This window comes from Liolophura sinensis, chromosome 7 (assembly GCF_032854445.1).
Source record: "Liolophura sinensis isolate JHLJ2023 chromosome 7, CUHK_Ljap_v2, whole genome shotgun sequence".
NCBI lineage: Eukaryota > Metazoa > Mollusca > Polyplacophora > Chitonida > Chitonidae > Liolophura > Liolophura sinensis.
Window position 1 is genome coordinate 2,845,353 of NC_088301.1, and position 72,089 is coordinate 2,917,441.

The 72,089-nt window shown below is 39.9% G+C and overlaps 3 protein-coding genes across 4 annotated transcripts in view; all 3 read right to left on the reverse strand.

Moving 5' to 3' along the window:
• LOC135469767 (KH domain-containing, RNA-binding, signal transduction-associated protein 3-like) overlaps positions 1–7,381 on the reverse strand; it is a 19,638-nt gene extending 12,257 nt beyond the window's left edge. Inside the window, exons 1-3 of one of the 2 annotated variants that reach the window (XR_010444361.1) lie at positions 7,048–7,381; positions 5,248–5,396; positions 4,522–4,638 (exon numbers count right to left, since the gene is read on the reverse strand). Coding sequence is in view for 1 of the 2 variants with exons in the window: in XM_064748355.1 (XP_064604425.1) it covers positions 4,522–4,638; positions 5,248–5,396; positions 7,048–7,135 (354 nt within the window). In the remaining variant the exon portion in view is untranslated. The remainder of the gene's footprint in view (positions 1–4,521; positions 4,639–5,247; positions 5,397–7,047) is intronic. The other variant, XM_064748355.1, reaches the window with a different exon arrangement.
• Positions 7,382–12,532: 5,151 nt separating this feature from the next.
• On the reverse strand, positions 12,533–30,613 carry LOC135469974 (ornithine decarboxylase-like). The gene is made up of 12 exons (XM_064748650.1): positions 30,411–30,613; positions 24,371–24,486; positions 23,896–24,063; positions 23,227–23,323; positions 22,599–22,675; positions 19,711–19,883; positions 19,276–19,413; positions 18,209–18,374; positions 16,055–16,226; positions 15,240–15,367; positions 14,385–14,596; positions 12,533–13,168 (listed from the first exon to the last, which is right to left on the reverse strand). The coding sequence occupies exons 3-12, from the start codon at positions 23,995–23,997 to the stop codon at positions 13,021–13,023; spliced, it is 1,413 nt and encodes a 470-aa protein (XP_064604720.1). The 5' UTR covers positions 23,998–24,063; positions 24,371–24,486; positions 30,411–30,613; the 3' UTR covers positions 12,533–13,020.
• A 5,340-nt stretch (positions 30,614–35,953) lies between these two features.
• LOC135470414 (Krueppel-like factor 10) lies at positions 35,954–40,651 on the reverse strand. The gene is made up of 4 exons (XM_064749342.1): positions 40,514–40,651; positions 38,983–39,270; positions 38,046–38,772; positions 35,954–37,778 (listed from the first exon to the last, which is right to left on the reverse strand). The coding sequence occupies exons 1-4, from the start codon at positions 40,574–40,576 to the stop codon at positions 37,468–37,470; spliced, it is 1,389 nt and encodes a 462-aa protein (XP_064605412.1). The 5' UTR covers positions 40,577–40,651; the 3' UTR covers positions 35,954–37,467.
• Between the last annotated feature and the right edge of the window lie 31,438 nt (positions 40,652–72,089).

A 72,089-nucleotide genomic window follows, 5' to 3' on the forward strand; every position in this document is an offset into this window, starting at 1 on the left:
ACAAGCTCAGGGACATGGCCAGGTATATGTACAAGCTCAGGGACATGGCCAGGTATATGTACAAGCTCAGGGTCACGGCCAGGTACACGTATAAGCTCAGGCACATGGCCAGGTACATCTCAAGCTCAGGGACATGACCAGGTACATGTACAAGCCCTGGAACATGCACAAGCTCAGTACCATTGCCATCAGCTGTTGTATTGATTTCTGGACTCTGAGATGTCTACCAATCAACTCTTACAGAATGATAATACACACAGAGCCTACAATATACAGCAACAAGTTAACATTGTAACTCAGGCCCATCCTCAAAAAATCCCCTGCTGGGAATTATGAGTAATCTAACCATATGTAGAAAAAATATGGTAGTCAATGATGTTTTTTTTTCTCTTTCACTCTGATTAGAGAAAAACACTGGGCTTTTAAGATGGGAGAGAGGAGTGTTGTAGTGAGTGATAGCATGTTTAACATCCAAAGGCCTTGGTCATATAAAGATTGTAAAAACAGACAGTTGTCTACAATCAAATACCTGATAAGGTCTATTTAAAAGTACCTGAGTATATATCTACAACTAGATTCAAAACAATATTTTCTCCCTGGGTATGTGTGTAAGAGTGAGTGAGTGCTTAGGGTTTAACATCGTACTTTTTCAATCATATGACGGCGAGGGAATCCTTAGAGTGCATGTAATGTGCCTCCTTCTTGCAGGACGGATTTCCACTGTTCTTTTATCTAGTGCTGCTTCACTGAGATGCCTTACCGAAGGCAAGTAAGCCGCCCCGCCCAAACCATTATACTGATGTGAGTCAACCAGTTGTTGCACTATCCCCGCCATGCTGAATGCCAAACGAGGAAGTTACAACTTCCACTTGTAAGGTCTTAGGTGTGACTCGGCCAAGGATTGACCCTGGATCTACCGCTCCCCAAGCAGACACTCTACCAACGGTGCTATCGGAGCCGGTTGTGTGTAAGGGGAAGGGCCTGAAGTGAGCAAGATGTACTGGCTACAAGTGGACCCCAGGGCTGGTTACTGCATCTTCACAGGAAAACAACACTAGCCGCAAAGATTGGGGCAAACTACAGAGAAAGTCACGTAACAAGTGCATCAGGACGAAAAAAGAAAAACAGCATCAAAATCATGAGCACACAGAGGAAAAATGGTTTGCCAAGTAAAATGTAAACATCATAAATGTAAATTCCTACATTGGCCCTCCGATTTCAAATTCCAGGAAGATTGTACAGAAATAAGCAGACAATTTATAGTTTCCAGGCTAGGAGAGTTAAGGTACAACCTCTACAACCTTCTTGTGCTTTCATTATAGCTTCTAAAATCAGACTAAAATTTGTTTATTACTAAACATGCACAGGCTGCATTATTGTTCTGAGAGAATAATAGTCACTCAATAGTGAAAGTCTGGTTAAATATGAAGCTACACCTCTTAGGTTCTTTCAATAATGCTCACAATAGGTGCGAATGCCGTCTTACACAGTGACAATGTATCCCCCATTGTTTTAATTTCTGATCCAGATTACAAAGATTAGCAACACGGCAGGAAACAAACGAGGATTACAGCCACTCTTGACAATACCTGTTTGATGTGCTTGAATAATTTCGGCCATATTATAACACAAAATTACAGAGTTGTGATCTTTAACAAACATTACACTACAAAATCAAACCACATGGGTATTGCTGACTTTTTTGGCTTGGTGTTTTATGCTGTACTGATGAATATTTCACTTATATGACGATGGACACCTTTATGGTGGTAGGAAAATGGGTGGGGGTGAGGGGGTGGGTTGAACCATCTGCCAGTTGTGTGCAGGTTGTGCCAGTGAATGACCGGCAAGTGCTTTTAACCTCTACATCATACTCCATTCTCACATATACATATAAGCATGAAGATGATATGAACTGTTAATCTCAGACAACCAATGACAGTAAACTTGTTTCTCTGTAATAAATTACCTAGTAGGATTTATACATAGAAGTACTTGTGCATAACATGCATCCACAACATTATATTATTTCCGCTACTATATGTAAGGCAAGGGATCTGAAGTAAGCAAGATGCACTGCCTACAAATAGACCCCCGGCCTCCCTTACTGTATCCTCACAGGAAACCAACATCAGCCACAAAGATATCAGGCTGACTTGGGGCAAATTACAGAGGAATGTAATTGATACTAAATACACATAACTACATAACGATAAAGAAAACAAAGTGCAAAGTGCCAAATTTGAATGGGAACAGCAAAATCAAAGTGCACTAGACAATATGCAAACGTGGTATTGTACAATGTACATGCAATTTCCTAAACCAAGTCCAAGTTTTAAAAAATTTTACACAGTAATAAGCAGACAATTTTCAATAGATTTCCCGTCTTGGAAATATGGCACTGCATAATCCAACGGCTTCATGTGAGTAGTTTTTTGCATCAGAATACTAAAACATGTACATGTACAAGATTTTTAGCAAAGGCTGTAACAATGACCTTAAACCTCTTAACTGATACCACAACTGCTCTGTGTTAACGCCCATGTAAGTGTACACGTGTGCACCTGTACATGTACATGTATAAGTGAAGGCGATTGGGACTTTTATTACACATAAAAATATGTGGTAGATTAGTCCTTTGTATACTGTACATGTGGTTTTAGATTTGCCCAATGGCTTTAGATCATCATTCTTGTCTACGCAGGCTGTGACTAGATACCCACATATATGTACTGATTCAGGCTCTACTATCCTCTTTTACAGCGCATTCAAGCTGCTAACCATCAGAGAGTCTGGAATAGTACAAGCTATAATTGAGGATAACAAGATGTTTTTGTAAACAAGCCACCACTGATAGCTCTGCTACATCAGGAGTCAGAAAGCAGATGGAAGTAGATGCTGTAAATTATCACTAGCACACCCGATGACAACAATTCATCATAGCCAACAAAGATTCCGCACTAGTTTCCAGTCAAGCTAGCACACAAACACAAGTCATGAGGACTAGTATCACAGTCATTAACCTCCACAACAATGATGGCATCAAAATGGTCAGGCACATGACCTCATACATCAAAAGATAACATGATTAATTTTAAATATATTATATACATAAAATAAAGATATTAATGGTTTACAATGTATGTGTTCACCAAAAATGCATAGGCTTTCATAAGTGTAATTTTTTTTTTTTTTTTTTTTTAAATGAACAGAAATGGTATGTCTGCCCTCAGATTTGTGTATGTGCTCATGAAGTGATTTAGACGACCCTGTGATCAGCTACGCATTCGTTCATGCAGTATAAGCCTCTCAACCTGGCAGCAGAGAAAACCTAAAAGGTGTCTGCTCAGTATCAAACTACGGCTGCATCCCAAAAGGAGTCCCCTGAACTTTGATGCATACAGCCTTCCCTCTGAGATCACAAATCCGCAAATCCTCATCTCTGCTGCCTGCATTTTGATCAGCCTCACACCATGACCTTAGGCATTAAGTGGCTGGCATCTGGCTGCTGAGGAAGACTTAGTGACTAAGCAGCCTACCAATTACAGACCCACTGTCTCTCCTACTGCCAGAAGCTGTGTTGGCTGACATCTCACATCTGGCACACACTAATAAGTGGGGTTGGGGACCATTTACTAGGGAAGCATCCTAGACTAGCAGAGGGCTAATTCCAGATGTGTATTTACAGAGCATTACAAGGAGACTTGATCCACTCCCCAGTCCTTACAACTATTAAATGTACATATAGACTATCACTATGTGAGAACCCTGCTGTAGCTTTAATTACTACCATCCCATTAAATAGCTCTTGGAGATGTCCCCCACCAAGTGGGAGGCTCAACCTTCTATACATAAACAACAAGAACTAGTGGAATGGAGTTTACAATTAAGGCCTCCTCATTCTGATCAAACACCAGCTCCCACTGATACACCATTATATGGTGAGCACGTGTATGTACAAGGACTGCATTTTTTTGTTGATTTGCAAGACAAATTACGCCCTCTAGTATTACTAAGTCATAACCATGAGAAAATCCATCAAACAAAGAAATTGTCTTGCTGCTGAACGTACATTTATCAAACTGGGAATAAAGTGCCACTAACATCTGAGCAAATCCTTTGAAATCGTTAAATATGAAGCCAGGCATCTCTTTGTCTATCCTATGACGTTCTGCAACGATTCAGCGTTAAGCCATAATCATTCATTCATTCAATCTTCAACCATTCACATGATCAACCACACAACTGTCAATCAGCCACACAATTGTGGGTTGTACTGCAGTGGAACCAAAACATGTTGGTTAAGCGTAGTCAGAAAAAATGTATTACGAATGGAAATTAGGCAGTGATAATGTCATGAATGGTCACCATCCTTGTTCATATTACAGAGCCTAAATCCACTGCCAAAATCAGGAATAGTATTTATATAATCTTGGTGTCAGTCCAGACAAAAATAATAAAAATCAGTCAAACAATGAAATTAGTCAAAAGTCAACTCCAGTAGAGATCATTTACCCTTACCTTTGCCTTATCTCTCATAGATCCACGCCCTAAGATTGACATTTTGGTCCCTGTTTCATGCTGTAACCTTTTCAGGGAATTTCCTTGTGGACCCAAAAGCTTTCCCACAAAATTAAACTGAAAACAAAAAAAAAAACAAAAATTATTGCATACAGGTATTCATAATTGCACTTTAAAACTTATGTACCATAATGCAGTGATGCTATAACATTCTCTCTAACAGGGTTGAGCATGGCTTTTATATGTTGTTATAATGTATTAGGAAATTCGCAATCTGCTCCTCTGCATTTCAATGTAAGCAAATGATCAGAATTTTTAAACACGGTCCCCCTCAAACTGTAAGAAGACAGAAAGACTTTATTGGTCTACATTGATGGGCACAAATTATTTATCTGACTGGAGTTTCATGCAATACTCAATAATATTTCACTTATACACTGGCAGCCAAAATTGTGCGAAGAGACCAGGCAGACCCCGGGGGCAAATCCATGATCTTCTGGTTGCTTGCAGCCCTTCCCTTGTACAACCAGAGAGTAAGCCAGCATGGACTGGGTCCTGAACTCCGTGATCGCATTGATGAGAGAGTTCCAAGTCAATATGTTGTGCTAGCACTCTAACCACCAGACCACGCATACCCCCAGGGCAAAGAAAGCTGTAGTAGAGATGACCTGCAAAGTTCCGCTTAAAGTGCCTTAAATACTTGCACACATTATATATATTACTAACCTTTGGATGTTCTTTGACTGGAATTTTGACTTTGGCTGATAATTTAATTGGCTTGTCCACATGGACCTGGAGTAACTGGCCTGCTGTGTCTGTTGACTGGGACTGTGCACTGCTGGTAGGAGGGGCCCCACTTTCTAACCTTTCTAACTCTGTGAATGAGAGCAAAAAGCAAACAATAAGTGATAATTTGAAACTGCCCAAAGTATTCTTAATGGTGGATCATCTTTCTATGAATTGTGAGAGTTACAAGGTACGTCTCTGGTCATCAGCTCAAGAAATGCCGTTGAACTGTACCTGTGCGTGACATCATGCAATCCCCCCCTGATTCAGATGACCAGCTAAGGCTGTCACTGATTTACATGTATGACGGGTATCACCACTTGAACCACTGAGAAAAGCATGTCCATTCCGCAGAGTTAGGTAATCCACATCACATCAACCACTGGTACTCCAACTAAGTACTGAGGAGAACAGCTGGTCCATTTGGAAGAGTCTAGTAATCTGCATCCATGTCAGTGGTACTCCTCTAGTACACCACTGACCTGAAATGTTCATCCACACTGAAGGGCCAAGTAAACGGCATCCTCAATGAGGTACATCGATATACAGTTCAAACAGCACCTTGTGAAATATACTTCCCAAGTGGACTGAGAAGATGCAAAGGAAATGGCCTAGATCCGAGAGTAACTCCAATTCAAGCCTGTCATCAATTTTATGGATCCACAAGACAGTAACAAAGCTCACAACCTCTCTGAAACTGGATTCTTCAATAGTTAATATCAAATGATCATGTACTAGTAAAGCATTCAGTAGTGAAGATGATGGCCCAGCTAGTGCTCCATCACACACACAGCCTGTAACTTTGCTTCATTATGACCGAGTCTTCATACGAGTCTCAGCAGACTGTGCCAACCTGGCGAAGAGGCTAAGTCTTTCACCAAGTTTGCTGCCTGCTCCAAACCAGGATGGGCAGGGTTAGATTTATGATTTTGTGGCTGTGTTCTTATCTACAACATGAGAGTAGGTAGGGAGATTCACTTTTTACATACGCTTTCACACTGGTGGGGTGGGGTAAAAATGTCTGAAACAAATTCAGTTTTATACCCGTGTCCTTCTTAAGCAGGAAGTCCGGACCTATGTTAGATCTAACACTCAACAGATTGGAGAGGTGCTGGAACGGTCAACATGCAATTATTAGTGAAAAATCATATTCTACACAATTCTTTAAAATGTTGAATTTAATGAAGTTGATGCAAAATAACCTTTTTTGTATCTATTTCATTGTCCTTCTGAAGAAACTAAAGTAAAAGAAAATAATACCGACACGGTATTTGGTCTTGATTCGATTTATAACTACAAGGTTCACCCCAAATTTCTGAATATAAATTGATCTGGTACATATTACGAATATTGTGTACGTTTATAAAATGTTCCGTGCATCCTTGAAAATCACCACTCAAACACAGAACTCCGAACAATATGCTACATGTACAAGTACCTGGGACTTCTGAACTAAGAAATCACGTTCAGCAAACAATGCCCTTTTGTGGAACATTTATTTATGCTTATTAGCCGTAAAAATGTGCAAATACCGAACATTATTTTAAGAAACCAAGCCGCAGTGAGAAGGAAGGGACAAAGGAAGGAAGCTGTGTAGTCTGTGGATAAAAAAATGTTCTAACCATGGAAAATTGGCTTTGACAAAGGACATTTTTTTCTGATCAACTCGTCCCCAGCGCAATGTCGCCGGACACACGTGCGAGACGATCACGGATCAGCTATATGACGTAGAAAGCTTACCTTGTGAAACAAGTCTAGCTGCGTGTTCAAAGCTCGGGTCGAGGTTTTCGCTTTCGATCTGTAACTGTAATTTGTACTTATCGTCCATTTTGACTGTTTCTTGGTTGTTCCAACACGCGGGTATTCTTCTAAAGCGCTGTCTATCTGAAGCTTTTGTCTCCCACGCCGGATTAGTACCTCCACTGACTTACACACAGGCTTCCGCAACACAATACAGTTCTCCCACGTTTTATGATATGTTAAGCGTTAAAACGAAGAAAACGAAACGTCATTCAACAATGACGTATTGTGAATTAGTATAAATGATGTATAAATTTAAAACCTCAAGCAGTAATGTCTAGGGTGGAATATCTGATTTGAAGGCTAAACAGCGTAGTAATATTCCTACATTCTTCCGGGCTAAGCGCGAAGTCTAGCGGAGAAAACTTAATCATTAAAGGGAAGGAACTCTAACATATTCTTCACACATTTTCAGTTACGTGCGGTTACTGTTCCTGATTTAAAAACATTGGCCAAATTCATGTGTGCTACACCTGTAGTGTAGAGACGTGAGAGTTGGGTATACGATTCTCTTCTTGCAACCCTGCAGACGATTTAACATGAAGATAAACGATGAGACATGCTCCATGCCATTTCACACGCCAGGCAAAAGTGTTCTCAAAACGGCACGTATTTCCATTTTTTTCGTCAGAATTTTGCCGCGCCAAAGAAAGCACCGGCACGCTTAGGATAAAATACGGTGATATTCCGACAGCCCATGTAGAATGTGTATAAAATGTGTATATTTTGGAATGTGTATAAAATATCATTTGAAGGGGTTTTTTTATTATTATTTTAAAAGCATATCTTTGTTGCCTTTTACGCACATAAAATAAATAAGACATACCAAACATAATAATTATTGCAGAAGTCAAGATTCCAATTGTATAGAGGCTAGATTAAAGATAATTACTGAATTGTAAATATATGGGTCTATAATCAATCTAGTTGTTATTTTTTACTAAACGGTTTTCATATAATCGAAGTAAAACTGTCTCGTATTCCGGTGAACTGTTGTAAAAATGCAATAATGCAGTGAGACTTTTAGATGTAGGGCCTACATGCATGTAGCTGTATATACGCCTATATTTACATAGCTATATGGCTATATTTACATAGCCCTATACACAGACCTACATGTATACGTGTATACGCCTATAGTAGGCCCCTAAGTCCTATACATCGACATCTCTACCTAAAGAAGCGACGTTTCCTTGTTTGTCTAGGATTGCCTGTCCCCTTCATGCAACCGGATTTCAGACACTACAAATTCATATGAGGTCTCTTAACCAGTATGCCCGTCCCAAAGCTGCTTTATCCATATACATGTAGTGCCGCCTCACTATAGTACACTATACCGAAACATTCATGTAAGAGCTCATCTATAGGCCTGGGTGTAGTTTCGGGCACCCGAGTTCCTCGCAAGGAACAGGATAATAAATAGCATGGGGCTAATCGGGCAAAATGCTAATGTTTGCCTATTCATAATGTTTAAAGCACTATAGGATTTATTTATTTGATTGGTGTTTTACGCTGACTAAAGATTATTCCACTTATACGACGGCGGCCAGCTTTGTGGTGGGAGGAAACTGGGCAGAGTTCGGGGGAAACCCACGACCATCCGCAGGTTGGTGCAAGATCTTCCCACGTAAATGCACTACAGGACATTGAAATTATCATGTCTGAAGGCTATACAGATGCATTTTGATTACTTTTCCCAGACATCTTACCCAAAAGCTATATTTTTCCTTTATTTTCATACTAAAATCTTAAAAACATCTTGTATTTCGTCTACTTACCGAATTAATGTGTAATTCGATCGTGATACAGTATCAGAAATGAATTAATCGGTTGTCAGAAACGGACTGCTCCGTCAGATAGTAGAAAATGCAATCGGTCAACATTTTAATTTTTGTCTTTGCTGTTATAAAATTTCCATTGTGATTTTGATTTACTTTGGCTTCAATTGGTCGTGGGTTTCCCCCGGGTTCTGCCCGGTTTCCTCTCACTAAAATGCTGGCCGCCGTCGTATAAGTGAAATATTCAATAAATAAAAAGATAAATAAATAAATTAATAAATAATTGCATGTCAGACCACGCATAGTGGTATGCGCCATGTCCAAAACTACATGTATATAGGACATATATGCATGTACAATTCTATGTGTAACACTGATGGAACGATGGTTAAGTTACGGGCGGCGGAAGCCAAAAAGAGCTAAGTAGAACCTCAAACCTCGTCAGGTGATGTTTAACTACAAACATACTCAAATCATATTTAGGCAAAGCTGTGCGTGTATAAATATATCAACTGTGGGGCCCTATACTGCTGTGTCCAAGTCTTTGACACATTCAGTCGCCTCAGACCGATCATGGGCCCTGGGCAGCAACTGGGGTTTTGGACGACTGGAAACATTTCGGGCCAACTGCAAGCAACAGGGAGCTTACGATCGGGCGTCGGTTTTAGTAAGTCTACAGGGACTACAGCTCCTGACTCCGTAGATGCCTTTTTCGACATTTAAGCGTTAAGCGTAGATCAACCTTGCCTTTATTTGCACCAAGTTTCCCGGCATAAAACCGCGCAGAAGTCCATTAAATCTCATCACATTCGAGGCCATCATGAAGTTCATTTCACAACACAAAAGCTGTGTAACAACACAAGTCTGTAATAATTATTGCAAGAAAATAACCATACTGGCAGATGTCATGAGGATAACGACCATAGCTTCATTAAGAAGATTTGTTTTACATATTGCGTGTCTAGAAATTGAAGGTCCTTCGTTCAGGACAGAAAATTCAGAAATTGCAATGATTTCAAAACCATAAAAAAGTAGGTCTATTGAGAGTGTTTATGGTGCTAGGGGCCTGTAAGTTACTATTTATTTATTTAATTGGTGTTTTACGCCGTGCTCATGAATATTTTACTTATACGACGGCGACCAGCATTATGGTGGGAGGAAACCGGGCAGAGTTCGGGGGAAACCCACGACCATCCGCAGGTTGCTGGATGACCTTCCCATGTACGGCCGGAGAGGGAGCCAACACGATCTGGACTTGAAACTAACAGCTACCGCATTGGCGAGAGGTTTCTGGGTGTGAGTTACTAGTATTTATAGATATGTTACAGCAAACCCCTAATCTAGGTGGTTGGTATAAAATGCCGAATTTCAGCGCATACACATGTGCCAGCCTGTCAACTATCAGTCTTCTGAATGCTAGTCTTGCGTGAGGGTGTATGATATGTGCTCAGAATGTTAGACATGGTAAATGACAGGCACGAAAAATGACGAAAACTGCATTTACGAACATTAGTTACATAGTGTTCTTTCAGACGCTAACGCATTTTGCAATAATTACTACAATTTGTCACACTAAGGTCGAGTGGAATTTTGTCATAAATTATTATAAGTTATAACAAAACCCTAAACTGCGTTTAAGATCATCTCTTAAAGGAAGTTATCGTCATTATTCTCATTCAAGATATTTGCCAGGTTTGGTCATCGTTGAAATTCTCCAATTTCTTTTTCAAACCAATAAATTATTACAAAAAGCCGCTAGATGTGGCTTTTTGTGATAATTGTTAAAGCTTTTTTTAACAATTTTTTTTTTTAAAATTGCGTTGTTACACACCTGTGTCCCGTTTTATTTTTATCGAGTCGCATTCGACGAGTGGACAACAAAATCGTTTTACATGGACTAAGTAAGCGAAATGCTTTGGGTTTTACCGCGTAATTCGCAATTTTTGGGTCATATGTCGGCGAAGAGTCGTTAGGTGTGTGTACAAAGATTGTATTTCACAAGAACTTTTCACGTGATCCACTTTGCTTGATTCATCAACCCATAGGGCGAGTTATCCGTGGAGTAGATATATGGTTAATGGCTTATCAGGAAAACTTTAGTGTTGACATCAAATGTCCATAACTTTAAAGCCTTTTATGTGATTCCAAAAATGTTTTTTTTACATATTAAACTTTAACTGAAATCCCTTACAGTACTTCGAGACAGTTCTCGTGGTCATACCACTTATATATAGTTATTACAAACCCCAAGCATTGATTCATTCATTCTTGGACATTGGAGTCCATGCAGCCACTAAATTATATCATGCCGAAAGAAGTCTTGTCCCTGATATCGTACTTGGGGGTAACAGAAAACACGTGTAGTCTTGTCGGCAAAATCGTGACTGCGGGTAACAGAAAGCACAAGCAGGCTGGAATAGATTGATTGTTTTCTGTTTATTTCTGGGGTTCCCGCAAACATGACTAGCACAGACCACGAAGTCAATGTGACGTACTGTATTATGACAGCATAAATCATGACTAACACACAGACCAGGAAACACATATACCATACTTACGGGTCACAGCGTAATCCAGTATAGGTTGGGTAAAACAAAACAGAAATCTGTAGCCAAGATATTAATTACTTCTGAGCCTACACGCCGAATAATATTAAGCATTAACAGGGCAAAACTTGGTTTAATTTAATTCAAAGCCTGGCGATTTTCAGTCATTCCTCGGTGATAGTGGTATCCACCACTTTGACATAATTGGACATGGTCCAAGCTGATACATAAAACATTATGTATATTTTAACAAACATTGTCTAAAATTTCATTCTGTACCCTAAAGGCCTCTTAAATGATATCATTAAAGCGCCTTTCACCGTTATATGCTGAGCGGATAGCCTTAAGATACCGTCACGACAGAAGAATGAAAAACGCGCCAAGTCAGGTCTTGAAGGCGGACATTCAGGTACAGATATATACATATGTGCAAATGCCAAAAGAGCGACTGCTTTATTAATAACCTCTAACCAAAATGAAGAGGACATTTCAGAAGTGATTCCTAGTCACAATGGAAAAAGACTTTCCAGACAGGATCAATGTACATGAACAAATCTTCCAGATAATCATTATTTCTCTACAGTACTTAATATAAATTATAATATCTCATTGCCAATTGTCAAAAAATCTTATTCAAAAGAATGTGTTGAAAGAAAGCATGTTAATTAAATCACAGCATTTATAGTGTGTTCATTTACACAATAGAAACAATAGTGTTGGGACTTTTAAGAATGTGATACAGTTGTAATCAATATGAACAAAACCAGGGAAGGCATCAAAATGTCACTTTGTTGTCTTAATTCAAATCTGAAAACTTTGAAATTTACCTTGAACCAAATGTGGGCATAAATTGATGAGAAATTCAAAAATTCTCCAGACAAAAGTGACCAGGTAATGATGAACCCATTGGTACAGCAGCATACAGCACCTAGCAACATTCTTACAATACTGAACAATAATAGAGCACCACACTGAAGACTGGTCTAGTGCAATCGCAGTTCATTTCAATTTTTTATCAATAAAAAAAAAAACAAATTGAAAATATACAGCAGAAAAATTAAATTACCGTTAAACCAGAAAAAAAAAAAATAAAAAAAAAATAAAAATAAATAAAAAGAACTGGCCAGGTGAGAGATAGAGCAGGTGTTTAAATTGTTTGTATACTCAGAAATCAACTTAACTTCCCTTCAAAGCTTGGAATATTGCTGGAAGGACAAAAACTGATAATGAAACTGTCAAAAAATTCTTCCCTTTGAGAAATCAACCACTCATGATATCAACATAATGTTGGTTTGATCAAGACCTCTCATGATCTCAGCTACAATTTTAGTTATCCATCAATTTCCTCTCTTTATAATGGATTCTAATACTGATGTATTTTAAAAAACAAGAACATAAAACGTGTCAACAACCATTATGTAAACAGAAGTACATGTACTTAAAGCCGCACGGCAAACCTTACAAGTTTGTCTTACTAACCTGGCACAGGAATGCTAGTAATTAACTATGTAATCCAAAGCTATCGAGAATCATTTGGGAATTATCTCAGGGCTATATATAGATGGTATCTAGGAGTGAACATTTGGCTTTCAAAGATCCACCTTGGTACAGGTGTCATCTGGTATGTACGTCAGCTTGGACATATCCAGGTCTCCGCACTCGTGTCCAGCCTTCATCTGGGGTATGGCACAAATACATCGCTCCAACTTCTTAGGCTTGGCAGGGAACACGGTATGCCTGAAAAACAAACACGTACCTCAGGGTTGAATAGAGAAGACATTTGCACAAGATCCTTAATGGGTACAAGAAGATACCAAGCAATATAACCGTCCTTGTGGCAAGAATCGCTCGCCTGAATCTGCCTGTGCAAGACAGACTGCAATAAACAGTGTTTATCACCTAGTCTTCTCCAGAGACACCTCTTCAACCTCAGATGCTCCAGTCCAGTCAGTCAACCCTAAATACACTGTAACGATGTACAGCACACACATGTATACATGTATGTGCATTATTACCAAGAAAAAGGTAAAATCTGGTTTTGATTATATGTCAGAAATTTCTGCAAAAGCCTGAAGTTGGCCTATCTTCCCACTGTGTTAGCAACCTTATACTTAATTCACACAAATCAAGCATTAAAATGTCTGTCCACTGTGCATGTATTCCTGTCGGCACAACTGAATGAGCTTGGGAGGCTAATAACTGATAGCTTATGTTTCAATGCCATCCTGATTTCCATTCATGTTCTTCATCTACAACACAAGAGCTTTTGTCACCTGGAGCTGAACTTTCAACTTTCAACCCTAAAAATCAAGCACTGCTACAAGATTTTAAACAGTGACTCTAGTCAAGACCTGTATGTCCCAAAAGCAAGGTTAAATAATACAGATCAAGATAATCAGAATTGCTTCTTAAAAAAAAAAACGCAGTGGTTAGTTCGAGTGGATAACATGGCAACAAACGTTCTTTGTCATTTCCGATTTTGCCTGGCATGCCATCAAGCAAGAACATTTGATGTCACCCACTGCCAACATATTGTTACAAATGACATACTTTCAAACACGCACGATGTCATTCCAGCATAACTGCCATATTCCATGTAATTTGCCTCATTCATTGTCACATAAGGAATATTATCACGTCAGATTAGGAAAATTTTCTGGAAATTCAGAAGGATTTTGTTTTTTTGAGGACTCTTAGCTTGCAGGGGTTAAATAATGTTATCCATTGTAAATCTTTCTGAACTGTGGTGCTGGCTACGTTCCATAACATATCCCTCATATTTTGATATTTCTCTCTGGTTTATCTTCGGACTAAACTAGCACATTAAATTTTAACTGAAGTCAGAAATAACTTTGGAATTGACCCCTCTACCTGAAGACAACTAACCAGATCCCTGTTGAAGCGTAGTAATGGCATCTAGGTTTAGGCATGCCACTGAGCGATGACAACTTACCAGGTCTCTGTTTGAGCGTAGTAATGGCATCTAGGTTTGGGCATGCCATTGAATGATGATGCAGCACACATGGTGTATGCACCCATGTCCTCAAAGTACAGCCATTGTCCGATGTTCAGCTCTGGGAGAAGTACCTTCTGCAGAATGCAGTCCAAGCCGTCGCATGTCGGTCCCCAGATACTGCTGGTGAATGGTTGCTCGTCCTCACAATCCTAAGAGTACATACATAGAACACTTTAACTTCAAAACAAACCAGAAAAGTTCTTCGATTCTGAAAACAATTTGTTTACAATGCATGCCAAAATTAAAATAACACAATCCTTTATCTAGACAAACCTTTCTTAAATGACAAAAATGATAATCAGAATAATACAATAATACAAGAGTGGAGAGATAATGTACACATAGACACATGTGAATTTCAATTTCAAAAAATCAAAAAATATTATCAAAGGATAACAAAAAAATTGAGGTGAAAATGAGTTAGGGAAAGAGATGCTCATGGTGATGAGAAAATCCAGGGTTTCCAGAACCTTTCACAGGTAAAATCATTCTAAGCTTCCATTTCCTAGCTTAAAGGATACATGAAACACTTTGGTTTTCTTTGTTAATGTGCACTTTATCATGTGTAATAGCATATAACAGTACAAAGAAATTTTTCACCTTTCACTTTGGGGGGTAAAAGTTACTTTACAGCACAGTTTTCTTAATGTCCCAGCTGTCAGTGGGGAAATTACGTAGTTTGCAGCTGTGACGTCAACGATGATTCCTGTTTAAAAAGAACAGACCAAACGGGACTGACTGAGGACAGGCGTGGAGAACAAACTGAATGGAAGGGGGCGTAGGGGTGCTTACCTGCAAAACACTGGCTGTGACATGGGCATGGTCATAGAGAAGGCAGTTAAAGGAGCCGTACACACCATCGTTCACATAGTACATGTATGCAGGCTCCTGGTCCTTTGTTGGCTCTCCCAGGCTGGCAACTACAGCAAACACACCAGAAACATTAAAACCTTAGCTGAAACTAAACTAATACTTTTCAAAAGATGTTGTCACACAAAACTAAAGAAAACATTTCATCACTGGAAAATGGTAAAAGATTAAATTTTTGTTACCCATACAGTTTGGGAATGTTCAATGAAAGGGAGACAACTCTTTAACCTTTGTCCACATAGCCTTCTATTTCAATGACAAACCCTACTACTTACCATTTTTAGACATAGTACAGAATCCCATTTGACACTTCCAACAGCTACAAAGTTTGCGAGAATGCCTGATATTTTAATGAAATGGCCTATATTTACCACAACACATTGTATAAACTAGGACCACACTCTAATGTCTGCCTACTGCAAAATTTCCCTTCAGATTTCAATCATAATATATGTTAATATGAAATTTCATGCATTTATCTAAATACAATGGTGACAGCTGCATGTCTGTATGGCCTGTTACGCAGCATGACCAAAGTTGCAAGTCTGCAGAATTCCTCAGCAGAATCTGGCCAGTATTGCTACTTCATGCACGTCAACTCACCATATGAGAATAATAATAAATATATAAGGAAGGGAGGGCACTGATTTGGGCCATCAACATGCATGCACATTCATGTGTCAGAATATAGAAACTTATGGTCTAGAATGTAACAAGCTCTCTGAGTGGACACCTACCTTGCCCAGGGCTTGATGTTTCTGCCTCCCTGGCCACCACTCTCTTAGCTATAATATTGACAGCCAGAGTGAAGGCTGAGGCCACAAAGTAGCGTCCTGGTTCGGCTATCACTCGTACTCTACTCTCCTCAGGGAAGTGTTCAGCCAGTGCCTGCTTCACGACAGCCGCAATCTGCAGGTGCACGTCAAAAGTACAAGTTAGACACAGTCACAATCTGGGGGTACAAGAATATGTCAAAGGTTCAGGTTAGACACAGCCACAAAGTACACGTCGAAGTTTCAAATTAGACACAGTCACAATCTGAGGGTACACATCAAAGTTGGACACAGTCAAAATCTGAAGGCCACAAAGGTACAAAGTCACAGCCTCGAGGTACATGTCAAGAGTACAAGTCATACAGAGTGACAATCTTAGGGTATCTGAGGGTACACATCAAAGGTACAAGTTAGACACAGCCACAATCTGAGGGTAAACATCAACGGTAAAAGTTGGGTACACGTAAAGGGTACATGTTAGTCAGCTGTAATCTGACAGTACTCGTGAAGTGTACATGTTAGACACTTACACAGGGTTCGTGCAGGTATATGAAAATGAAATTCAAGGAGTTCTCCAGGAGTTTTTTGTCATTTTCAAGCCTAGTTTAAACATACAATGGTGCAAATTATAGCATGCCTGCTTTTGCAAGAAATCTCTGCCCTTCACCTTTGTAATGCGACACATTCTTTGACCCGGTCGTGGCTCAGTCAAAAAAAAAAATGAACGCGATATACCATTATACCAGGCTTTTTCTGGGTCAGTATTTTTTTTAGCCAGTGACTTTAGCCACTCATCACATTTTGTAGTAAATACTATTTTTCTTTAGCCATACTGCCTTAGCGGCCATGGCTCTTGTAGGCCTCCTTCTGTAATTAATTTTTATTTGCTTTGGCGTAGCTGCAAGAATCTGTTTGGTCTCTTCCAGGTGTATCTGGAATTTATCAAACGTTACATTTAAAACAACTCAAAATAATGGATCAATGCTTGGCAGCTTGTGTTTGTTTTTTGTTTTTTTTTAAAATCCTTCCTTTTTTCAAGCTATCTGTAGGATCCTAGTGAAATGTAATCTCCTCTATCAGAAAAATTAGTTATGAAATTAATTAGTAAATTCAATTTATTTAAATGCAGCATTATGATCAGTACACTGGAGAAACACAGTTTGAGAGGAGAAAACCACACAGCATACATGTACGTAACGTTACATATTCTGAAACATTTAAGTTACTTCGGATCCAAAATCAAAAGTTTATAAAGTAGAAAACATTAAATTTTTCATGGGAGATAACTTCATTTACAGGTGTAATGCAGTCTTGATTTATTTAACTTGATAATTTTTTTTTTTTTTTTACAATTGGCGATGAAAGGCATCCCCAAAATGCTATGATTCTCATTTGTTATGAAACAAAAATGATTTCAAGCGTTATTTACTGTAAGTCAACTTGCAACAATACCAAACACCCCCTGTATCGATTTCTGGTAAGTCATCGCCATACAACTGTGTTGTTGTTGTTGTTTCACTGAGAAAAGGCTGTTTGAAATGAAAGTAAGTGGGTTATTTTTTTTAATAAGAAAAATTGTGAAAATCTTCTCAAAACCCCAGAAAAATCTCATGGTAGATTTTGTATAACGTCTGTATTTTTTCTTTAGTAAATAAATTTGTCGCCGAAAACATTCACATTTCTTCAAATTTTATCGCCATTTCAAAAAGTTGTTTTAAATTTGCGACAATGGCGAGTGCCAGCTGAAGCCCTGATTACAGGAGAATTATCAGCGAGCTCCTGATATACAGACTCGGCGGTCAGCAGACAATATTTAAGTTCAGGACAATCTCAGATTTTCAAGGAGATTCCAGGAGTATTTGTCTTTTTTAAGGGCTTTCAAGTACTTGAAAATGAAATTGTATTTTTCAAGGAGTTTCAAGGACAGTGCGCACCCTGTTACAATCTGACAGTACACATGAAGGGTACATGTTAGACAGTTATAATCTGACAAACCTAGAACAGATCACACCCAATGTGTGGGCACAAAACCAAGCAACAACCACTAGTGCCTACACGAATGTCTTGGTAACAAACATAGACTGGTACAAATGTAACAGTACTGATATTGTACCTTACCTCCCTAAAGCTGATCGGAGCAGACTGCTGTCCAGGGAATCCACCTCCAATATCCAGTAGAGTCATCTTGAAGCCAAGCTCCAGCCCTTGGTCGAATACTTTTCTGGACACAGAAATGGCTGCTTCAAACGCTCGTGCGTCCTCACACCCACTCCCGACATGGAAACTGGAGGTCAGAAATGAGGTCAGGAGGTTAGTCCGAACAATTCCACAGTTACATGTCTGTTATGCTCAGGTGGACACAGCCGAGTCAAACTAGTAGCCCTAGACCAGTGAGTAACGGTAGTACCAATCTACCTCCTGTCATGCCAGCTGGCTCTACAGCAGGTTTGGCTAAGTAGGTTTGCCGCGGACGTAGCCATGGGCTGTGATTGCCTTTAAGGCTATGCTCCACGCTTAACAATATGCTGTCAGGAATCATTTAAATCACTGAATGATTATACAAATTATATGAATTTCAGAAACAACACAAATAAAAAACACAATGATTTGCTGCATTCAAATTTTCTACACTTTGTATCAGAATTTGAGTTGTATTACTAGAGTGCTCAGCTAAAAAACTACAAGTACACATAAAATATTTTAAGTTTAGCATTTGATTCAAATGAATAAGCTGTTCCCACAAAAGAGTAAAGCATTTATTCCATAACAGGGCTGTATTTTTAGCATAGTGTAGAATCACCCTTCGCTGAACGTCAGTAGCCTTAAACATCACGTTTGATTTGCAATTTCTTAGCACTCCAAAGTAACATATATTTTTCTCATTCTCATTCAATGCCACATGTAGGAATATTCACATATACATGTAGAATGGCACGATATGACAAGCAGCAGGAGGAACAATCTGAGTGGGAGAATCCTCAAATTCCAACCTGGCCACAGAAAGACAAGCGCCCTAAGCACTTGGCCACAGCCCACTCTCCCACTGATGTGACACACAGTATCAGGTAAATATCTACTTTAAGAGATTACACATCTGTACACATATACATCCTGCTCTACAAAATCACCAGTGTTGTAAATTTAGTCACAAGCTACATATAATTTTGTTGCCCTATCTGCCTCACCTGACTCCGAAAACATTAAGCCCTAGTCCTTTAGCCACTTTCAGCAGATGGTAACAATCCTTGGGATGACAACCAAACTTGATGCCCAGCTCACACTGCACCTTGAATTCACTCGGGGGCAGAACCCGTAACACAAGTCTGAAAAACGATTGTACACATTCTTAACCAAACCGTAAGTCACACAGTCTTCCTTAGGACCACTAATATCAACACAATGGAAGAGTGCTTTCAGAATATCATACAGAGGATGGACAAATAGAAGGAGAGACAGCTCCAGGGGAGATACAAGTGTAATTTTAGACCTATCACACAGAGAGTAAAACCAGAGCAGCGACGCCTGTGTGATAGCTTGTAAATGGTCAGACTTCACCAGTGAAATTTGTCAATTTACCTCAGTCAGGGTTTTATTCTGATAAAACTACTTAGTATACGTACTTAGCATCAGGGTAGAGGTTCTTGATCTTGTGCAGCTCTGCCTCATTATCAAAGGTCATCATTGAGACATGAGTCTTGCGAGCATAACGAATGAACGAGGCTTGTTTACAAGGGTTAGCAAAGATGATACGAGATGGAGCCACGCCTAGCTTCAGCACTTTCTCAATCTCAGCCTACAAAGAGAAGACATTTTTTTAATTTACAGTGCTACATTTACATACAGTCCAGACTGGCAACAAACTAGTGTCTAAGCAGACTGTCGTCCACATGCCACCCACTTTCTGCATTTCCAAATCAAAGACAAATGCTGCAAGAATCATAACACTAAAAGCTTTGCAGTTTCTAAAATTTCCTAATTTCTGTTTTACTGCATTATCTAGTCTTATTCTTTTCTGATGTTTTTGTTAAGGATTGTGCAAAACATTGAGTAAATTTTCAGAACATGACAAATTCACAAAATGCCAAATGAAGTTTGACTGGATGCTCATGTAACTGTTATGATGTATACATATAGAGAATCAATGCAGCAGTCACAGCTTGTCTTGCTCCTCCTGCCCATACATTGTTAGTCTGTTTGTTACACCTTACCACCAAATATTGATACTTCAACAGAAAATTTATCTGATTTACAAAACCAAAATGGAGAGAAGCAGAATCAACTCTGGTCACAGGTAGACTTTGTATAGATGAATCCTCACCCACCTGCCTGAGATGAGTAACCAGTCTGCACTGATCTCCGCTTACAGGACTCCTTGGAGTCAGAAACCAGTTTACAGCTGAAACACCTCACCAGCCTGGGATGAGTAACCAGTCTGCACTTGACCTCTCCTTACACAACTGCTTGGGACAAGAAACCAGTTTACTGCTAAAACACCCCATCTGCCTGGGACGAGTAATCAGCCAGTGGTGAAGCACTGACCACTGCTGACATGAAAACCAGTACTAAGTCAGTACTAGACACTGCTGCCTGCAATCAGTAGCCAGTGAGTACAGGCTAAAACAGACCTGATGACTGTCCGGAAACAGTAGCCAGCTGGTACAGGTGACTCTGTTCGGGACTACTGTTACAGGTTAACAATGACATGACTTTGTATGGGACAAGTAGCCAGTCAGTCCAGGATAATAATGACGTGACATTGTCCGGCACCAGCAGCCAGTAAGTACAGGTTAATAATGGCGCGACATTGTCTGGGGCAAGTAGCCAGTCAGTCCAGGATAATAATGACGTGACTTTGTCTGGGACGAGTAGCCAGTCAGTCCAGGATAATAATGACGTGACTTTGTCTGGGACAAGTAGCCAGTCAGTCCAGGATAATAATGACGTGACTTTGTCTGGGACAAGTAGCCAGTGTGTACAGGTTAATAATAACGTCTTTGTCTGGGACGAATAGCCTGTGAGTACAGGTATATAATGATGTGATTCTGTCTGAGACAAGTAGCCAGTCAGTGCAGGTTAATAATGACGGGTCTTTGTCTGGGACAAGTAGCCAGTGTGTACAGGTTAATAATGACGTCTTTGTCTGGGACGAATAGCCTGTGAGTAAAGGTTAATAATGACGAGTCTTTGTCTGGGACGAATAGCCTGTGAGTACAGATACATGTATATAATGATGTGATTTTGTCTGGGACAAGTAGCCAGTGTGTACAGGTTAATAATGACGTCTTTGTCTGGAACGAATAGCCTTTGAGTACACGTATATAATGATGTGATTTTGTCTGGGACGAGCAGCCAGTCAGTACAGGTTAATAATGACGGGTCTTTGTCTGGGACAAGTAGCCAGTGTGTACAGGTTAATAATGACGTCTTTGTCTGGGACTAATAGCCTGTGAGTACAGGTATATAATGATGTGATTTTGTCTGGGACGAGTAGCCTGTCAGTACAGGTTAATAATGACGGGTCTTTGTCTGGGAAAAGTAGCCAGTGTGTACAGGTTAATAATGACGTCTTTGTCTGGGACGAATAGCCTGTGAGTACAGGTATATAATGATGTGATTTTGTCTGGGACTAGTAGCCAGTCAGTACAGGTTAATAATGACGGGTCTTTGCCTGGGACAAGTAGCCAGTGAGTAAAGGTTAATAATGAGGAGTCTTTGTCTGGGACCAGTAGCCAGTCAGTACAGGTTAATGTCGCAGCAACAATTCGTCTGGGACCAGTAGCAGCACGGCCATGGCTAAAGCAGGACACCTGCCAGTAACAACAGGCCAATGGTGCAAAAGTCTGAGTCTTCCACAGCGAGAGTAATTGGTCAAATCTACTTGGAGTAACAAGACATTTTCAGTGGAGACTATAGGTGTTAACTATTATATGGAAACACCAATGTCGCCAGCCTAGCCTACTCAATCGTGTGACGTTATCTGTCGTTATTGTTACACGACTGGTCCACATAAGCTGGCGACACCGGTGTTTCTGCTTAATCATAAGAGTTCTAGGTCTCACTTGCCTTGCTACTAAACCAGCTTGTGGACAGAGCATTCTAAGCCAGTACTGAATTAAATCTGCAGCCAAGTTTCAGAACAATACCCTTGAATACAGGAAACTAATGACTACAGAGCACTCCGGTATCTCAAGTGGATGTACAGTACAGCAGAATTCTACAACAATTGCTGCCTTGGGTCATGAGGGCAGTGTAAGATACACTGTCCATACACTGACAATGTTCCCCTTCCTATTCGTGTGGTGACGCGAAACTTCGGCCATCAAACATGGATAGGCCCCAGACAACGTACCAGATGCAAACAATCTGGCCACAATGGGAGGAGGATATAGGGATATGACCTGGATGTACTGTAAAACTGAGATGAAACTATATCAAACGAGACGCAAAAACATCAGAATCAAGGCGGACAAATCTATCAAAATCCAATATGTGTATGACAAGTACTTACCTTGCTAGCACAATCAAAGGACGTGCCAAGCTCGGCCAGGGTCTTCAGCACTGCAGGGCTGTCATTACATTTCACAGCTGAAACACACACAATTTGACAAATGCCAATGCTTTCCTTGAGGCAATTTATAAACAAGAAATCCTATTTCATATGAGGTTCTACAGCTTTGTGGTTGCCTTCTTGGCTAATATGGCAGTTTCAAATTTAAAAGTTATAACATCATGGGGACATCCCTTTGTGCCATGACTTTGTTGCTTTAGTGACCTGTAGGGCAACTCAGAGCATTTTAACATGGGAGGGTATATACTGTAAATTATACACAATTTTTTTTCGATATTTTGGAGATTTGCATGGTAATTCCCGTACATGAAGTCATCCATCATAATATACCCAGCATGTTAAATGTGCTGATTTTCCCCGCCATGCTGTAATGTAATATCATGAGACAAAGGGACTGTTAGGCACATCCCTGCACCAACATCCTTTAACGCTGTTATTACTGTATATATGAAGTATCGACCTGGCATTAAATTCATTTCAAAAGCTGAAAATACTTATCTAATACCTTATCTATTCAAATTTGATAAATACATGTATTTAAGAGAAAGCAGATTAAGAAGGAACTTACCATAAAAGGGCTGAATGCGGGGAAGAAGGGAAACCCACGCTTTATGTTTATGGATAATATCACCCAAGTCACCAATGAAGAAGGCGTCCTCAGTATCCTGTAGTGAACAGACCCAAAAGCCTTAAAATCTGACTGCATGGCTAAATTAGCTTACACAAGCAGTCACAGCATTCCCTAAAGCCTTATTCCCTGATGTCGATTTCACAAAGCATTTTCAGCCATTTACTTTCAAGTAATAGGCACCAGAAATAAATGTAGGTGCAAGTAACCAGATTTCGTAAACCATTTTCTTCTAGGTACTAGGCACTAGAAATGCAAGTAAAAAAACCAGATTTTACAAACCATTTATTTCTACGTAGGTCTACCAAGCACCAGAAATACATGCAGATAACTTCACAAATCATTTTCAGTCACTTACCAGGCACTAGAAACACATGTAAGTAACCAGTGTTGTGTGAACCTTAAATCTGAACTTTTGATAATTACGTAAATCTTATGTGATTTTCTTCAAAAGTCTGTTTCTTTTGGGGATCTTTTTTCAAGCTGCTGTTCACTGGCTTTATTATAGGAAATATGTGGTGGAGTAAATTATGTTATAAAAGTTAGAAATGGCTAACACTGTCTGTAAACTATATAAAAGAAAGACAACAGGTAAATCAGTATAATTACCTCCAGTCCACGGCACTCTAGTTTGTCAGTGATGAGACGTTGTTTGGATTTCTCAAAGGGAAGAATTTCTACAGTACAGTTATTTCCTAAATACTGCTTCATTGTTGTAGCTTGTCAGTCAAAACAACAACAACAAAGTTAAGCTGAATATCTGAGTATACAAACAATCTGAAGACAAGACAGAAAAAACAAAATTAGAGTAACTTCATTAACTGTAAATGCACTTAAATGCAGTTAAATGAATGACAATTAAAAACACTTAACATGATTAAGAGTCTTTGTTGCCCATTAGCCACTATTTTATTAACTGAATTTATCTATGTACCCATCAGACAGAAGCTCATGGCATTTTGCACAAGGGATTTTTGTATCAAGATTGTTGAGCTGACTACAGTCATGTTACTAGAAAGAGTGATATACATGAGGGACAACTGCACCACATTTACATGTATTACCAGCTAGAGCAACATCATACCTGGCCACAAAAACACCTGCTTTCAGCCGATGCTAGCTGGGATCCCAGGGTGGTTCTGCGTTGAAGTCTACCGTCCGGTAGGAGCCCTCAGGGCTTGCTTTACTAATGGCCTTGCCCTGGGGAGAGAAAAAGAATACACAAATTGAACATGGAAATAACACACAATAATTAACTGAACAGACAAATGAACGTCTCCTGCCCTCACTGGTCTACAATAAATTCTTACATTTACGTAATGTACAGTCCATGTATTTATATATACCAAAAGCAAGTTAAAGTCAGCACTTAGAAGACCCATAATTATGGACATGGATCAACCCAATAAAAATGTGTACAGGAGTTCCCACAAAGGCAACATAATTACTGTCTCAAGTCACTGAAAACTGAGAAGAACCTGGCAAGCTGTTGCTTCAGAGAGATAATACAATAATATAACAATATCGTCATTAAAAACCAGCTGATTTATAGATACACTATAATTAAACCAGACCTTCTCTGACTATAGATATACTCTATAGATATACTGGTACAAAATTATAATGTAAATATACACATACTCATTTTTTTTTTCATTGTATGTACCAGGTAGGTATAATTTATTTATTTATAATTATATATTTACTTGGTTGATGTTTTACGCAGCACTCATGAATATTTCACTTCCACGACGGTGGCCAGTATTAAGTTGAGAAGAAATTGGCAGAGTGCAATTGTGTAAATGTGTATTTACCCAGTCTCTAATACACTCTGGCTTTTCATTTGTCAGTTCAAACATGTAAGCGTACCAGTCCCTTGACATTTTATATCCATCTAAATCTGCATGATATCAATGCCTCTCAGACAAGTGGAGTGAGTCACATGCCTTGGGAATTTATGACCTAGAGACAAGTTTATACCCTGATAGAATAAAATCAAGCTATCACCACCAAACTTCATGTAAGACCACCTTAACATTCTTCACGAGAGTGCAGAATGACTCATTTATATTGCTGCCTATACCTCAAAATATCAAATACAGTAAATGTATTTAAATGGTTTTTGGACCTCGTGCCACATGGTAAAGAGAGAGTGAAGGAAGATGTACATGTTTCTTGACGTACATAATGACATATTCTATGCTACAGAACTGGTACCATATCATTTCTGCTAATTTTTCCTTGACAATGAAATGTACACAAAAAAATCCACAACATGTAAATGTATTTATTGTTCTCCAGAGAGCACATGTACAGGCGCATTCAAATAAGGTGCAAGCACATGACACAAACAAGGCGCAAGCACATGACACAAACAAGGTGCAAGAACACCATGACACAAGGTGCAAGCACAAAATACAAACAAGGTGCAAGCACATCATACAAACAAGGTGCAAGCATGTGACACAAGGTGCAGGCACATCATATAAATAAGGTAACACATGAATTCTCATTGAAGGATTAGCTTCATAAATATTTTGGGACATGCTTGTATCTATCCTGACAATTTTGTGAACTGTGTATGCTCAACAGTTCAAACTCAGACTAGAAATACACAAGGACACGTACTTGGAGAATTAAATGTAAATGTATAAAAAGAACAGTGGTTTCTTGTAAATCAGAAACTAGCACAATATCACAACACCAGCAATATCTCCCACAAAGTTCATGTCTTCCATGTTCAGATTGGTTTGATTTGTCACAGTGACTCAACATATTTGATCAGTTGAATGAAATAGTGTTTTCTGTCCAGTTTTTGTTGGGCCAGTTGAATTAGAGGACGCAACAAATCACAGGACAAAATTTCCCTTGTTTAAAGAAAGTCAAAACTTTGACCAACCGCGTTACTTGCAAGTACAGAGTTGACAGTCAAAGCTAAAAAATCAACCCTGTTCGTAGACATGCCATCTTATTTAATGTTATCTGGAGTATTGGTGTATACTGTATACTGATGCATGATGCCCCCTAATGTATACACCTATTTACTGCTTTCACAGTTGTATGAGGTTTTTGGCGGGAGAATGGGGCAAGTGCACTTCAATGGCCTGCCTATCCCTCCACAAACTTCACTTAAGTACACATAGGGGTAGATAAACAGGATGGCCTCATTGGCTTGAGTAGCCTAAGCACCTCACAGAGGTAGGAGGATTGATTTCACCAGCCTTTCCCACACAGAGCAGAAAAGAACATGTTCTCTGGGCCTCTCTAAGGTCAGGTCAGAGGTGGGAAAGCAGAGCTCAACTCAATCTTGTGTCTGGTCTCTAGAGGGACAGATGTACAGCTACCAGTACCTGGAGAATGTGTTGCCCAACCCCCTCCCCTCCATCTCTCCACCCACTCACTGCCCCATGACTAACAGGCTGGGAGCACATGAATCTCGTTCTGTTAAGCCTGTTCCTCACATTGACTTCACTTCTGTAATCATGTTACATGTGCATGATGATGTAGGTGAAATCTGTGTTTTATCAGCATAACCCATACAACAATAAGCTCATGTGATCAGTTGGATCAGCTAGCCAGATAACAAATACATGAACATGTATATACACAGCCTTTTGTCTTGTTTTGAGCTGTGATACATGTTTGTGATCATATCATCCCTTAAAGAAGATTAAGAATGTGATAAACACACATAAATTCATACTCCCCAAACTGTTTTCGCGTCAGTTATGTGTTATTAGCACACCTAGAGTTTGCTTTAGGTGAGAAAAGCCGAAGGGACGTGACAGTACTCCTTAAATACAAACTATTTATTCAGAATACTCATTTTCTAAATATGTCTATAATAACATTCCCTAACTTAATTTTGTAAAATCCTCACCTTGTGTCACAATTCAGAAGGTAAATGCACCAAATAAAAAACCTTATCACAAATACAATGCCAGTGATCAGGGCCATACATACTTTTAGGTCCCGAAAAAATTTGGGACTCCCAACAGTAGAGCCAATCAAGTAGTAAAATTAAGTCATTTAATAAAAATTTGACGGCTTAGCAATAAAAAGTTCATACAAAATTGTTTTACTTCCACAGAGCACAAGTTTGAGTGGCATTAGTAAAATTTCTTGATGCACTGTCACAATGCCAAATTTTCTTTTCTAAATTGCATCATGGACATAGCAAATTGTCCCTACATCGTCTGGGATTCTCGATTGCCAATGGCTGATCACATGGGTAAAAATGTTGACATACACTTGTCTCTGGTGCAGAAAATGACCATAAGAGGGTATATATAATTTAAACCCTGCGCAGCTGAATTACTGCACAGGCTGACAAAACTTTTCTTCATGATGCTGCATTCTATCATGGGTGATTGTGACGTCACACCACCACAGCAGCACTGTCTGCTGTTGACAGGGCCTGAACAATTTTTGTTAGCTCAGGTTTTCATGTGCAAGAATGGCTTTCTATTTTATAAATAGTGTAGGGTCAAAATCATTATCCACTCAGAGTTTAAATGATCCCCATATACTGTTCTCAATATGTAAGAATATTTGGTGAATTAAGCACAAGTGGCTCCAAGCATTCAATATGCAAGAGGTTAAATGACCTGAATTATTGTATGTGTGTGCTGTTCAGTTTTTATAGGTACAGAAAGCCGAACAGTGCATAGGTATATATATATATATATATATATATATATATATATATATATATATATATTACCTGGTTGGGCACACACCTGAACACTTACAGCATACTAGCATTTAGGCGCTGGGTTGCTGGCCAAGGTTTAGAACTAAATAAAGATTGCCATTAACCTAGTACACTGCCTGGTGGAGAAATGGGAAATGTTAAATGGGTAACTAGAACTGGTTCCAGTTCTACAAACCTGCTCTAGGCTAAGTTATTTGTAACTGCCATGTTTGCAAACATGTTTTGCTATGGTAATATTCAACTATTAATTATACAATAGTTGTGTAGTAGTGCAAACAGGCCCTGTCAGGACTGAAAAGTTACAACATATTTGCATTTAATTAATGTTTCCTTTCCCTTTTTCATTACTTCAATTTTTACTTCACTATCTTACAGTAATAAAAGATAACATCAAATGTCTGTGAAGATGTACACTTACATGCATAGTTCAGTTGGACCACCAGAAATGGTATTAATTTAATAATCTTATTTTTTATTTTTATATATGTAATAAATTACCAGTTGTAATTTTAAGTGGTGGACCAAAGTGTGTGATACACATACGTGTAATACTGAGCTCCTAGTGGGCCTGCAGGTTGGACAGAGACCAGGGGTTGGCTGGGTTAAGGAGGACTGAGTGTGATTACATGGATGAGAGGAGAGTGCAGACACTCCAGAAATAACGTCTGGCAGCCATGTATTACTATTAGTAGGAATCGTATAAAATACCTATAGATTAGAAATGAAAAGCTACACTTAACAACCTACAACCTCGCTATCTGGTCATAATCATACCGGGGGGTTATTAACAACTGCAATACACTTTTGTTTCCTACACGGTGACTTGTGAAATACACGAATTACAACCCAGACACATATAACAATAATTCTACATGGCCCTTAGTTGCAGGCCATGCGCAAATGTACTGATCAAATGGACATGACCTTTCAAACAACATCCGAGTGTGCAATGCAGCACACACGCAGGTACTCTTTACCTCCCTGAATAAGATCATTTCATGCTGTTTATTTCTACAAATAGAAGAATTTGAGTTTGTTTTCTTGTTAGGTTTACTTTTATGATTTACATATAGAGGCGACCTATCACAATTTCCTTCAGTGATAAAAGAGTTTTGATGTCTATGTTAGACTTATAACAAGGTAGGCCAATAGAATATATGGATTTTACTAAGAAAACATGTAGAAACACTCAGAGCATAGATTTAATGGTGAGATGTGAGCACTTCAGTGGGATCTTAGCTTCTACCAGGTTAAATGATAGCGTGTTGGTATAACAGCCTAACCCTACAACTGTGCTAGAGGAAACCTGTTAGCCCCGTAAGACTACAACTTTTTCCATTCTGGCCTAGCATCTTTGGAGTCTTGACCCTTACAATGTTAATTTTGCTATCAACAAAGGTCCAGACTAATTCTCTTTGTTACCGAACAAGTGTCACGCAAATAAAATAAACCAACCTAAAGACCTGCTTTCCACACCCACCGTCCCTACTCGATCTAGAACAGATTTATTACACACATGAAGGTTTCAACAGTATATGCTCCTCATCAACTGCCACCATGTTAAGCAGCTACACACGTCCTGCTTCATAGTCGAGTAGTGGGAAGATGGCGGCTTTCGGCATTCCCTAGCTGCCTTCATTGCCATGATAAATCTATTCTAAATCTAATAGAGATGCACGGTGGCAGTGTGTTGGGTATGGCAAGCAGGTCCTTAGGTTGGTGTATTTTATTTCGCAACACTTGTTCGATAACAAAGAGAATCGGCCTGGACCTTCGTTGAGTACGAAATTAACATCGTAAGCGTTGAGACTCCAATGACGGCAGACCAGTGTAAAAAATGGAACTGAAGTCTTTCAGGGCTTGTATTCAGTAAAATTACCTGTAGTCGAGCGACGAGAAACAATGACTGAAACGTTATTGGTTTAGGAATTTCACACGCGTATTTCACACCAGTTGAAAGAATTAATTAAACATTGGGCAGTTGTGAAGACTGGCTTGTGACAACAGCCCCATCTATATAATTCTGTACACCAGAAAGTTATCACTGGCTGATGACATAGAAGCATATCATTAATGCTCCTACATGGCAAAGTCATTAATCACTGGTTTCTATACTAAACAACCCCTTAGTGCAATCTCAACAGACTAATACACGCAGGGCAATGACCTATTCGCCATATTTAGTTCACACTTATTCAGCAAATTTTAAATGTAACACATTCTACGCGTACGTGGGTAATTGTTCCAACATTCAATGACAAGTGCTGACAGGTCTCATAGAAACAAAGTGAGGAAGAGGGATGTCAAACACTTGCGCAATCCCTGGCCAATAAGGAAGACATGAATGGTGAAACATGCTGGACTAGACATGTTCTTTCGAACGGACACTAAAAACTTGATGTGATCATACCGAAGAAGAAGCTTCCCAACCGTCGGCGTCGTTTAACTTTAAGGCCGGAATTTTCGGTATTTCTCTGGGTCCAAACAAATAAAATTCAAAACGATCGCTCTTTAGAGAGCCGGCACACCGCTATCGAAACGCTCGCTTTGCTGTCAACATGCCCTTCTGTTTCTACACATGGACACACTACTTAGCAAAGATGGCGGAGAGACTGGGTTTTATATGGTGTCAGCGTTCGGCAAGGCGCGGTAAATTCCGGCTACTTCCGGTTTATCACGTGGCGGTAGCACGTGACGGTACCGGGTACTAGAATTGTTTAACTCATGACTAAAATAACAGTTTTAAAACGAATACCCTAACTACAAAAGAAAACTTTCCACACACGTCAGCGTGTTTATATCAGTGATTTGGTACGTTCGAAAGTTAAATCTATCTTCCGTTGGGAATCCCAACCAGTTATAAGTACATATTTGTGGAACCGCCTATAGGCCCCTATTCACACATGTTGAATCAGTGATGTAGGCCTACGCATACATTCTGAAGTACATTTAGGATGTGGGATTGTCGGTTCAGATGTCACACTAGTACAGGTGCAGCGAACCCAACTAAACAAGCTATCTATAACGCCACGCGGGTCTTTCAAAAGTTTGATGTACAAGACATTTGGTTACCGGTGTTCCATAAATTTGTTTGCATCAGTGTTGGTTTCTACCAAATGGTGCACGTAGATATTGTTGCGTTTGTGCCGTACACGCTCACCTAGGACTACTGTATGTGGATATGCAGGCATACATTAATGCATACATGCAATGCAAAGTAAACATGAAATACAGCGGATAGTACGTGGGGCAAAAGGGGACATTTAACTTCAAAGATTTCCTTGCAACATCAAATTCAGTAGGCCTGCCTACGATAGCCAAAAGAAAATACTATTCGTGAGAAAAGGACAAAACGAAGACCCACTACATGTCGGCCTACCCTAAATACATCCTTTTACCTAAGAGCTGTCTTTTCTAGTGGACGTAATATTTTAGCTGACAATAAGAGAATGCGCTGTGGTTATCCCACTGGTTAGGACAAAATGCACTCCGTGCTAATTAAAGCCGTTCAACTGAAACGAAGATATATAGCAGTTTGAAAAACACCCATGTTTCTTTTTTTTTTTTCAAAGATTTTTCTTTCTACTTTCATTAAGGTAAAAACAAATTAGTTTTGAAAGTAATTTTTAAAATCTTTTTGCTCTCCGGATATAAAAATTCCATCAATATTCCAGGCAAAAGTTTGCTTAACAGAGGTTCTAGTACCGTTATGTTTTGTACAATGTGTTCCTGAGCTGTAGACATTGTATGCATGCTCAATGTCTTGAGAAACCTTTAGTCGATTATACTAGAAGTTGCACACAGTATAGTATATTCGAAATACCTGGGAACTGAATACGTCCCCTGTATGAATGATGTGCATGTAATTAAGTTGTATCACGTCTCAAATAGTCTGTATTCTGTAGGGATAATGGGGGGGGGGGGGGGGTGCTGGGGCTGCAAAAACAAGATGCATGTTAAAGTTAGTCTGCTCTCTAAAAACGACTGTGTAGAAATCCTCAATGGTATGTGTATTAGCGGCACATCAACTGTGTGCCTCTGACACACGTCATTGTGTAGCACAATCTGTGCACAGTGGATACATAGATGATGTGCATGATGCACATTTTTTGAAACAATACAATGTACCACTCGTATAGAGTAAGTTTTAGAGATAGATTTATAGATTTTAACCGCGTTCCTTTAGATTTTCCCCGTTCATTGTTTTTTTTTTCATCTAGACATTATATATAAGATTACTATGCATACATGGTACATGAATATATAATGTATGTTCTAGATTATTATGCGCTTGTCTTATATGTTCATATCTGTTATAGTAACAATACATGTTCTTAATCAAATCAAACGCTTTATTGGCAAAACATTTTAACAAATCATGATTTATCCGTTATAAACACAATTGTACAATTCATTTCACAGAAAAGCATGGACCAACACAATGAAGAATCTATATATTGAAGAAATATCGTGAAATTTCACAGAAGCGCGCGATTGTGGGTTTAACCTCTGACGTGTATATATTCTAGCCCGTTATTGGAGTTCCTATGGCATTCATGGAAATTCAGACGAGATTGGAGCTGCATTAGTTGTGATTTGGAGGTTATCCTGACTGCTTTAGTGACAGCGGATCCAGGACTGCATGATACTTTATTTATTTGATTGGTGTTTTACGCCGTACTCAAGAATATTTCACTTACACGATGGCGGCCAGCATTATGGTGGGAGGAAACCAAGCAGGGCCTGGTGGAAACCCACGATCATCCGCAAGTTGCTGACAGACCCTCTCAAGTACAGCTGGAAGGGAAGCCAGCACGAGCTGGAGTTCAACTCACGGCGACCGCATTGGTGAGAGGCTTCTGGGTCATTACGCTGCGCTAGCCCTAACCAACTGAGCGACTGAGGCCCCTGACTACATGATACATATACATATGCATGTTAACAAAGGTTAACATGCATCATGAATACGTTTGTCGCACAACCTGATAACAGTGAAAACCAGAGAACGGCTGACATATTGGGGTCTATATATACCTACTTAATTTCACACTGACTGGAAACAACGAAAGCCAGCCAGATGTACACGTACATTTCACAAATCTGCAGTCTATCCTTTTACCAAGTGAACGATAAAAGACCCATACAGGAAGAAAACAGCCGAAATGAAATAAGAGACAATAAATGACAAAAGGTAAGCATGTACAGGTACTTTATATATGACAGATATTGTAGCAGTAAATATGAGCATGCGACCGTTTCTTTTGTCGCGGGCAAAGCAGTCAGCCTTGTGCGATTAAAGGGAGATCACTCTAACGCTCAAGCCTGTCGATACAGGATAGCCTATATACAAGTACATTCTCTTAACACGACGCTCGACGTACACGACGTACAAGTACATGCAAGTACTATGACTGATTAAGACGTCCTATACATGTACTCACGGGTGTTTGTCCCGGTCATTTCACAAAGCCGTCACCAGCTAAGTTGATTGCAACTATAGAAATTTCGTGTAGCATGGCAATGAATGTCTTCAAAATTAATGGTCATGTCAATTACAATCAACTTACATATATCACCAGAGCCGCAGGTCTCGTGGAGTTTTGACTGTTTTTACGTCGCACTGAAGAATATTTCACTTATGTATGAAGGTGGCTACCTTTATGATAGAATTACAGCCCAGCGGCTGTCACCTATGCCAACTAAATACCAATGTCCCTCACCCCAGAACCGGATGATCCGGCTGATGGCACCTACGCCAACTACATGCCAATGTTAATCACGCCAAAACTGGATGTTTCCGCTGATGGCACCTGCGCCAACTTCATGCCTAATGCCCAGCACCGCACTACTGAATATTCCCTCAGCCTGCACCTATGCCAACTACATGCCAATGTTCATCACCCCACAACTGATTGTTCCCTCGGCTGACACCTACCTCAACTACATACCAATGTTCACCACCCCAGAACTGAATGCTCTCTCGGCTGGCACCTATACATGCCAACTAAAAGACAATGTTCATCACCTCACAGCTAAATGTTGTTGTGGTTAACCTGTGCCAATCACATGACAATGTTCATCACCCCACAGTTAAATGTCGTTGTGGTTAACCTATGCCAACCACATGACAATGTTCATCACCTCACAGCTGAATGTTGTCGTAGTTAACCTATGCCAACAACATGACAATGTTCATCACCCTACAGCTGAATGTCTTTGTGGTTAACCTATACCAACTACATGACAATATTCATCACCTCACAGCTGAATGTTGTCGTAGTTAACCTATGCCAACAACATGACAATGTTCATCACCCCACCACTGAATGTTGTCGCGGTTAATCTATGCCAACCACATGACAATATTCATCACATCACAGCTGAATGTTGTCGTAGTTAACCTATGCCAACAACATGACAATGTTCATCACCCCACCACTGAATGTTGTCGCGGTTAATCTATGCCAACCACATGACAATGTTCATCACCCCACAACTGAACGTTGTCGCTGTTAATCTATGCCAACCGCTTGACAATGTTCATCACCCCACAACTGAACGTTGTCGCTGTTAATCTATGCCAACCGCTTGACAATGTTCATCACCCCACAACTGAATGTTTTCGCAGTTAAGCTATACCAACTACATGACAATGTTCATCACCCCACAACTGAATGTTTCCTCGGCTGGCTGCTACCTTAACTACATAACAATGTTCATCACCCCACAACTGAATGTTGTCGCAGTTAACCTATGTCAACCACATGGCAATGTTCATCACCCCACAACTGAATGTTGTCGCGGTTAATCTATGCCAAAATGACAATGTTTATCACCCCCAAAACTGGATGCCCTCGCGGCTGGCACGTATGCCCACTACATACTCAATGTCACCACACCATCCTTCTCACCACTCTCGTTAGACTTGTTTTGTGTAACATATTAAACCTATTTCCCGTTAATCCACCAAGAAAGATTATCAGAAGCAAAAATGGATCAACCATATGTTTTAGGAATAGGTCACATCCTCACACCTCAGAGTCTTACCGAGCTCATCCACAGCTAGATATCTGAGCAACCCCAGGTCGAAATTATTGAAAATTTATGTTCCACTAAATGTCCTTCGAGGTCATGCTTAGTCTTGTAGGAAACAACTGTACATCTTGACAATTTAACCAACTTTCTTCCAGATGATTTTGTTTTGGACGATATGAGCTCTATCCATGTCTGTCAAACAGCAACCAACTTGAAGACCTATACATGTGTAATATTTATTTCATTTTGTTTTATCGGTTCTTCACGCTGCGCTGAAGAGTACTTCACTTAAATGAGACGGCAGACAGCATCATCATGGGAGAAAACCGGGCAGAACGCGGGGAAAACCCACGGCCATCCGCAGGTTGCTGACAGGTATGAACACATACATGGCTGGAGAGAAAACCAGCAGGGGCTGAACTCGCATTGTTGAGAGGTTCCTGCACGAGTAGCGTAGTCTGGTATGGAATAAAAGCATACCGTAAGTAACACTTTCAACTTATTAAAATCGCTCCTGCTGCCTTGATTTGACTCAAAGTATATATTCCTTACATTTTTTTGTATCAATATATACATATTTTTTGGATTAATAATGAATTTAATAATGAAACCTGCTTGGATTGCAGGTTTCCGTGAGGAGGAAATCGTAGTGATACGGGTAGACCACCACCTTTCGCATCACTTGACAAACTCTCGATTCAATGGCTCAGCTTAAAATCAGCGAGACCTGGATTTAAACCTGAGACCCATTTGTGTAGTGCCTGTGGGCCAACAAGGGTCTTTTTCCTTTGGTAATCAAGAATTTACCAGTATAGTCCACCATAGAGCCTTGCTACTCAGCCTTGACACCAATTAAAACAGACAACATAAGCTGTCACCAGCACTAACTTTTCGGCGGAAAGCATTCGAGATGTCCACTTGTTGTAAGTACAACTTGTCAGTACTGTCAAAACGACAGTCCTCGCGTGTTTTAAACTGCACAGCACCAACTGGATCCGATGTCAAATTTAGTTTTCAAGCTACATACCAGTTGTGAATATCTAAGCATTCGTCTCGCTTACCAACTTTATGACACACACGAGGCAGTATTTTGTAGCATCATGACATTTATAAATATATTTACAGATGTCCTTACAATATGCATGTATAGAAATCTTATTATTAACGTGCAAATATAAAAAGTAAAGAAAATAAATATAAGAATGGCATCACCAGAGGAAGTGATGTTGACAAATTCCTAGAAAAAGGTACAGATATGAACAACACGTGTTGCTAGCATCCAAGGATAAATACACTGGACAGACAATAATATGACTTATTCTTTCACTACACGAGTGGAAGGGCACAATACATAAAACACATACAAATACACAGTTAACCTTCTGCTTAGTTTGGTCTGGCCATTTAAAAAAAGTATAAAAGGAATTATCCAAATGATCATAGAAACTGGAAGAACTCTTTTTCTTTATTCTTTTGAAAAAATACCATACAGTTTGTATTTTCCTTTAACTTTCCAGTTTATGAGTGCTTCCACATGATAAGAAAAAGATCATAGCAAAAACGAGAAACATATATCAGTGATCATTCCATACAGCAGTTCATAGAAGGATCTGCAAGCCAATAGCTGCATACAGCTGTGTTTTACCCTACAGCAAATTTGTCTGTTACTAGCAAGTCATTTCTGTACATTTTCATTTCGTAGAGTATTTGTCTGTAACACAGACAAATAGTCAGTAGACTGTCGTAAGACTGTATTTATTTATTTATTTGATTGGAGTTTTACACCTTACTCAAGAATATTTCACTTATACAACGGCGACCGGCATTAAGGTGGGAGGAAACCGGGCAGAGCTCAGTGAAAACTCATGACCATCCGCAAGTTGCTGGCTGACCTTCCAACATACGGCCAGAGAGGAAGCCAGCCTGAGCTGGACTTCAACTCGCAGTGACCGCATTGGGGATAGGCTCCTGGGTGATTACTCTGCGCTAGTGGGCTAACCAACTGAGCCACAGAGGCCCCCATCATAAGACTGTACAGCACTACATGCTGATAAATGTGTACAAATTTAGACAGTTTTATAACTTCAGGCACATGTAAGCTTTAAAGTCTGTCTATTTTTTTTAAATACAATTTTCGTTTACACATGTCAAACACTGGCTTATGCGACAACGAATGCACTTAAAAAAAAATTGGAAAATGAAGCATTACACACGAAACAGATATTATTACACCTTCTTAGGCTTCTTTTTGCTTAACATCATTAATATCACAAGACTTGCAAAGACAGTATGGAAAACAGCTTTTGAAAAAAAAAAAAGAAAAAAAAAAGGAAAATGAATCAATGTTGCTGCTGGTAAGCATAGAGCTAATATCAATTAAATTAGACAATGAGGAAGAAACGCTAAAATCCCCAGGACTGAATGAGATATGATCATCCTGAACTTCCCAGAGTTCTGTTTTTCACAATAACACCGCCTGGTGGAGAACAACTAGCCAAACCCCGACCAGAATCTGGGTTTTCAGTGAGTCTATTAACCTCCATTTGCCAGTTTGGTATCTTCTTTGCACTGGAGTGTCTTTTCAGATGCTTGGCCAGATGGTCACTGCGCATGAACTTTCGCCCACACAGTGGACATGTGAAGTTCTTTTCTCCGGTGTGCGTGCGTTTGTGACGGGACAGTTCGTCTGACCTGGCGAAGCACCGGTTACAGGACGGCCAGGAGCATACAAATGGCTTTTCACCTAAAACAAAACAGCATTGTCTAAATCAATCCCTTGGGTTTCATACTAAATTTTCATAGATTTTATGAAAGCTACGTGACTTTGAATGTGTTCTACAGATTGAATCCAGTCAGTTTTGTTCAGAAAGACAATAAATGCTAATAACTAAATACATCCAAAATCATTTTAATGATGATTAAACAAGTTCACTTAAACACTGAAGTCAAAGGGACGAATACAAAATAACAAAAATACGTGCAGCCACTAGGCTTTCTGTAATGAATATACCTGTATGTGTTCGGAAGTGGGCCTTAAGGTGTGAGCTCTTGAAGTAGGTTTTGTTGCAGCCCTTGTGAGTACATCGATGGCTCCTCTTCCGCACATATTCAGGAGTTGCGATTTCCTCCATTGCCATGCTTTCTCCTGCCATTTTGGCTGGGGCAATTGGACAAAGTTTATCCCGTGGTGATCGTGAGAGGTCTGGTCGGCTGCAGGCCTGCATGGAATTATCCCCATTGTTTACGACAATGACAATAGGCGGAGGAGCGAAGGGAACCAGCCCCCCCTGCAAAGGGGCGAGCATCACAGGAACAGACTGCACTTGTATTTGACTGGAGGATGAAAATGAAGCTGCTGTTGTCATGGCAATGGGCATGGGCATCACTTGTAGTAGTGGGATGCTATTGGCTGATGGACTTCCATTCGAAACAGGAGCTGCTACAAAATCTGAGGTAGCCTTGTCATGTGAAATAGTAAAGTTGTTAGAAGGTGCAGATGTTGACGATGAAGAATTATGTAGTTGTTCACTTCTTGGTTTTAGTGGGTATGTTGTTAAATGATTAGATCCCTGAGGAACTCTGATTTCTGCTGACACAGTGGATGAATTCAGTGTTTCCCTAGACGTCTTTGGTGACACAATTACAGACACAGACTGTGATGACTTGACTTGTGTAGTTCCACTTTGGTTAGAGTTGGGAGCTGACAAATTACTGCATGGAGAGCCACCCATCAGTAACTGTTTAAAACAAATCACAACATTCTAATTATTCCACTGTCTTTAAACAATTTTGACAGATTGTTGTTTAAACTATTTGTTTCTTCTCTTTTTTCTTAAGACCAATAGTTATCCAGCTATAATGGGCCATCTAATTACCTCTAAAGTGATATAAGGACTTTGTCGTAGGCACAGTGGTGACACTGTAGGAAAACACTAAAGTAAGCTTACCTTTGCCAGCCTAGATTCTTTTCGCAAACCAGGGGATACTGTGTGTATGTCGCCGTCCAATGAGTGCTGCGGTGAGGCCGATCCATTTGACAGCGGGGGTGATGGAGGGAAAACACAGCCCTCAACATCCCTCACATATGGAATGGTACTTGTCTCATACTCAGGTTCACATTGGGACCTGCTTGGAGAATTCTTGCTCATGGACAACAAAGTTTCCACCGCATCTCTCTCCATGTGACTGTTACATGTTTGAGGATGAACATCACTAAGCCTTGGCACCCTTGCCACCTACAAAAAAATTAGTAACACTTGGTGATGCAGCCCAAAACATTGCACACTATAATGGTACTTGACTACCGTACAGCTGTTACAACAGCCAGAAAGAAAGAAGAAGAAAAAATAAGAACAGAAAAAGAAAAAAGTAAAATAAGAATTTCACAATAGAACAATTCCTCTCTCCAGAAAAGATAGACTAAAATTACATGTATGTCATTAAAAACTCCACACTTTAACATTCTTTTGAACAAAAGAACTTGAACATGTAAATCTACACGTAGGACTAACACACTGCAACTTCCAATGGTACTAAAACCTTAAAAAATAATGACGATTATTTGCACTATTAAAAGTGTTTAACAAATCCGTGACCCAAAGTGATAAGAAAAGAATAAGTATGTCATAGTATGGTCAGGCTTGGCTGTAGTATTTGCTTTCCATATAGGGGCATAGGTCACGTGATTGCTCTGCGAACATGTGTAGGGCGAGTGTACAAGTGCACGCGACCATCACTCGCCCACTGTGAACTAGGTCAACGCATAACCTAAACAAAAACCACATGGACAAGGTTGTCCACAAAAGTTGGTCTGCAGAAAAACCATCTATATCCACAACAAGGCAATTCTTTCCGCCTGTGTGTTTTTCATATTGCGCAAAGAGTGCAAAATATGGCTCAAAGTACAAATACTGGATCGAAGTAAGCACATAATAAATTATGCCCACGCCTAAACTGTTGCATATTCAGCAGGTCAAAGGGAGATCACTCACCGAACAGCTGATGAGGGCATGATCGTAGTTCTTATTCCAATGTTTACTTGTTAACATTCAAATATTCTTTCAATGAAAGGAAAAGTCAAACCACCAAGGTTGTTGATGCCAAAACGTATAAGGTTAAATGACCATGATTTAAAGTGAAATGTATACATTAAATGAGATACAGGGCACAACTCGCCCCTAACTTCCACTTTCACTCATCCTAGATGAAGGATTAGCCGATGCTCATTCTAGGTCACACCCTAATTTTGACCGAGAACTTCCACCACAATAAACCCTTCTGATTGTAATTCAGACGAACATTTCAGTCTTTAACAAGCAATAATACACACACAAATCCATCGGTCGAAAAGATTAACGATACCAAGAAAACAACAGGAAATTCAACAGATCATCGATCCGTCAGTCAATGGACTATAAATAGGTCTAGAGCGACAGAGAAAACAAAGACCCCTTACAGCGAATATTCACCATTTCTTACCTGAGAAATACCATTAGGGGTTCCTGGCGGTGAGTCTGGATAAGAATACATGTCGTCCGGCATTTTACAGCGATCAGCTTTTCTGCTATTCTAGTAAAGAATATTTTCAAGTTGGGTGCAGCGACTACGACAGCGTTATTTTGGCGGCGAGGGCGGGGACCTTTTAACCAATCAGAAAAGAGGGGTACGAACACTGTAGCCAATCAGCCAGCATTGATCATGTGAACACAGTGTGTTTCGGAAGTAATAGAGCACGTGGCTCTGCGATGTTTATAGCATGTCAATCTCCAACTCGTGGCCATGTTTACATCATGCACAGTCGTCGGATGCAACTAGAGGTTAACAGTGACTGTATATATGCTACTCGCTCAACCGTTAAGGATCAGTTTGCTCAATACTTTGTCTTCAGATTTTCACTTCACAATTGTCAGGTTTTAATTTTCAACGCACGCACTATCACATACGTAGTCTGGTACACGTTAGCCTAGATGTGTATGAATACATTTAGGACCTATAAATTACATATGTAGGCCTGCAACCTAATAGATCTACAATGTAGGCCTACAAGCATTGTATACGCTCAGTGCTACATGCTTTATGCGCAATTGCATAAACTTTGACAAATTGCTAAATGCAGTTAGTACGGTAGCTAAGTTTTCGCAGATGCGGGATTATTGTATAGGTCTGTTTGTTAGATTAGGCCTATAGCCTATATCTATTCCCTATTTCTTGTTGCATTTAGATGTGGGACTATAGCCATAGGCGTATTAAACAATAAGGCGAATTTCGTACCTCAGTAGGCTACGTGTGTAAAAGCTACACTTATAATATTTATTGGAAGATGACATTAATAAAGGTCGTTCCGTCCTTGTCGGCTTCATCTGAATAGCACGCACAGTGGTGACATGTAGGCCTACATGCACCGATATCTGCATGTAGCTATCCTCGGGGTTGATCGTACTCTTCAGAACGATGAAGTTGTCATCTGCATGATGAAATACTGCTGTCTTTGTAGTAAGCTAAAATAGCCCTGGACGACAGTACAATGTAGGTCTACGTGCGTGCACACATTAGGTACCGTATTCAATCATTACGCAGTAGGTTAAATAAGAATGTACACTCTTTAACCATGCAGTCAATGCATCTAAATACGGATTAGCTAACCCGTTAGGTCGTAAATTCATGCAAGGTGTCGCCAGATTTACACGTGGGCTAACGTGTCAGCGAGTGAGTTTCCAAATATTCAATATAGAATCAAGACACCCGATGTATTTCACGTACAACATCTTGACAGTGCATGTAAGCCTGCTGACAATAAATATAACTTACTTATTTGTGTTAACGAAGTTATCCAATGTAGGGATTGAGTTTATTAAATGAGAACCATGTCATAGAAAATCGTCCATATGGCAATAAACTAAACCCCTTCATTGACGCGCATGGTGACGTAACTGTTTAAATCTGTAACAGAGAGCGTCACGTGGATCATGCGGCTGTCAGGTGCCCGAGGTGTAAAATGCAGTCTACATTAACATTTAATCTACATTTTTCGATATCAATAAATCTGATAAAAACGTTGGATTATCGATATGGAATTGTCAATAATGATAAATGGTTGTGTTGAAGATCTCTTGTTTTCCACCAATACAAGGGTAGCATACCTGTATATGTCACATATGGAAAAGTTTGTGAGTAACATGCCAAATGTTGCTGGGTTAAGCCCGAGGCGCCGGTTTGCTCTATCCAAAAGAACAGACCTTCAGGATGAATGCACATATAAGTGAAAAAATCTTGAATACGGCGTTAAACAATAATCAAATAAATAATATCGATATTGGTGAAAGACAGATAGGTGGTTTAACCTAGGCCCCATGAGCAGTAAGAGTCATCAAATCACTGTCCACGACGTGTGGGAATAAACCTAGCGATTGTATGAAGAAAATGAGCCATGACCACTCAGTCAGGACCACGACTCACTATATAATATGCATAAATAATTATTAATATCGATAATTCATTTCTCGAATTCCTCCCATGCACAGAGTTGCAGCTTCAACCTTGACCTTTTATACAGTTGGAATGTGGTTTGTGTTAGACGTCGTTTTGTCTGTTGGCTTTGCAACCTTTGACCTGGGACGTCCATCTTGGTTGACGGCCGGTATACCAATGTCTATTTTGACGGGTATGGACTTATATATAGTTTACTTTTATTATTTTTTTTCCTTTCTAAGTTAGTCTGATGTAACTATATACTTGCCATGCATATATATGGGCCTACTTGCCGTGTATGCCTGCATATATTTATCTGCTCATTGGGATGACAGTGCTACACTTATCGCCAACCCCTCTATTATTAAGTTGTTTTTACAGCACATTTATCTTTTACTGCTGAAGTCCTTCAATCTCATTGGTATACCCTGCTGCCAGTTATTTTACCTCATTACTATGAACGACTGTTTATTCTAACAACCATAGATTGCTCCCCCCCCCCCACCCCCACCCACCCCCCCAACACTTCAACAACCTCACAACTTTCTACACCCATTGCTCTTTTCATTGGCTACCTCCACTACATCATTAATCCTCAATCTATAACTGTGCTGAGGCCTCTAATGTTTGTTTGTGTAACTGAATTGTATATATACACTAGCGAATTGTGTGACTTTTTACATATCCTGAAGATCTCGAAATACTGAACGTCAAATATGCCACTTCTCTATGTATCTATGATTTTGCTCTACGCTATATAAGATTATTGGAAGTTCAGCAAGTTTTTGAAATGTAAACTCCCCGCCCTCTGTTAAACACACGCCGTGATGTTGCCTTTGTGGCAGTAACCTGACGACGACACTCGGCTCAGTCTTCCACACTAGTTGAAATTAGACAAATTATACAGGAAACGTTCACCAGTAACTTGGTTCCCAAAGGGTGATGTCGGATTACCCCGGTCGACCCAACCACGAAGACGACCGCCATCGTACATGTATACATGGACATTTTTAAGAAAGTAACTGAACGTCAAATATGCCACATATAAGTAACATTTAGAAATATAAGTAACATTTAGAAAAAAAATTTAAATGTAATATGGTAAGATCTGACGTGGGTATAGGGTCTATAAATTAATGGGTAAACTGTATAACATATAACATTCATGTTACATGGTTATTAGGTACAGTCTATATGCGATGTTACGCACGAAAGGTTGATTTACGTTCTATTGTATGAACAAATATAGTAGGATGAAAGTGCCTTTCACTGTTATCGATTTCCATCGATAACAAAACCATGAATCCAAGAAAAAAATGTAAGCAATGCACAATTAAGAGGATCGCTACATTGAAGGGATGAAAATTGTATCGTTCACAGCCGGCACTCTTTGGAAGGGGTATAAAAACCATACGGTGAAGGCGGTACATATAATCTTGCCACATTATGCGCATGGAGCCCCAACTGATTAACAAATATCGTCCCGGAATTTATGTTTTATGTTATACAAGTGCCTATAAATACTTTCTTAAAACTGAATATGTTATGCATATAACTTTAATAATGTTAAATCAAACATTTTGGCAGTGATACAGGAGAAGACGGTTATATTGTTAGGTATATATTACTTTCTAATATTTAGAAATTGCACTTAAACAAAATGATTAGAATATGTTGTAACATTATATCTTATGTGAATTAGATATTGTGTCCGGTATTATATAAATGTTCAATGTTTATCACGGCACGTACATTTTTGTTGTGAAAATGTATCACCACAACTGTATTGACACACAAACGTGTACACATACTTTAAAAATGACGATCTGTGGACTGCATGCATGGTCTGATCGAGCTAACTAGAAGGTGAATCAGATCAAATAATACGTAAGATTTTTCGTCATCGTGATGGTAGCACAATGTAATATGTTTTAAGATGAATAAATAAATATACCCGAACTTATTGGAAGGCGGTTTTCCAACTTTCCATCATATTTTTTCTAATCACTTATATAGTTGTTTATTTATACATAAACAATCGCATGAGGTCAGTTGGCAAATAAAAAATATACTGCGTGCAATATATATGTATATGTTCCAGTTCGAAGGTCCTCCATGCATGCTTTTATTTAGCCTGTACGTCTATCTATATACATGTACACATGCAGGCCGTGTCTTCCACCATATGCCTACATGTATACATGCGTGCATGTTTAGTATGACTGTACTCTTAGCTTATAGGCCATGTTTATAGACAAGACCTATCCGAACTGTTCCACTAGGGTAAATCTGCTGTACATACAGGCCTAACCGTCTTTATAATGCTATAGCCCGACCTGATGACCGAAGCTGACACCGGCAGTGGGTCATGTGTACATTTTGATACGAAATTATATGGTGCTATATAGAGATGACCGTGCTGGACTTTGGACCCAGGCGTTTTGTAATAATCTATATAGGTCCTACGTAGGTTGTTGCATGGGTGTATATTATCTGTGTTTCTTGTGTTGGACCTCTCGCATGGCGCCCTGGTACACGCGACCCCCGCACACGCGAGGATATGTAGACATGTAGCTGCAAACATGCATGCAAACACCTATAGGCCTATAATTGTATACTGGGAAGGAAAAATGTCTTAAAGGTTCCTCAGAGTGGATCATACACAGAACCACGTTTGACTCTCTGAAGAACCGTTTCAGAAAGGTTCTTCGAAGAGCCCCTAGCTATTAAAACAAACGTTCATGAAAAAAATATAAGAAATGAAAACCGATAATGTAAGGCACCGAACAGGAATGGTTCTTCAAAGATTCTGCAGTCGTTCTCCCATAATCTATCTGATAATATTCCTCTTTTATTAACCACCTTGAAATATAAAAACAACGAATATTGCTGTAAGGCAATTCAATCATCTTACATCGATACAGGGTATATGTTCGTACATGCAAGTCTGAGAAGCAAATATACTGTAGCCCTTCCTCACATGTCATCAGTGAAGTTCAAAGCTGAATATCGAACTGTTAACTGGGAGCCAACTTTACGTATCTGTTGTCAATTTGTGCTTTTACTATTGCACTTACAGGTTCCAAAATTAGGACACGCACACTTTGCGATGTGACACACCTAATGATAACCAGTAGTTCTAACGCTAGTTGTCGAACATGCAGGTGAATGTAAATTATAATTTTTAAGTGTATTTATAATTAAATTTATAATTTTAACCTTTAACACAGGTACGCAAGAGAACAGTCTGTTCATTTGATTGGTGTTTTACGCTATACTCAAGAATATTTCAATTCTATACGATATACAGTGTGAGGAAACTGTGTAGAACCCGGGAGAAATCAACGACCATCAGAAACATTCTGACAGACCTTCCCACGTACGACAGGGGAGGAAGACAACCGGAGTTGGACTGCATTGGTAAGAGACTTCTGGACCAATGTTTTGCCCAAGCCCCTATACGAAAAGTTACCGGATATGGTTAACTATATGTAGAATCTATTGGATAACGAACATCGTTGAATATAGTTCTACTCTGGATCGAGAACCACAGTTTACGATTAACTTAGGACACGATATAGCCTCACCGAGTGCTTCACGTTACATATTAAGTGGCCTCATTCCGCAATCATCTCATTCAGGCCACACAAAGGCCTTTATTTTTGTTAATCCTCCATATACTAGCTGTCCATCTTTAATTAATTATAACCTTACAGGTATTAGCTTACACAACATATACATGTATGTGCGTACGTGTTATTTCTATATTGTTGTACCCTCTTCCTGAAGTACAGACTTTATCAGACTTTAAAACTGGCTTAGTGTTCAGTACGTGGGACGTCGCAAACAATGTGGGTTTGCAAAAAATTTTAGAGGTTAAGTCTACAGGCAAACTGGCGTATTAAGTATTCAGGACAACGGCTTGGACTTGGAAAAAATTACGTAATTACATGAGGGATGATCAGAGCATTGCTAATGGGCTTTTTAAATTCAGATATAATGCGGTGGATTTGTTTCCTGAAGGAAATGGATAATATTATACTATTTATATCATGGGATGATTGTATCTGCACATTAGAGAAAAAACATATGACACTATGCTTTAGATCAAAGCTCAATAGACTCAATTACACCGTAGTGTTAAGATGTGTCTTAACTGGATTTATTTCGGTAAACAAGACCAGCACATTGAGTATATACACTACGGACATACAGTCGTTATATATCAGATAAGAGTGTGAATCAATATCAGTGATGCCGAACAAAATTTTGATTCCAATAAAATTCAAATTATGTGAAACATGCAATTTCACATGCCCTGTGTGTGACTACCACTATACTGATCAGATTTATTTATTTGATTGGTGTTTTACGCCGTACTCAATAATATTTCATTTATACGACGGAGGCCAGAACTATGGTGGGAGGAAACCGGACAGAGCCCGGTGGAAACCCACGGCCATCCGCAGGTTGCTGGCAGATCTTCCCACGTACTACTGATAAAATTAAAAGGTATATAAATACATATAGCATCACGTTTGGCTGAATACTGCTTGCATGTACTAAAGCAATAGTGAAATTCATAAAAACTTTGACCATTGTTTACCAATTTCTTAATTCCAGATATATATTCCCGTCACTATAATATACTGAACATTAATCATTGGCAGCGATAAACTCTGAACTCAAAGAGGCCTAATCCCTCAAAAACCAAATCATCTACACTCAACCAAATACCACCATGAAGCCACCATGCAAACAGCCGATAACATTCGAGTGACTAGTGTTCTTTCTTGTTTTAGAGAGAACCGTCAAACATGCATAAACAATGATAACAGACAAGCTCACGCATCTAAGTACTAAACTAAAACCGTCAAACATACACGGAAACCACTAAACTATGATAGCAGACAAGCTCACGCATCTAAGTACTAAACTGGAACCGTCAAACATGCACGGAAACCACTAAATTATGATAGCAGACAAGCTCACGCATCTAAGTGCTAAACTGGAACCGTCAAACATGCACGGAAACCACTAAACTATGATAGCAGACAAGGTCACCATCTAAGTACTAAACTGGAACCGTCAAACAAGCATGGAAACCACTAAATTATGATAGCAGACAAGCTCATCCATCTAAGTACTGGAACCGTCAAACATGCACGGAAACCACTAAATTATGATAGCAGACAAGCTCTCCATCTAAGTACTAAACTGGAACCGTCAAACATGCACGGAAACCACTAAATTATGATAGCAGACAAGCTCACCATCTAAGTACTAAACTGGAACCGTCAAACATGCACGGAAACCACTAAACTATGACAGCAGACAAGCTCACGCATCTAAATACTAAACTGGAACCGTCAAACATGCACGGAAACCACTAAATTATGACAACAGACAAGCTCACGCATCTAAGTACTAAACTGGAACCGCCAAACATGCACGGAAACCACTAAATTATGATAGCAGACAAGCTCACCCATCTAAGTACTAAACTGGAACCGTCAAACATGCACGGAAACCACTAAATTATGATAGCAGACAAGCTCACGCATCTAAGTACTAAACTGGAACCGTCAAACATGCACGGAAACCACTAAATTATGACAACAGACAAGATCACGCATCTAAGTACTAAACTGGAACCGCCAAACATGCACGGAAACCACTAAATTATGATAGCAGACAAGCTCACCCATCTAAGTACTAAACTGGAACCGTCAAACATGCACGGAAACCACTAAATTATGATAGCAGACAAGCTCTCCATCTAAGTACTAAACTGGAACCGTCAAACATGCACGGAAACCACTAAATTATGATAACAGACAAGCTCACGCATCTAAGTACTAAACTGGAACCGTCAAACATGCACGGAAACCACTAAACTATGACAGCAGACAAGCTCACGCATCTAAATACTAAACTGGAACCGTCAAACATGCACGGAAACCACTAGATTATGACAACAGACAAGCTCACGCATCTAAGTACTAAACTGGAACCGTCAAACATGCACGGAAACCACTAAATTATGACAACAGACAAGATCACGCATCTAAGTACTAAACTGGAACCGTCAAACATGCACGGAAACCACTAAATTATGATAGCAGACAAGCTCATCCATCTAAGTACTAAACTGGAACCGTCAAACATGCACGGAAACCACTAAATTATGATAGCAGACAAGCTCTCCATCTAAGTACTAAACTGGAACCGTCAAACATGCACGGAAACCACTAAATTATGATAACAGACAAGCTCACGCATCTAAGTACTAAACTGGAACCGTCAAACATGCACGGAAACCACTAAACTATGACAGCAGACAAGCTCACGCATCTAAATACTAAACTGGAACCCTCAAACATGCACGGAAACCACTAGATTATGACAACAGACAAGCTCACGCATCTAAGTACTAAACTGGAACCGTCAAACATGCACGGAAACCACTAAATTATGACAACAGACAAGATCACGCATCTAAGTACTAAACTGGAACCGTCTAACATGCACGGAAACCACTAAATTATGATAGCAGACAAGCTCATCCATCTAAGTACTAAACTGGAACCGTCAAACATGCACGGAAACCACTAAATTATGATAGCAGACAAGCTCTCCATCTAAGTACTAAACTGGAACCGTCAAACATGCACGGAAACCACTAAACTATGACAGCAGACAAGCTCACGCATCTAAGTACTAAACTGGAACCGTCAAACATGCACGGAAACCACTAGATTATGACAACAGACAAGCTCACGCATCTAAGTACTAAACTGGAACCGTCAAACATGCACGGAAACCACTAAATTATGATAACAGACAAGCTCACGCATCTAAGTACTAAACTGGAACCGTCAAACATGCACGGAAACCACTAAATTATGATAGCAGACAAGCTCACGCATCTAAGTACTAAACTGGAACCGTCAAACATGCACGGAAACCACTAAATTATGATAGCAGACAAGCTCACGCATCTAAGTACTAAACTGGAACCGTCAAACATGCACGGAAACCACTAAATTATGATAGCAGACAAGCTCTCCATCTAAGTACTAAACTGGAACCGTCAAACATGCACGGAAACCACTAAACTATGACAGCAGACAGGCTCACGCATCTAAATACTAAACTGGAACCGTCAAACATGCACGGAAACCACTAAATTATGACAACAGACAAGATCACGCATCTAAGTACTAAACTGGAACCGCCAAACATACACGGAAACCACTAAATTATGATAGCAGACAAGCTCACGCATCTAAGTACTAAACTGGAACCGTCAAACATGCACGGAAACCACTAAATTATGATAGCAGACAAGCTCACGCATCTAAGTACTAAACTGGAACCGTCAAACATGCACGGAAACCACTAAATTATGATAGCAGACAAGCTCACCATTTAAGTACTAAACTGGAACCGTCAAACATGCACGGAAACCACTAAATTATGATAGCAGATAAGCTCACGCATCTAAGTACTAAACTGGAACCGTCAAACATGCACGGAAACCACTAGATTATGATAGCAGACAAGCTCACGCATCTAAGTACTAAACTGGAACCGTCAAACATGCACGGAAACCACTAGATTATGATAGCAGATAAGCTCTCCATCTAAGTACTAAATTGGAACCGTCAAACATGCACGGAAACCACTAAATTATGATAGCAGACAAGCTCACCATCTAAGTACTAAACTGGAACCGTCAAACATGCAGGGAAACCACTAAATTATGATAACAGACAAGCTCACGCATCTAAGTACTAAACTGGAACCGTCAAACATGCACGGAAACCATAAAATTATGATAACAGACAAGCTCATCCATCTAAGTACTAAACTGAAACCGTCAAACATGCACGGAAACCACTAGATTATGATAGCAGATAAGCTCTCCATCTAAGTACTAAATTGGAACCGTCAAACATGCACGGAAACCACTAAATTATGATAGCAGACAAGCTCACCATCTAAGTACTAAACTGGAACCGTCAAACATGCAGGGAAACCACTAAATTATGATAACAGACAAGCTCACGCATCTAAGTACTAAACTGGAACCGTCAAACATGCACGGAAACCATAAAATTATGATAACAGACAAGCTCATCCATCTAAGTACTAAACTGAAACCGTCAAACATGCACGGAAACCACTAAATTATGACAACAGACAAGATCACGCATCTAAGTACTAAATTGGAACCGTCAAAAATGCACGGAAACCACTAAATGGGAACACAAATGCTCAAAGAAAAGCTACTTAGATCATATAAACACACACATTTAACACAGACATAAGCATAGAGCCACCAAAATGAAATACACGTATGTATGCTTGGGGTTTCATGTCCTACTTAACATTTTTTCACATGACGACAAGGAGTCATTAGGTGTGTGTACATATATAGGCCTACTGTCTTCTTGTCGCAGGGCGAGCCCATGCCGCAAAAGTGTTCTCGCCTTTCAAATACTGTATCTTGTTGAAGACATCAGGCATGACACCCCAACCAGTCAACAGGTAAACGGGCCGACTAGTCCTGTTTCTTTGCTCTAATCTCTCGGTGCTAAGCACAAAGCGAGGCAGCAGCAACTAGCATTTTTAAAGCCTTTGGTATATGTTCTGACCCGGGTTTGATAAATTACTGATGCATACATACCCACACAGGAAAGGTTCAAATAATTGTGGGGTTTTACACATAATGTTTAATGAAATATAACAATATGCATGTATATAGGTTCTTACAGTGAAGGTTAATTGAAATAACAACATATGGGCTCAATAGATTTTTATACAAATGTATTTATTTGACATACATACATACAGGTCCATGTGAATTTGATGCCGTACAAAATTGTGTTTTCGGTGGCTCAATCACATAAAGCGTCACTCTCCTTCACCTAACCTAACCTACGGTTAGGATTGAGCCCGATACCTGGCGTCTCTTGAATAAAATTTAAATATACATGACAAAAGGCCACTAATCACTGTCCAGGAAACTATTTTGTTATATTTATATCAAGTTGTAGATGCTTTTCGTTGAGTGACGTGCTTTGAAAACTTGGGATAAATGCTGAAACCCCGATGCGACGTCACTGGCCGCAACGTAGTTCAAGAAAGTAGCACTGTAGAATCCTATTTCTCAAATTCCATTTACAACAAAATAATTCAGAAAAATTATGGTGATAAAATAAACCGAACTATTTCCTTGGATAATTATGTCATCTGATCTATAAATTGTGTTAGTGTTTTCTGCGCTAATTATGAGACCGCCAGTGTGTGGATTCTTCTGAAAGCTCACCAACTCGTGTTCAGTGAGGTCGCATGCAGTTTGGAATCCACCGTGACAGTCCTATTCTTGCTTGGCGTGTAAAGTAGGCCATACACATCAGCTGGTGTTCAGTCAATAATTTTACCTATTTATCAATACCACATTTGAATTTCATCGCATAATGACTTTTGTTAAATGTTTCTTACAGAAACTCAAAAGCAAACGTCCAAATAAAGGCGTGTCATTTGAACCATGATTATAGGACTATCGTAACATTGTTAAAATCATAGGGAAACGTCGAAGGCGTACGTGTACATGTGAATGAGCTTGTATCACGATATCAGCTTCTGCATGTGCACTGTAGCTGGCACAAGTGTATATTCGGATTTTTACTATTGATTGCTATAATCGTGTGGAAACATTGTAGAGAATCGGGTGAAAGAGATTCTATAATTACATTACATACATTTTTGAAAGTATCTACAGTGACGCCTATAGTTGATTTAAACCTCTCTTTCACGGTCGGCTAACCTAGCAAGACTGATAACGCATACATCTCCATGTACAGCTGAAGTGAGACAGAATCCGACACACCTGGCAGAATATAGACATCTGACCTGGCTGAATAGCGAATGTCTCTTCCTCATGACCTTATGCACGTTAACAAAAGGAAACCCACAAATAAATACAGGTTGCGTGGGATTTTAATGTCTTCTTTAATCGGCCTACAATATCCTGTGGTGGGTGCATGACAGTAAATTAGCAGTCTACTCAGAAGTGAGTCGCTTTAATAAGCCGATATCTCCGCAGCGTTTACATTGTATATACGTGCCCTCAGTGCCAAATTCCACCGTTTCGGAAACATCCGAGGGCACCCGAGTAGGCCTACAGGTGTGGTAGACAGGTGATAACTCGCACGTAGGTGTCTTCTGTGACCGCAATATCTTCATTACCTTCGTGTCGAGGACGAGGTTTTGGAGCTTAAATCTTGATTTATAAAGTTTATTGTTCTGATTTCATATATGTAATGGCTTGTCTCCTGTACCGGATGAGAACAGAAAACATACGTAACGGACGTATGTTCTATGGATGTACATGTACCTTTACATTTAAGTTATCCGTCTGAATTGTGTGGGTGTTTGGGTGAGTGGGTGTGTTACTGAGGGATATCTCAGGGATAAACTCCATACATAGTCACACATCGCTGACATCAGCCTCACACGACTGTAATCCAGAATACATACATACCTTTACTTCAGTTGCAGAAGTCTAGACAACATGTTTTTGTCATTTCGCCTATTGTATTTATACTCTCTATATGTACATAACTATACCCTGAAATACACCTGTACGTGTAGACGTTTACCGAGCAACAGAAACCTGTGCACATTAGGAGACTTCTGGTGTCAGCCGATATGTATATACATATATTTGTAGCCTACAATCTAGTCTATATGAACTACAAGAAACTTACACTATGTAAATTGTACATACCCGTGTCTACAATTCCTACATATGCAAGTACCTAAACTTAATGCTTATACCTGTAGCTGTGCCTTATACCTGTAGCTGTGCCTTATACCTGTAACTCTGTCTTATGCCTGTAGATGTGCTTTATACCTGTAAGTGTGTCTTATACCTGTTGCCGTGTCTTAGATTTCTTATATACGTAAAGCTGTGTCCTACACCTGCAGCTGTACCCTTTACCTGTAGCTGTGCCTTATACATGTAGCTGTACCTTATACCTGTAGCTGTGCCTTATACCTGTAACTGTGCCTTATACCTGTAGCTGTGCCTTATACCTGTAACTGTGTTTTGTGCCTGTTGCTGTGTATTAGATCTCTCATACACGTATAGCTGTGTTCTACACCTGCAGCTGTGCCTTTTACCTGTAGCTGTGTCATACCCGTAGATGTACCTTATACCTGTAGATGTACCTTATACCTACGGCTGTGCCTTATACCTGTAGCTGTGCCTTATACCTGTAGCTGTGCCCCATACCTGTAGCCGTGCCTTATACCTGTAGCTGTACCTGTACCTGTGCCTTGTACTTGTATATGTGCCATATATCTGTAGCTGTTCCTTACTTTTTGTAGATCTGCCTTATACCTGTAGATGTACTCATTATACCTGTAACTGTGTCTTGTACTTTTTGGTGTGTCTTAGATCTCTTATACCCGTAAAGCTGCGCAGTGCATCTGCAGCTGTGCCCTTTGCCTGTAGCTGTTCCTTATACTTGTAGATGTGCCTTATACCTGTAGATGTATCTTATACCTGTAACTCTGTCTTGTACCTTTTGGTGTGTCTTTGATCTCTTATGCACGAATGGCTGTGTCCTACACCTGCAGCTGTAACCTATGCCTGTAACTCTTCCTTATACCGGGTCCTATACCTGTAGCTGTACTCTGTACCTGTATCCTATACCCATAGCTGTGTCTTTGACCTGTGACTGTGTACCACGCCTGTAGCTGTGTCTTAGGCAGGTTTAAAGAATCCTGACCACAAAATGGGGCTATTTCCTAAACTTTACCAATAAATCGTGTAGGCCTACTCATTTGTGAAAAATGATTGTAATACCTGTATGTTATGTGATAATTTGTACATGATCTCCATTTGGGTCGAAACCGTGCATCTGGCGTATAGTGGATAATCTTTTATAATACTGCTCATCTGGCGTATAGTGGATAATCTTATTTAATGCTGTACATCTGGCGTATAGTGGACGAACTTTTCTACTGCCCTGCATCTGAGGTACAGGGGATAGCAGTAACCTTTTCTACCGCCTTGCATCTGGCGTACAGAGGAATAACTTTTTCTAAAGCCGTGCATCTGATGTATAGTGGATAACGTTTTCTAATGCTGTGCTTTTGGCGTATTGCGCATAATCTTTTCTAATTCCGTGCATCTGACGTATAGTGGATAAACTTATCGGACATTTGAAGAAACGAATCTCAAAACCGATAGATTCATCACACAGCGCTTTATTCTATCTGTACGTGAACCATGTAACCATAGCAGCTGTCTCATACACCTAAAGTGTTGAACTTACTCGCCGCAGTTGTCTATTCCGGTCGACAGCTCGAGTCCAGCTCTCGCTGGTTTGATTTCGGCTTGAAGTCAAGAGGGCTGGCAGATGCTTGCCGAAGGACTGTGGTTTACCTGCCTCTTGATCCACAAACTTTTCATTTTAAATCATTAACAAGTGTCTGGAACGATTGATGTGGTAAATATACACAGAAAAATAAAACCATCTCATTTATTACCAATTTAACGTTTTCAATACAGTCTGATTGAAGGATTTCCGTCCGGAGATATAAGAATTGGTTACATATTTGTATGCGTAGTGATGTGGATCACTTATTGCTAAGTGACCCAGGAGAGAGGAAGTCCACATTTGCGTTCATGCGCACACCCAACTTCTGGCTGAAAGTAGGGGGAAGGGGAGGGGGAGGGGGATATGGAGGGGGAGCCATAGGTACATCTATATCCGGCACGATGTGAGCAGTGACTGCGTGCTACGTATGAATAAAGATATTTTGCACGTCAAGGTCTGAGTCAGTCTAATATGTGAGAAACACAAACGGAAGGAAGTAAAAAAACATACAGTTACCAAGTTAATACGTCACGGTAACAAAAATCCATGACCTCACTGATTAATGAAATATCAAAGTCAAAAAAGTCCAGAAACACTCTGAAATAGTTATTTAACGTATAAACGATAATACTGTTACTTATTGGGTAAAGGAATTTGCTAATTCTTTCATATATTTACTTTACTAACGCCACCATCAAAAATCTTTCACTTGGACGGTTGGAGGGGGGGGGGCAAGTTTACGAGATTAAAAAAAAGAGAGTGCTCATCGTAAACCACTGATCTTAGGCAAGCACCTAATAAACTTTCCCACATGCCACGGTAAGAAGTAGGCCACCAGTGATGATTGTTGAGCTCAAGTTGATATAGTGAGTGAGTGAGTGCTTGGAGTTTAACGTCGTATTTAATATGGCGACGAAGGAATCCTTAGAGTGCATGTAATGTGCCTCCTTGTTGCGGGACAGATTTCCACCGAAGGCAAGTAAGCTGCCCCACCGGAGCCATTATACTGTTACGGGTCAACCAGTCGTTGCACTACCCGCTTAATGCTGAATGCCAAGCGAGGAAGTTACAACTTCCTCTTTTAAAGTCTTAGGTGTGACTCGACCCAGGACTAACCTTGGATCTACCACTCCCAAAACGGACACTTGACCAACTGTGCTATCGGTGCCTGCCGTCAAGTTGATATAGGTGGAATATCAAAGAACTGGCCACACCGCTTCAACTAGGTATATAGACATGTAACCTTACAGAGTGGCAGAGTACGGGTCACATCTGACAGCTCTGCATTATTCCAGTGAGCGGAACATACATTTACCTTACAGAGTGGCAGAGCAGAGGTCACATCTGACAGCCCTGCATTATTCCAGTGCGTGGAATATACATGTACCTTACGGAGTGGCAGAGCACGGGTCACATCTGACAGCCCTGCATTATTCCAGTGAGCGGAATATACATGTACCTTACGGAGTGGCAGAGCAGGGGTCACATCTGACAGCCCTGCATTATTCCAGTGAGCGGAACATACATTTACCTTACAGAGTGGCAGAGCACGGGTCGCATCTGACAGCCCTGCATTATTCCAGTAAGCGGAATATACATGTACCTTACGGAGTGGCAGAGCAGGGGTCACATCTGACAGCCCTGCATTATTCCAGTGCGTGGAATATACATGTACCTTACAGAGTGGCAGAGCACGGCATTATTCCAGTGAGCGGAATATACAGTATATATACACAGTTCATATGCTATACTTTCAATGAATTATTGTTTTCTTATTGTAAACATATCAACGGCCTGACTAAATTCGGGTCCGGCAATTAATCATATGCGGGAATTAATGCATGGATGTATGCTTAGGGTTTTGCATGGAATGTGGCAAATTTTCAGTCATATGACAACGAGGTATCATTAGGTGTGCCTCCAAGGCGCTGTCGCCTCTGAGGCATCATGCCGAAGACACCAAACATGACACCTCACCCACTCACATTACACTGAAACCGGGTCAAGCAGTCCCGTTTCCTTGCTCAAACCTCTTAGTGCTGAGCCTCCAAGCGAGGCAACAAGAAGTACATGTACGATTTTTCTGACTTTGGTATGACCTGCCTCGGGTTTGGGAATCAGTGCAATGTTGTAAAAGCAAACAGTACTAAATGTGCATATCTTCATTATTTCCAACTCGACTTAGTCATTAATCTTGAATGTGTACTAGAAATTTAAACTTAGCACAGCCTTAGGGCATTTTTGATGCCTTGGGAAATTTATAAATCCATGTATACTCTATCTGTTCTGTTTCCAGACATTGTTTGGTAAGCTGTTTTTTGAAGGAGAAATATGTGTACAGAAAATATTAAAGCAAACTGAAATTAATCTTCAGTCACATGTAACTGGTGTAATATATACACAGAGGTCTCGTTGTGAATTACGAAATTCAAACTTGTAATCCCGCATTAATCATTCATAACACACTCTGCTGTACACACACTGACAATGAGTTTAGGTAAATGCTCACCTTCACATTGGCTGTCAGAGGAACATTCACAACGACTACTTTGCCTTAAACCTGCATGGCCGTTATACCTGTTCATAAATATTCAAATATTCTTTTCTTAAATTGTGCTAAAATGATTACCCGACGTCATATATTTGCGGTGAAAATCGTGATTAGTTCACGTCATATACAATTAATCATAAATGAACATCTGGGATTCGAAAACTGACGTAATCAAGTCTGATCCAGTCTAGTCATTTTTCATTCCAAAATTCAGTTTCTATTCATTTATGTACATAGGCTGTTTTCAGACAATATCCCTGCTGTCAAGGTGTGAGTAGACGTAGAGTACCTGTACATGCACAGGGGTATGTCATTGTGCAGGTGTTACGTGACAAACACCACGTATGCACAGAGAGGCAAGGCTGCTCTTTACTTCTCCTCTGACCCGACCTTCTGCTGAAATATGCTCATATGTGACCTACAGGTGTTATACATCAAAAACATTGGCCTTAAAACCGGATAATACAGGGTCTGTATTAATACCAAACTATCACTGAGATGTGAACTCACTGGTATATTCTTTGCATATATATATATATATATATATATATATATATATATATGCATTATTATATTGTATATATGCATACCAATATGCATTTCAAAGGCCAGCGCCTTGACTTGTCGGTTTTACTGCTGATGATGTTTTCTATGGCGAGGTTTAGCGGAGATCACGTGAATACATATAATCTCCGTTACTGGTAAGCCATCGACCAGTTTTCTGCTGAATGTGTTAATCACCTGGCAGCTAGTGGAAGTTTTAGTGATGATCACGTTGAACAACAGCTTGTTTGAACAAGCGGGGCTTACATTAATCGGAGACTACTTGGCTCTATACCCTTTGATTTATTTATTTATTTGATTGGTGTTTTACGCCGTACTCAAAAATATTTCACATATACGACGGCGGCCAGCATTCTAGTGCGAGGAAACCGGGTAGAGCCCGGGGGAAACCCAAGACCATCCGCTGGTTGCTGTCAGATTTACAAATTTACCTTGAGATTTCTGTTTATTTGCAAAAATGTATACAACTATAAAGGTATATACATACACGTGGAGGCTCAAACACATGACTGTATATAAAACAAAAGACAACAGCATATACATGTAGATTAAAGCAGAGCAGCGACGACAGTGTGATACATTTGGCTAATGGTAACACGTAACCCGTGAAATATGGCCTCGTCAGTTTACTTCAGCTGTTGTATTACATGTATAACTGATCACGAACGTTGATTTAAACGTAGCCACTTTAACACCCCTTAGGATCATAGCTGAAGCAGAATCACCTAAAACGTGCTGTGTTATGTTGCCAGTGAAAAGTATCATCGGCTATGCTTCTATTGGACGGTGCTACAGGGAGGCCAAATACCAATTAAGAAAGTTTAGTTACTAGTATATAGCTTGCATATTTTAGCTTTGAGATATTTCATTTATGTGTGTAATGGCATTGCCATTTAACACTGTACTCAAGAATGCTTCACTTTCAAGCATGGACAAAGGTCCGAAGTAGGCATCTGGCGTTTTGCAGGAAACTGGCGAACTTTCATTTATGTGCTGTACATGGAGATTTTACTTATTTATTTTAGATTTGATTGGTGTTTTACGCCGTGTTCGAGAATATTTTACTTATACGACGGAGACCAACATTATGGTGGGAGGAAAACGGGCAGAGCTCGGGGAAACCCACGGCCCTCAGCGGGTTGCTGCCAGATCCCGAAGATTAAGCCATCATGAAACCATAGCGTCCGCATTCGGTGAAAGGCTCCTGGGTCATTAAGCTGTGAAGGCACCCTATGAACACCTCGGCCAGAGAGGCCTGTAAATTAATGCCACAGAGGAAGGCAAGTCCTTATTCCTAACTGGACAAGTTCCAAATTGACGAAGCAACAACTCAATGACAACTCTGTCCATTAGTTCGCGTACGTCTTTTTTTAAAGAAAGATTTATTTATTTATTTATTTGATTGGTGTTTTATGCCGTACTGTCTTATACAGGCACAGGTGGGCGGCAACAAAGAAATTGCCCTTGTGTAAACACAAAGTAGTGCTGACAAGGCGCAGCAAAATCATTCCATGAACACACCTAGGCAATGGGTGTTTGTCCATACACGTACATGTAAATGAAAACGTACGTGTAAATGCACACGTACATGTACAAACAAATTAACGGGAACGTCTTAAACGCAGTCACGTCATATGAACTTCATATTATTCATACTATTCAGAGAATATCGACCTCTTGTGGAGTTCTCTGAAATACTTTACACGCAGAGGCATCTTAGTGCTACGACAGGGTGTAATCGGTCTTTCGAGCGCTGCCGATCACTTACACAAGCGCTGCCAATCACTTATAGCAGAGTTGTCAATCACTCAATGTTACCTGTCTTAAACGGATGTTAACGGCAGGGCCACAACATCGTCGCCTATTCGGTTCATTTGTGTTATCAATGTCGATCGTCACGATATGTACGAAAAAGCTTATTGGTTTAATTAATTAACCAGCTGTAGTTAAAAATTACAGGCCCCAAAATCCGCGAAGCTGTCTTAGGTTTCAGTCAGGTATTATCTTTGATTCGTAACAGTTTACTGTGCTAAAACTGTGAACCTCTTTAAGGAGTGTCCATCACATCATAAAGTTTTCTTATCGACTTTCATGACAATATAAATGGAAAGTGTTTATGCCTATATGTTCAAAATATAAGTTCAGTAATAATATCGAAAGTTAAGACAGCTTGCCGGTTCTGGGCTGATGAATATCTACATGTAAATGTGCATGTACGCGCTACCCGGTTGCATGCATGCCTCCTTCGGGTGGGTTTGACTGGCCAGGACTGCTTCACATTTTCGCGTAGAGGAAACCCAAAACCCAGCCAACAGATTTAAGCCTGTCAATGTGAATCGCAGACACGCCTTCATGACATGGAAATTCCACGCGCTAGTACTTGTCCACGAGGTCATCTTTATTTGGGTGCATTGTGGTGTAGCCACAGTTTCATTGCATGCAGACGCATCCCTCAACTTCTCGCTCTAAGCTGCCCCTACCCCTGGACAATCGATCCGCTCTCACGATAACACCCTTATTCTATATCTGGGTTAATTATTCCTTGAGCTGAGCTGTCCAGAGATAATGGAGGTCAAGGTCGCCTCGGCTTCGTTGTCTACATTACGTCAGAATTAGGGCAGTCGGAAATAAGGGGCTCTCAAAAGCGTGAACACATAAATTAAGGGAGATCAATATGTTGCATTATGATCAATGAATATGCATAGAATTCTTTTTATGTGTTTAAACCTGCAGTTAAAAAGATTATTTAATTGGTGAATGGAATGCTGCAAACAGCATATGAAGCTGACTAGAGAAATCTCGCCCACTGCAGGAATAGGATACCTACATGCAGTACATGCATCTCTGACATGCACCGCGCTGCTCTCATCTTTCCATTGACAATATCAATTAATAAACGCAATGAGCATGTTGGGGTTTGGTCTGGGGTCTCACGAATTCACCAGGTAACGATGTCTGTGTTTTGTTAGTGCTCTACCGGTACATGAGCAATGAAGACACGCTTGATCCCTCTATATCAGCCTGCATGCATGGGTGGTTTCCGTTAGGAGTACAAGTGATTATGGACAGTTTATAAAAAAAGTTTGGGCAGTTTTTGCAAAAAGGTGGTCATAGTACGCGGGAAATACACGTGCTTTAATGGCATTTTTATTTTAAGCTCACATGCTCTCGCCGAACGCCTTATGAGTATTGACGCCACAGGTTCGAATCCAGCTCTCCTCGTACTTCAAGCCCAGTCTCCAAGATATCTCCAAAATGCGCTGACCGCCAAAAGTCTCTCCGGCTTCCTCCACACAAAACCTCACCGTCTTCCTAGAAGTGCACAAGAAGAACGGCATTCAACAAATCTTCGATTGGAATCCTGATAAAGCCATATGCATCGTCGAACATGTACCATCGTCTCATCGTTGTGTTTCCAAACGATAGCACGAAGGCAATTGCACGAAGCGATGGGGAAAAGATGCAAAGCGATGGGGAAATGATCCGAAGTGATGGGACATAGATACCAAGCGATGACAAAATCACTAATATCGTTCGTATCACCCTACCATTGATCGCTGCATGCCATCCTCGCTCCATCGTTTTCTGGTCACTATTCTTGAGAAGAGTACCACCGAACATCGTAAAACGGATATAAATTACAACAACGTGTCTTCAACAGAGAATGTGGCGAAAGTGCAGACACAGCACATATATGTATACCGACAATCAATGAGTAAAAACCATAACAACGGCATAAACCTGTAAAACATGGTTTACTTTAATGTCTGTTCGAGTTCGAGGTGAAACAAGTTTAAGGTTTCGGACTATTGTTTAGTTTTTGTGATGTGAAAACCTAAAGCGCAAACCACTGTTCTATTTATTGAGGGGTGCCTAGCTTTAATCCATATGGCTTCCTTCACACCTCTCTCAAAGTATCTACTCTCTCTATAGTATAATAGAAACATTTATTTTATTTATTTTATTTATTTTCACTGAACACCTTGCGCCCCAACTTGTTTCAATACAATATAGTACAGACTATTGTTACTTTGTTTTGTGTCTCTGGTGACTCTGCACCACAGGAAGACCACGGGTCTTTTTAGACTGATAAGTTGCATGCAGACGATGGATATTCGACTAACGCTGGGTCGTGTGGCAGTAATTGAGAATTGTGCCTCTCATTTTAATCTGTTAACACAAAAATCTGACACTATAAACAACCACTGTTAACACATCTGGATGCAATTCACACACGTGTTAAATATAAAAAAGTATCTGCTTTGAAGTAAGTATATCCATACCTGCATTACCTTATTTATTTATTTATTTATTTGATTGGTGTTTTACGCCGTACTCAAGAATATTTCACATATACGACGGCGGCCAGCATTATGGTGGGAGGAAACCGAGCAGAGCTCGGGGGAAACCCACAACCATCCGCAGGTTGCTGAAAGGCCTTTCCACGTACGGCCGGAGAGGAAGCCAGCATGAGCTGGACTTGAACTCACAGCGACCGCATTAGTGAGAGACTCCTGGGTCATTACGCTGCGCTAGCGCGCTAACCACCTGAATTACCTACTATCCATACCTGCATTACCTACTATCCATGCCTGCATTACCTACTATCCATATCCGCATTACCTACTATCCATACCTGCTTTGCGGACTATCCATACCTGCATTACCTACTGTCCACACATGTATTATCTATTATCCATACCTGCATTACGTACTATCCATACCCGCATTACGTACTATTCATGTCCGCTTTACCTACTATCCATGTCCTGCATTACCTACAATGCACACATGTATTACCTACTATCCATACCTGCATTACCTACTGTCCACACATGTCTTACCTACTATCCATACCTGCATTACCTACTATCCACACATGTATTACCTACTATCCATACCTGCATTAGCTACTATCCATACCTGTATTACCTACTATCCATACCTGCATTACCTACTAGCCATGCTTGCATTAACGACTATCCATACTTGCATTGCCTACTATCCATACCTGCATTATCTACTATCTACACTTGCATTACCTACTATCCACACATGCATTACCTACTATCCATACCTGCATTACCTACTATCCATACTTCCATTACCTACTGTCCATACTTGCATTGCCTACTATCCTACAATGCATACTTGCATTACCCACTATCTATACTTGCATTGCCTACTACCCACACATGCATTACCTACTATCCATACCTGCTTTGCGAACTATCCATACCCGCAATACCTACTATCAATAGCTGCATTGCGGACTATCCTTGCCCGCATTACCTACTATCCATACTTGCATTACATATTATCCATACCTGCATTACATACTATCAACACCTGCATTACCCACTATCCATACCTGCTTTGCGGACTATCCACACCTGCATTACTTACTATCCATACCTGCATTATCTACTGTCCACACCTACATTACTTACTATCCGTACCTGTATTACTTACTATCCATACCTGCATTATCTACTATCCTGACCTACATTACTTACTATTCATACCGCATTACCTAATATCCATACCTGCATTACGTACTATCCATTCCTGCATTACTTACTATCCATACCTGTATTACCTACTGTCCACGCCTGCATTACCTACAATCCATACCCGCATTACCTACTATCCACACCTGCATTAATTACTCTCCATACTTGCATAACCTACTATCCACACCTGGATTACCTACTATCCTACTATTACCTACTATGTATGTGTCATCTAGTCTTTTACTAACACACATGTGGACAACTAGTGCATTTAACAGCCTGTCCGATGTCGTCTACATGTACATTCCTCATGCTATGTTATGAGATAAAATGTGCGCAAAACACTCAAGGAACAAGGAACATTGTACGCTCGACTCTTAACTCACTGAACATGCATGTGCTCACAGGGAAAATTTATAGGCTACATATACATTACAGTATTTTGAATACAGGTTGAATTTTCACAATGGTGTCGGAAATTAAGGAAAAATCAGTATGTTACAATTTGACATGAACCAAACAACGACAAGCCAAGTTTCAACAACTGTATAGATCGTTCTAAAACATTTCAAGTATAATCTTCGGGGAGTGGAATTTAGTCTTAGGTTAAAAGATATATACAGTTATAACCATAACAAAATGAGTTACAATCAAAGACTGTATCAATGACCTTTAGCCTCTCTTTTTCATAATAATACAGCATATTATTCTTGTCAGTATTCTTGTAGATGTACACGTATATTCAGTTGGCAATGCACATCATACAGTCAAGAAGATGTGCACCAAGTAGACATGTCTAACATTCTGTAAGAGGCTGTTCAAGGGAGACTACACTCGTCAAGTATTATAACAACATCAGTTGCTGCCCCTGAATCGAAGAAATTCGCTTTCTCCAGTTTTGCAAGATACAAGTAGTTTATGAGATTGTACCTCTTCCACACGGCAGTTGGACTGATCACTCGCGTGTTCTTTGGAAGATGTTTAGAATTGACTTTTGTATTTTATTTATGGTAGCCAAAATCAGTAATGTAATTTAGTTGTTTCGTATGTTTGCCTGGGCCATACAAATATATTAGGTATATAGGCTTTTGGGTGGAGATTGCTATGCGTGAGCGTTGGATGAAAAGTATTACCACTTTTCAGCATCGACCACTATATTCCATGCATCTGTAAGCTATTACCCTTATCTCATGAGCAGGGTACTTAACATAATGTACGTGTGCATGTACCATATGTACTGTACAAGCAATCATTTTCTGTGAATTGTATACAAAATCATCTTCTCTGTATGGTACAAATACACAAAATCATCCTCTCTGTAAGGTACGTGTACACAAAATCATCTTCTCTGTAAGGTACGTGTACACAAAATCATTTTCTCTGTATGGTATATGTGCACATAATCATCTTCTCTGTATTTTACACAAAATCATCTATCTCTATGGTACATGTACACAAAAATAACCTTTTGTGTATGGCACACAAAATCCTCTTCTCTGTATGGTATGTATACACAAAATCATCTTCTCTGTATGGTACATGTACACAAAACCACCTTCTCTTGAATAATTCTTGATCGTCTAGGAGAAGCACTGCTTCCAGCATGGAGGGGTTGTGTACATATAACAGTTAAGAAACAAAAACTATGAGCTTTGATGTCCGCAATAAGCCTAGCTACCGTCCCATTTAGTTTCAACAGAAAGTCTTGAGCGGAATTATGCATTCGTGTAACAAGCTCTCCCATATAATAAACAATATCTCATCTTGGTATTTGGAACTATACAGAGTGTGGTTCACTATATCACGCTCTGATGGCTTATAGCGGACATATACAAATTTTAATTATACATGCATGCTGGTTTTACTGTAGGCCTATCTCGCTACATTAAGCACATCGGTCTGACAGAAAAGTTATGCATTCTCGTCAAATGCTTTCTCGTGTAGCTGAAATTGATATCGCTGTGTTTGTTCATCAATGATATACAGATATCGGGGTTGCATGAACATGGGACACGGCCACGTGGCCTCTGGAGAGAACACAGTTACTTACATATACTTAATAGATAACATAAAGAACAATACCGTAGAAAAATACACATCGCTACAAGGTCGCCATTTGAAGATCTCCACGATATTCATTCATATTGCGTTTGGCTTTCGCCATCCCTAGTCAGACGTTTGAACCGCTGAGCCGCTGTGACTGTCGACATCATTGAGGTATATATAGCACTTTCGAATCTAGGTCTTGCGGCTTTATCGGAGGTTTTAACTCAGGACATTTGTCAGGTGCCACCCGAAGGGCGCTGGTTTCCCTCAACCTCAAACTGATGGAGGTAAAAAAGAAATATATATATATATATATATATATATATATATATATATATATATATATATATATATATATATACAGACTAGATGACTAGATGTTAAGAGATGTAAATACAGCAGCATAAAACAGTAGGATAACATAACAGCTAGACATTGTCTAAACATTTAATATTCTATAATGGCTTTATTTATTTATTTGATTATTATTTGATATTTGAGCATTATGGTGAGAGAAAACCCGGGAGAAACCCACGATCATCCGGAGAGGAAGTCAGAATGAGCTGGACTTGACCTCACAGAGAGCGCATTGACGAGAGGCACCTTGGTCATTACGCTGCGCTTGCCCGCTAACCAACTGAACCGGGAGGACCCGGCCTATATCGGCTTTAAGGTAGCATGGTTAAGAGATGGCTTACATCTGCAAATAGCCAAAACTTCCTTAAATAACAATATAGACCAGTGACATGCCGTGTCATAAACTGATGTTTTTGCTAAAATACAGTCAGATATTTCAATTGGGATGTGGTTACTTATATCGTCCTGGGCGGGGGGGGGGGGGGGGCTTAGTAGATCATGCATATGTTTAGACCCACTGCAGTTATTTAAATGATTTCACTTTGATTGTTACCAGCTTTAAAACTATATATGGAAAAGCTACGCTGTCCTTTGAGGGGTCGGGTGCTCGATGTTGGTGATGAAATTAAACTTGGTGGTTTGCCACTGAACAGTTAAGGGTAATTGTTTTCCTATTAGTCTCTTCAGTCTTTGGCAATATCATCACAAGGGCGCCTTGCCAAGGGTGTCGGTACATTGGTTCAATGGCCCGTGTCATTTAGTGAATTGTCTTAAAATGCGGTCGGCTGTGGATCTTATATAACACGGCGCAATGACACAGGAGCCTCTCGCTAATGCGGTTGCAGTCAGTTCAGGTCCAGCTCATGCTGGCTTCTTCTATGGCCGTACGTATGCCCGGTTTTCTCCCACCATTATGCTATCCGTTGTCATATAGGTGAAATATTCTTGAGTATGGCGTAAACACCAATCAAATAAGTAAATAAATGCAAAAAATCTTTATATAGAGTGTACATGTAGTTGTACTAAAGAAAGGCTGTACAATAATGTACCACACTGTCTATCTTTCTACCAGCGCTGTACCAAACAATAGACAGCTTCGTGTATGTAGCATACTCTATTTATCGTAACACACTCAATCTATCGTTATTTGATTTAATATTATACGTTTTTATTATATTATACGGCTTTGGAGGAAACCGGGACGTTCTGGATAGACCACAGGCCTTTGGCAAGTTCAACCAACGTATTGACCCCGCATGTTTTGTCTCAAGGCCGCTGGGACGGGTTCATGTGGTTTAGCTGACGGCTTTACTGTACTAAGTTGTGACAATTCATACCATACAGTGACAATCTTCAAAATGAGACATGTACTGTACATGTAAGTATGTATTGTAAGGTAATGCTCACATAGCTTAAAGGCAAACGTGTTGGTCATTAGCCCGCGGTTTATGGCAGATACTTGGTCAAAACTTTAGACATTTGTGAGCGGTAAATCATAAAACACTGATTTAATTCTACTGATTTTTGCGGCATTAATTAAACGTAAATCTGAATCTTTTACAAAAACAAAATGTGGGAAGGTATTGGTGCTTAAACGTGGATGAAGTTATACTATTACTGATTCTTATCGATTTGATGTATACACTTACAAAGCTACAATCCTAGGCTAAAACTTGCTATAGCCTACAAAGCCGGCGGAGAATATTCCCCGCTTGTTAGATCGCTGACTCCTGTCAGCCATATAATCAAATAAATATATGTTTAGTGATTTATTTATTTATTTGATCGGTGTTTTACGCCAAACTCAAGAATATTTCACTAATGCAACGGTGTCCAGCATTATGGTAGAAGGAAACCAGGCAGAGCCAGAGTAAAACTCACGACCATCGGCAGGTCGCTGACTGACCTTCCCACGTACGGTAGGAGAGAAAGCCAGCGTGAGCATTGGTGAGGTTTCCTTTCTGTAAATATTACTCTCACGATATGATCCAAGAGTCTGTTTGAGTAAACGTCTCTCCGATTGTCCAATATCTGTTTTAAATGGATAACATCGGGGTTCACAAGGAATACTGACCGAATACTGAAAATCTAATTTTCTGTAGTAACCTTGATGAGATTTCATCCAAATATAACAAGTAGGATAAATCCAGTCAACTCAGGATTTACCCATTCCGCTGTCCACTTCTGGAGAGGGAGAGAAAACATCTCAACAGCCTCTGCTCACGTGATTAACCAGGCAGAGAGAGTATCAACGGTCAATCTTTTTACATCAGGGAAAAGATCACCTGTTTCACTTGTTACTTATTTTCTTCTTCATAATATAACTATATCAGGATTAACATGAACATAATGTATTCCTTTTTTGCATACGTGTCCCTAAGAGGGTACAGTAGTGGCATGTTTTTGAATCAGATAAATACGTTCACACAATTTACATTAATGCAAATGAGCTGAAATGAGACCCAATTCGTCACTTATGATGTATTACTGCACAGATGTTCGAGGAAAGCAACACTTCGTAGAATGATGGATACCAGATCAAGAGACGTTAGTGGCAGCATAATTGACATTGATGGCCGTGTCTGATGAACAATATTCGTGTGCATATATTGTCACAAAGTAATGTACAATAAAGTGAAAACGTTTGTTACAACTCAGCTGGATTTTATCGATATCTGCATTAACATGTTCCAGTGAAGGAAATATACCACATTTCTCTGATCACGCAATTTTCTTTCATCGCAAATTAAAATGGTGAACAAGACGAAAGGGTTTTTGAAGAACTATAATAGCATGTTAGTGCGCCACAAATTCAAGTAATGTCATTGCAAGGCATGTGTGCCCCGGTCACCGTGAGCAAGAAGGCCTTGCTGAAGGCTTATACAGAACACGAAGAATCAAAGGTAAACAGGATGTAGGGTCGGAACAAATGACTTTTTCACTTATACAACTGCGGTCAGGTTCATTAGTGTACAAAACCACCGACCTTCGCCATAAGCCTGATAAATCTTCTGGCTAAAAGACTCAGTCGAGATCTGCAATCAAGCATGCGACGCAATTGGCCAGAGACCTGATACCTGCGGCATGCTAGCGCTTCGGTCATACGAGTTTCCAGTCCCATCTTGATAAATGCACTGTAATGTATGCCTATATGCAGCACGGTAGATGGGTACAGGTACGTTCGTTTCTCAGCTATATATTGTAAACCTACATGGTGGGAAGCTTTTCCAGCAACCTGCGGATGGTCGTCGGTTTCCCCTAGGCTCTGCCTGGTTTTCTCTCACCATAATGCTGACCGCCGTCGTATAAGTGATATATTCTTGAGGACGACGTAAAACACAAAATAAATAAATAAATAAATAAATAAATAAATAAGTAAATAAAATAAATAAATAAAATAAGTATATAAATAAACAAATAAAAGAAGTATATAAATAAATAAGCGTACATGTTTAAACTAAGTCTAAACATCTTGCGTGAGAAAAACTATTGCCGAGGGACATTTTAACTCTGCCGTCCACTGGCTGTGCAATAATGAAATAACCAGCAACAACAGCTAACCTCTTCTATTGTTCATCTGATTCCGCAGGAAATCTCAAGCTTGTTTGAAAGACAATACACCTACAAAAGCTTGACACTTGACGCTGGTGCAGATAACTTTGTTTTTAGTCAATATTAGCATGTGGTGTTGTTTTTCCTGATATCTGATTGTTGATACAAGGTCTCAGAGTGCAGTAACGCGCTATCTCCCGGCAGACCTGTTTTATTCCGACAGCTTTAATAATGGATTTTACGTGTCTTTCGATGAAGTAACAGTTGCCGCTCATCCGCACAATCTTTACTCACAGGGCTTTCATTAGTGCAAACTGTGTCAAACACATTACTATTGTACCTAAAGATATCATTTTAAAATTCACTCACACAGAACTTGATGGGCAATTTTTTGTGACCTGACAAGGACGAACGGCGACATCGAGCAGATCTGATAGATGTTCTGGTTCACATCAAACATCCTGTCATATTGTTGGCCATCGTTGTGTACATGAAATATTCTTAAGGTGGGCGTAAAACCCCACCTTAAGGGTTCAAGATAATAAAAAGGAAATTACATCAAACACGGTTGGCACTTGGTTTGGCTCACATCAAACACGGTTGCTACTAGTTCTAGCTCACATCAAACACGGTTGACACTTATTTTTTGCTCACATCAAACACGGTTGCCACTAGTTCTGGCTCAGGTCAAACACGGTTGACACTTATTGTTTTGCTCACATCAAACACGGTTACCACTAGTTTTGGCTCACGTCAAACACGGTTGACACTTATTTTTTGCTCACATCAAACGCATTTTACACTTGGTCAGGTTCACAACAAACACGATTGACATTTATTCAATGTTCACATCAAACACGGAAGATGCTTTCTGGGGCTCATTCTTGTTTCAATACTTGACGCACATAAAGTTGTGACATGATAGCTCGATGGTACGAAGCAATGGGCAATTTTACGAAATGCCGAGCATCGTACTGTCTACGGTGAAATAATGGTCCCTATGTTGTGGTGAAGGCGATATATGCACCGCATATATTTGTACCTACTTCCAAACGCCTCGTGTTAGTGTCTCATGGCTTTGTATCATCAACCCATCGTTTCGTACTATAGTCCTATCGCTTGTTTGCATCGTCAAACGATACTTCGTTGGTCCGATGATGACGTTACCCGGTCTCCTTAAATAAGTGTTGTACTTGTGACGTAGTTTAACGAACCTGGGAGTTAAGCGTTTAATGACGTATACTTTACAAATAAGGTGAAATATCTATACACTATGATTTTGAATGGGGCCATCACAAAGCATAAAATATCCGTCCATAGTAAGTAAAGTTCACCATACCAAAGGCATATGCATTTACAGGCCATTGGTACTCTGCTGACCAGTGCTTGTACCTACCCCTAAGATGACCGCCAAGAGCAGAAGACTTTCCCATTGAAGATCTTAATCTGGGCACGTCCCCAATATAACAGGTAGACTCTATCATATTCCCTCATTTCCAACCGTCGTACCTCCTGTCCCAAAGGACTGCATTGATCAGCAAAATGCTAGTTCAAAAAATGTACAGCCTGTGGAAAAGGCCGTATTTGGCTAGGTGCCCGACAGACCTCCTAGCGATGGGGAAGTACAGAGCAGACCTGTGTTGCTTCATTTGTGCCACAGACACAGAATGCATATTCAATATCTAAATGGCTCACACGATTCTGGATAAAATAGTTTCCCCAGGGTACAGTGTAACGTTAAAGTCCTGGCACATATATTATGTAATTGGCAGGCGACTCTAGGGAACCACTACGATTAGCTAAGCAACACATGTTAATTCTTAAAGCCGCGTTAATGTCCCAACTGACTCAGCCAGCATCATTTCTGTGAAGTCGATCATATTGAATTTGGAACATAGTTAACGGTTGTTTCTTGTGGCATGTACACCGAGACTCTTGGAGGTTTGTTTTCAAAGGAGTCAGATTTCCACAGGGGTAAGCAAACATCTGTCTTTAAACGTACCAGTTATTTATTAATAACGATTGTTGTGTCAGACACAGGCCGTGCACTGTCCTATGTTGGACGTGTAAGGCAGGATTTGTGAGATTATGACTGATATTCTTCTGCTTCGGTAATACACGTGCCTCTTATATTAACGACTGCGGGCTGTTAAAGGAGATCCCCAACGACTTTATTTTCAGACTAAATGTTCCCTAGAAACAATATTTATGCTGTGTTAAGCTGTAAACTGCATTTCAAAAAAAATCTTACGTCATCTAGTTCCATTTACAAAAAATCCAATTAAAGTTGGGCCTTTTGGCTAACTTGTCGACCGTGGAGCCCTGGCCGGGTAACGTTATGCCGGTAATACCTGCTGGGATTAGACGATTAACGTCCAGATTTAGCTACTTGTCCTAATTATAGAGATTATAACCTGTTTAAACAGTATGTTACCGAGAGGGCTTCTGAGAAACGTAATTATGACTTTACATCCACCAAAACAATAGGTTTACTACACTGGCCGATCTACAGCCGGTCGCCTGGTAAAGCTCATAGATAACCAACCATGTCTGGTTGGTCTAAATAACGTGGCAATTCGTATCAAAACAATGTCATTCTTGAGGTG

Bases quoted from the DNA above. Each gene is read 5' to 3' on its own strand.
- LOC135470414 (XM_064749342.1), bottom strand. From the start codon at position 40,576: ATGCCGGACGACATGTATTCTTATCCAGACTCACCGCCAGGAACCCCT. The intron at 39,271-40,513 runs GTAAGAAATGGT...ATTTTTTTGTAG, and splicing joins CCCCTAATGGTATTTCTCAG to GTGGCAAGGGTGCCAAGGCT. The intron at 37,779-38,045 runs GTATATTCATTA...GTTTTGTTTTAG, and splicing joins CCACTTCCGAACACATACAG to GTGAAAAGCCATTTGTATGC.
- LOC135469974 (XM_064748650.1), bottom strand. From the start codon at position 23,997: ATGAAGCAGTATTTAGGAAATAACTGTACTGTAGAAATTCTTCCCTTT. The intron at 19,884-22,598 runs GTAAGTACTTGT...TTCTCTTTGTAG, and splicing joins CCTTTGATTGTGCTAGCAAG to GCTGAGATTGAGAAAGTGCT. The intron at 19,414-19,710 runs GTACGTATACTA...ATCGTTTTTCAG, and splicing joins AACCTCTACCCTGATGCTAA to ACTTGTGTTACGGGTTCTGC.